The 72,089-nt window shown below is 38.5% G+C and overlaps 2 protein-coding genes across 2 annotated transcripts; both read left to right on the top strand.

The window, feature by feature from the left end:
* Positions 1-11,489: 11,489 nt before the first annotated feature.
* LOC307261992 (thyroid peroxidase-like) lies at positions 11,490-30,065 on the top strand (the record flags this gene model as incomplete). Its single annotated transcript, XM_080042723.1, has 11 exons — positions 11,490-11,614; positions 11,730-11,884; positions 12,561-12,663; positions 13,271-13,400; positions 14,150-14,323; positions 14,879-15,370; positions 18,063-18,276; positions 19,980-20,144; positions 20,940-21,177; positions 21,349-21,557; positions 29,821-30,065. 11 exons carry the CDS (start codon positions 11,490-11,492, stop codon positions 30,063-30,065), a joined length of 2,250 nt encoding a protein of 749 aa, XP_079898849.1.
* Positions 30,066-44,810: 14,745 nt separating this feature from the next.
* Positions 44,811-64,395, top strand: LOC307261991 (thyroid peroxidase-like; the record flags this gene model as incomplete). The annotated part of the gene is made up of 10 exons (XM_080042722.1): positions 44,811-44,935; positions 45,051-45,205; positions 45,893-46,001; positions 46,625-46,754; positions 47,502-47,675; positions 48,164-48,655; positions 57,691-57,949; positions 59,702-59,866; positions 63,746-63,983; positions 64,155-64,395. The coding sequence occupies 10 exons, from the start codon at positions 44,811-44,813 to the stop codon at positions 64,393-64,395; spliced, it is 2,088 nt and encodes a 695-aa protein (XP_079898848.1).
* Between the last annotated feature and the right edge of the window lie 7,694 nt (positions 64,396-72,089).

Here is a 72,089-nt window from a genome sequence, read left to right as displayed (position 1 = left end):
AACGTTAGACTGACTGTAGTACAGAGCCGGTGGGATGCACGGCGAGGATCATTCTGCACATGCGTTAATTGCGATAAAAAAATTAACGTGTTAATTCCAGAAATTAATCACCCTGCGTTAACGCGATAATTTTGACAGCCCCATAATGAACAAATCATTTTAAGGTAATACAGTATTTCCCACAGGAATTTGGGAGACTGTGGTGGGGATTCAGGACATTCTTGGGGGCTCCGGGGGCATGCCCCCATAATTTGAACCTTTTAAAGTAAAATGTATCAATCTGGTGCATTTTGAGAAGAAAACTAAGGCTAAATCAGCTGTGTCCTATGTGAGCTATTTAGTACTATTTTCTGGAATAATTTGGAGACACAGAATTACCAAAGATTAGGAGGATTATATTGAACAAATGTATTTAAAAAAAAAAAAATTATTGAAAGACTGCCATGCGATCTACCCACAATGCCTTCACGATCGACTGGTAGATCGCGATCGACGTAATGCTTAAAGCAATGGTTGAGCATTTTGGTTCAATGCACTTTCTCCCTTTATTGCTAAGAGTTAGATGGGAATCATGAATAAATGGTGCAATAATATAGTCAGTTACATAACCACTTGCAACACAGTGACTATATTGTTAATATTGCAATGTCTGTATAAATTTATCGGGATATTGTAATTAAACAGAATATATCGCTCTATATTGTAAATATACCAGTACCACAGAACCCTTATGAAATTAACTTTTTCAATGAGTATGCCAAGAAACAGTCTTTAGAGACAGAACACACCATTGTGTGGCTTTCTGTTTACACAGTTGGGTGATAACATTAGCCTTTCAGTCTTTGTATGTTACATGGCGTATACAAGCTGCAGAATGATTATACATGGTTTACTGCCAATATGTAAGTGACTTCAAAATAACCATGTTGTTCTTTTATAGGGAATCCTAGAAGAGGTTGAAAATGCAGCTGGACGAGAAATCATATACTAATGTAATAATGATGTATAATAATCATATCTTTTTAACCAAGCACAGAGAGATATTGCTATCTTTCTTTTCTTTTCTGTTTTGTACTTAAGTCTTTATTGATTTTTCAATACAAACAAATGTATTTATGTATAGAATATGCCATCTTTTTTGTTCCGTATTTTCCTTACCAATCATGTTGTAGCTTTGGGGCCTTCTTCATAAAGCGATTGTTTTATACATTTGTAATATTTGTCTAATTCTTCTTTATGAATGGCCAATATGTTGTTTTTAGTTTTTTAAATTTCAACCATTATTTGGGTATTGATTTGGGTCTTATTTTGGCTGTTTTGTGTTTTGAACATTAAATCAATACACTGGTAGGCTAGTCGTTTTCAGAGTTTTACATTTTTGGTTCAGCTTATTCTCTCTTGCTTTTTGATTGCTGTGCTAAATGATATCATTTTGCCCCTGATGACTGCCTTCTAAGGTTTCTCACAGGATATAATTTGGGTCCACCTTCCCATCATCATTCAGGTCAAGAAAGTATTCATTTCAGATTTCACCTTTACTGTTTTGTTGTTCAATAAACTTGTATTAAGTGTCCAAATTGGTTTCCTTGTTCTGCTATCCAAATGTAATGTCAGGAGATTTGGAGTGTGTTGGGACGCTGTGTGAAATGTATATAAAACAAAATGTGGTCATTTGTAAATCCTTTTTGAAATACATTCAAGTTTCAAAATTCAAGATGGTTTTATTGTCATAAGCACAACAATTACAGAGCAGTCGCTGGCAATGCAATTGGGCTCCTCCAACAGTGCAATAAAGAAAGTGTATAAGTATAAGAGAAACACAAGTGAAATACAAGTGGTAAGCTGATACTTAAATAATAATAATAAAATAATAATAATAATAATAACAATAATAATAATAATAATAATAATAAGTATATAAGAGTAACACAAGGAGAGCAGAGACCTAAATACAAAACTAAATAAATATAAAATGTAAACAGACGTGTTTATCCAGATGTCGACTGGTATAAAGTGGCAAGTTAAAAAGTGTCATTGGGGTGAGCTAAGTAGCTCAGGAGTTCAGCAGTCTTATTGCCTGTGGGATGAAACTGTCTCTGAGTCTGGTGGTGCGAGAACGGATGCTGCGGTAGCGTCTACCAGACGGGAGCAGCTGAAACAGTTTGTTGCTGGGGTGATGAGTGTCTTTGATAATCCAGTTAGTCTTCTTCCTGCAGCGCTGAGTGTAGAGGTCCTCCATCCGTCCTGGTAATGTGCTGGGCAGCTTTCACCACCCTCTGTAATGTCTTACGGTTGAGGGCGGAGCAACTGCCTTACCAGGCGGTGATGCAGCCGGTCAGGATATCTCTATGGTGCAGCTTTAGAAGTTGCAGAGTATCCTGGAAGTCCATGTTGATCCATCTCAGCCTGCGGAGGAAGAAGAGCCGCTGACTTGCCTTCTTTGTGATGGCGTTGGTGTGGTGAGTCCAGGTCAGGTCCTCGCAGATGTGGACCCCGAGGAACTTGAAGCTGCTGACTCTCTCTACTGTCGTCCCGTTGATGGTGATGGGGGCGTGCCCGGCTCCCTGTTGCTTCCTGTTGTCCACAATCAGCTTTCAAGCTGACGTCAATACAAAGGCAATATATTAAATGTTTAATGATATCTACAGTCATATGAAAAAGTTTGGGAACCCCTCTCAGCCGGCATTATAATTGACTCTGCTTTCACACAAAAAACATAAAAGTGGTATGTCTTTAATTTACCAGGAACAGCTAAGTACTGGGATGTTTTCCAAACAAAGATTTTTTGAAAAGCAGTATTTGGTTGTATGAAATAAAATAAAATGTGAAAAACTGGCTGTGCAAAAATATAGGAACCCTTGTGGTTTTGTTGATTTTAATGCCTGTAACAGCATGTAAAACTGATGACTTTAAACACAAAGTTGGTTGGATTATGTTGTTAAGCCTTGAACCTCATAGAAATGTCTGTTTAATCATGAGAAAATGTATTTTAGGTGCCTAAATGCAAGTTGCACTTCTCTTTGACTCTCTGCTGAAGTGAGACAGAATGGGATCATCAAAACAGGTCCCAAAAGATCTGAAAAACAAAGATTGTTCATTGTCATGGTTTAGGGGAAGGCTGCAAGAAGCTTTCCCAAAGGTTTCAATTGTCAATTTCGACTGTAGGGAACGTTGTCAGGAAATGGAAGGACACAGGCATAGTGGCAGTTAAAGGTCCCATATTATGCTAAATGCACTTTTTAAATGTGTTCCAACATATCCATGCGTCCACGGTGTGCCTAGAGACTGCCAAAATATCAAAACAAATAACAATCTCTCCTTTTCTCACTCTCCCCTTTTCTGAAACCCCCACCCCTCCCCCCAAAAACACTCCAGTCAGAATTATCCCCTTTTCTGACCTCACAAACCGTAAAGCCAGAAGCTTCCACTGTGCAGCCCACACCCCTATTTCTTATTGGTCCACGGCCCTGACAGACAGAGGGCGAGGCGTATCTGGCTTCGCTTCCGGACAGGGGGCGGGGGGAGCTCAAAGATTGTATATTTACGAGGGGACCTGCAACTCTTTTTTAAAAAATAGGCCATTGTGAGATTAGCTGAACATCAGCATAGTACAATAAATTATCTGAAAGTTTTTTTCAGCAAACAATTAAAGAAAAACGTATTAGGGACCACTAAGACCATATAATATGGTGTATAATAGAACCGAAAAGTGTATAATATGGGAGCTTTAAACCCAGGCATGGCAGACCAAGAAAAAAACAGGAGCGGCATAGGTGGAGGATTGTGAGAATGGTTGCACACAACCCACAGATCACCTCCAAAGACCTGCAAGAACATCTGGCTGCAGATTGTGTATCTGTACATGGTTCTACAATTCAGCGCAATTTGCAACAAAACATCTGCTTTTTATAAAGACCAAATAACTTAATTTTTGTCTCATCAGTCCAAAGCATTTTCTTCCAATATGAATCTGGCTTGTCTAAATGAGATTTTGCATACTCCATGCAACTGTATCTGTGGCGTGGGCGCAGAAAGGGCTTCCTTCTCATCACCCGGCCGTACAGATGTTTTGGTGCAAATTGCACTGAATTGTAGAACCATGTACAGATACACAATCTGCAGCCAGATGTTCTTGCAGGTCTTTGGAGGTGATCTTTGGGTTGTGTGCAACCATTCTCACAATCCGCCGCATATGCCGCTCTTGTACTTTTCTTGGTCTGCTAGACCTGGGTTTAACTGCAACTGTGCCTGTGTCCTTCCATTCCCTGACAACGTTCCTTACAGTAGAAATTGACAATTGAAACCTTTGGGAAAGCTTCTTGTAGCCTTCCCCTAAACCATGACAATGAATAATCTTTGTTTTTAAGATCTTTTGGGAGCTGTTTTGATGATCGCATTCTGCCTCACTTCTGCAGAGAGTCAAAGAGAAGTAGAACTTGCATTTAGGCACCTAAAATACCTTTTATCATGATTAAACAGACCTTTATATGAGGTTCAAGGCTTAACAACATAATCCAACCAATTTTGTGTTTAAAGTCCTCAGTTTTACATGCTGTTACAGGCATTACAATCAGCAAGACCACAAGGGTTCCCATATTTTTGCACAGCCAGTTTTTCACATTTTATTTAATTTCATAAAACTAAATACTGCTTTTCAAAAAATCTTTGTTTGGAAAACATCCCAGTACTTAGCTGTTCCTGGTAAATTAAAGACATACCACTTTTATCTTTTTTGTGTGAAAGCAGAGTCAATTATAATGCCGGCTGAGAGGGGTTCCCAAACTTTTTCATATGACTGTATTTAATTTTTTTTTCTGAATATATGTTCATTTTGAATTTGATGCCAGCAACACATCTAAATGAAGTTGGGACAGGGGCAACGATAGACTGAGAAAGCTGTGGAATGATAAAAAACTCCTTTTTGGAACATTACTCTCATGAACATGATAACTGGTAATTGTGAGCAGCAGCCTATCATTCACATGACAACAGCAACGCAGGGTTGAAAACGCAAACTTTTGAAACCACCTCCCAGGGTGGAATCTTTTGGAAATGCAACTGAACCTTGTAAACTAGCGAAACCAGTCTCTCTGGTAACGCTGACGTCACGGCTCCACTCCTCAGGCTGCGGCTTCACTTTAAAAGCATTTCACTGGACAAACATGAGTTGACTTTTATTTTGAAGTAGGCCTAACAGGAAGGTAGCTGCCGACAAAGCCCCTTCAGAGCTATCTACTATAGGCTATGTAGATCACCACCGATACTGGCTTGGCATACATACTACAGCGATTTCGGCCCGTATTCGGAAACCATGTGCACGAGTGAATTTTTAAAAACAATTGCGTCTGAACGTTGAAACTTTTGAAAATGTAATGGGGAAAATCGATGCGTTTTCACGGTGTAAACAGGGCCCAAGGCATTTCATTTTATACTCCAGTGGTGTACTGATGACAATGTGTGGCAACCAAGCAGTGATGCTATAAAATAGGTTGTTATTTTATATAGACAATAATGACAGGACAATGGTTGTCAGTTTTCACTTGAAGTACTTGAGGTACCTGCTATACCTGCTTGACCAGCCTTGGGAACCCTCTGCTTGGTTGTTTTTTTGCATTGTGGATGCAGAATATCTTATTTTAGAAACATACAAGCTCTGAATCTGTGGTCACCATACTGAACTTGACATAATTCTACATTTAATTTGGCTTAATTTAAGGAATAAACCTCAACTCCATGAACATCTGACTTTTACGATTATGTTTCTCATTTTAAAAGGTGGTATTTGAAGCAGGAAAAAACTGAACCAAATCCACCACCATATTTATAAACCTTACATTTGGTTTTATGGCCAAGAGTGGCTTGCTTTGCCAAGGTTTATCATGCGTACTCAAATTACTTTTTTTTCTCGTTTTTGGATGGTAAATCTGGCAACAAGGCCATATCCATGATTTTAGGAATATTGATGTCATGCAATGTAATTCCAGAGGCAAATTCCATCTAGTGATACCAAGTGAGATACTCTCAGAGAATCACGATACTGTGGAAATTGTGATGAATATTTTGGAAGCTGATATAATGTAATGATGAGCAATGACAATTCTGCTTTGAGCTCAACAGCAAGGTATTTAAATGTTGTAAATTGACCCAGGTCAATGTCAAAAAATGACTGCAATCCCTCCTCCTCTCCTGTTTAGACTAACTATACTATACTGATAAAAATTCTAGTTTGGAGGACAAGCCTCTCTCAACTAAGACTATTACAATCTTCATTTATTAGTTTTTTACAACATATTAAGTGTTCGAGGTTTCTACAGAACAGCTTTTGGATACAGCCTACTTTAATCTTTGAAATCTAAAAATAAAAAATGTACAGGTCTGTAAAGTGCATATTCTGGATGTTTTAAGAAGAATATGTATATCAGACAATTAAAAACATATGGACATATCCTTCTTTAATAACCTACCAAATAGTTCTAAGAATGATTATGGAAAGTTTAGTTGATGTGGGTGCTTTAGAAGTTGAGATTTGTGGATCTATTATTAGTAAAAAAAATGTAAATGTTTAGATAATAGATAATGGTAGTGATAGATGGTTGTTTGGGAGGAATACTGTATAAAGATGCAAACAGACAATATTTATCAAAATAAATGTACATTTTGGACCATTCTTTATGTATGAAAGAAGACATGTTATGGAAGAAAAATAAACTAGTGCTTGTTTTTGTCTGGGGGGATTTGGGGTGAGGGATGCCTGGTTGGGACAGAGACACCCTTCGAAAGCCGTGTGTGATAATGTGGAGTAGAAGGTCAGACGGAAGGCGAGAGATACCTGTCAGTGTGACCTGTCCTTAACACTTATCAACACATTGTTTGGGTTTGGCATCCCAAGGGCATGACGTAGGTTGGCACCAAGTAATCCGGATCCAGTGATGTTTGGCAAAACACCATCAAGCATAAAGCGGTCTTTATTGTTCCAAAATATATTGGAAGTTGTCAATGAACTTTATCCGACAGGGAAGGTGTGCCAATGTCAGCCATGAATTTAGGCCAAAGAAGTCTAAAAGAAGTGCTAAAAGATTCAATTCCATATCCCAAGGTTGGACTGAGACCAGTTTTCTTTCACATAATGTCGAATGATCCAGCATGGATAATAATCGTCATGTTGCTTGGATGTGTGGAGATGATAGCTGGCGAGACCCCATTCAAAGGAGTGTCTGTCTTATTAGGTGTGGTTTTACTGTAGCCATAGGCCTATGTGTTCTTCTTGCCCTCAGCCTGGGATTGCTTTTATGGGTATATTTAGTTTATTTTGTTAGCCCTTATGCTAGTGGTGTTATCCTTAATGCTAATGGTGTCTTCAACTTCCCTGGGTCAAAATAGTTAGTTTTGTCACATGTTTCATTCATAGTCCGTGGGTTGTACCTGTATAGCAGTCAGAGTCCAGGCGGTGGAACAAGCATTGGTGCTCTCTTATTAGAAACTCTGTTGGATTTTCTTCTGCTGCGAACAAAGTCAATCCTGGCCGGGGTTGATGCTTTTGTTTTGGCACCCGAGCTGTGCTAGTAGGAAGCGTCGTAAGGGAAGGCTGGTTTGGGAGCCTCCGCTGCTAATCCAGTGGTGTTAGGACATGTCCAAGGGAGAGTGTCAGCCAAGACAGTGACAGGATTATCTTTATTTAAAGTGGTCCGTGTATAAAAGTCTGTCTTTGGTAGCTTAGCATATTATGCAAAAGCTGCTACAGAGTCAATGAATTCTTACTCTCACATATTTGCTTCATCATTTCAATCTTATTTTTTAAACAATTTTATACGCTTAAACTCAAATTAAGGTTAATCTGATTGTTAAAATGTATTTTTCTCGCTATACATACTTTTTTATATTTCCAAAGCCCTTTTTTTCTTCTATCCCTCTTCCGTAAATGTTCTGCCTAAAAACATATATATTTATTGCTAAATTTAAGAATGTATTGCACACACACACACACACACACACACACACACACACACACACACACACACACACACACACACACACACACACACACACACACAGATGAAGTTGCATCCGCACTATCTGGAGCATGAATTTCAAGTACACTGCTCAACTATCAATGGGCCGTGACTCTCACAGTTGACTCCAGTGGCGCCGTTGGACCCTGAATGCTAACTAAAGTATTTGAAAATGAAAAGTCTTCGGGGCAATTTAAGAACCACTGTCAATGGCCTTTCTAACTCTAAGCAATCCCGACAATCCCGTCAATAACTTTAAAAACAGGCTTGGGAGGTTGTACAAGGGATCATTAACCAATTACACAGCTGCAATGACAGCTGCTGCTACTGCCTTCTGGTTTTGGAAAATACGTCCTATCCAATAAATGGATACACTAGTAGGCTAGTCGTTTACAGAGTTACACCCTGATATATATAAAAGGGGTTTAAAGGTGGAGTCAGCAATTCTGGAGAACATTTGAAAATCAGAGAATATTTCCTCAAGATCTGCTTCCTGCCGATACTGTGTGTGTGTGTGTGTGTGTGTGTGCCAAAAAAAATCTGGCTGTGAACAAGTATTAAAACAAAAGGGGCCCACTGTAATAAGCAACCTTCCCTTTTGCAAAGCCTAAGCTGTTTATCAAAACTGGATTTTTTTTGTCAGGACACGCACAGTACGGACAGGTAGCAGATCGACAAGCATTCTCCAGATCGTGAGGAGATATTCACTGATTTTGACAACACATTTTATCGATGTGGAAAACTTATATTTCTGTTCAATTTAAAGGTTGATGACTAAAATAATAACAGGATGAGGCTCATGTGTTCTTCCTCATTAAATACAATTATCTGATCAGAGAAATTCTAGGTAAAGCATTTATATTTGGAAACATCACCTCATAGCAATGATTGTCAGTTACTATGGGCCAACATTGTCAGTTCACAAACTGTGTATAAGCATTGGCCAGATCTGTAAATGTATGCAAGATACAAGATACAGATTCCTCGGATTGTAACATAAAGTTCCAGGACCTTTCAAAAAGCCAAGTGTGTGAAATAATGTCAGGGAGATAAAGTTATTTTTCAAACCAGTCAACCAAGGACAAGAGAAAAAAACGTGAGTTAATCTATTGGGGCCTGGTTCACTTAACCTTCGCTCTATCTGAATATAAGGACAGGTTCAGCGGTGAACTCAGCACTGTATTCTTCAATCTTTATAGTTGTCGTGGTTTTTATTTTACTTTGAGAACCACGACCACAAACAATGAAGTGTTATTCGGGTGAAGCTTTCCTTGTTATTTTGCTCTGCATTAATTTTCCAGGTTTTTCAACCGATGAAGCCAGTCATTTCAACTGTAAGTAAATATTTGTTTTTTTACTCAAAAGCTTTTGCTTAAATCTGTTTACATCTGCTTAATCATCTATGATAATAATTGAAATGTAAGGATTGGAAAGATTGATTGTGCCATCATGTCAAAACATTGCAAGAGAAATAATTTAGTTACACTAATCAGTCAACATTGTTGTCTCATTGAACTATTTTCTCTCCCGAAAACATTAGCTTTGAATATGTGTTATTTACAACTAATGCTATCCCTCTTTTGTATTTATATTTATGTTACTGTTAAAAGCAAGTCAGTAGATAAATGACCAAATCTGACACAGTGTCAACATGCTGCGTTTAAGGCTGGGGATATCCCGCTAGTGGTTTTGTGTATTAAAAGTAAATAATGTTGCATGAAATCCATTCAAATTCTAATTATTTACTCAAATTTGAAGTGCTTTATGTGCTGTAAATGCAGCTCTTGTAAGGTGACTGTCAATGTGGTCAAGTAAAGCCTCAACCTATTGGTGGAAGAATTATTCGGATTCTGTTCTTCAGTAAATGTAATGTTACATCATTGTAAAATAACTATTACAAGTGAAACAAATCAAATATATCCTACTAATTTAAAAGCAGAAAAGTATTTTTAGCTAAATGTACTTTTTCCAGAAAACAAATGTCACCTGTGATTCATGTATTAGAATCAGAATCCCTTCATTGTCATTGCACAAAACAAACAAAAACAAATTAAGAATAGGTTAAAAAATGTAAAAGGTGTAAAACTTATGACATGATTAGAGTATTATTTATTGTTCAAGTACTATTTTACTGTTCAAACTGGTGGAGATGGAGCTCGTTTGAAGTACTTAAATAATACCACACCTAACCCTTAAACAAGTAAAGTCCTGCATTCTAAGTTTTACTAACGAAAAAGTACATCAGCATAACAATCTACTCAAAGTACAAACAGAAAAATGACTCGTCATCATGCAGTAGGACCAACAGAACAATAAATTAAATTCTATTATCAGATTATGTTTGATGCAAATCACATCGGTAAGCTTGTGCATTTCAATATTCCTATCTAATCTTAATAAAATAAGTTGTCATTTATTTGTTGATTATATTTTCTCTTTTTATTCTAAATCTAATCTAAGTAAATAGCAAAATAAAGTATTTAATAAATGTATTGGAGCAAAAAGAATAATATTTCCCTCTGTAGGGATGATAACTGGTTCATTATATGACAATTAGCTTTATTTTAAAAAGATGTTTTATGTAAAGTCAAAATCTGAAAGGTAATTGTAGCTGTCACTGTCACTAGATATGGCATCATATATCAAGTACAAGCACCTCAAAATAGTACTAAGGCCCATATTTGTGTATGTACGAGGAACTTTTAAATATTTCTGAAACAGTCACATTTTTCCTCTGATGATCATAAATGACGTGTAACAGCAAACGAGACCATCAGTGCAAAGAATGCAATTTTTATATAGTTTGTCTCGCTGCCTTTGTCGTGGGTACGCTCATCTAGGAACTACAGCTTGCGTAGTAAAAACACTACCGCTTTTGTCCAAAGGGGGTGCAAGAACACAAACTGAAAGTTCCTCAGAGCACCTTTTAAAGGGATAGTTCAGTATTTTTGAAGTGGGGTTGTATGAGGTGCTTAGGCATAGTGAGTGTGTTACCTTATGGAGATAAGGAGTTTAGGGGAGACGTCGCAGAAGTCACCGTTGTACGGTTGCAGAGTGGGCCAGAAGAAAAAAAAAATTCTCCACATATATAAATGCTTACCTAAAACCTAATAATATGTCTGATTGTACGCCAAACTGAGATTTTATTCCACAGCTTTAGTTTGCTGCGAGACAGCCCTATATTTTTGTATAACCTTGCCATTCAGCTGCTTGACTTAGAACGGATATTTATGTTTTAGGTAAGCATTTATACAAACACTTTTTTTCCTCCACATATGGAGGATTAAAGGGCTGACTTCTGCTACAGCGACATCTCCCCTAAACTCCTTATTGAATTGACCACCATCTCCATAAGGTGACATATACTAATTATGCGTCGGTACCCCATACAACCCCACTTCAAACATACTGAACTATCCTTTTATTTACTTTTCACCACTGTCCACATATGATACATTAGTTACAGATGGAGAGTGGGCAATGTCAGCTGAACTGTTCTGTGATGAAACTGTATATCTTCCAGCAACATCTGTCAGAGAACTTCTAATCTCCTCCAATGAAGAAAGCCTTCAAGTTGTCCAGGAAGCCTTGCACTCTGGACAACGGTAATGAACTATCAAATTATCTTTCTCTGTTAGAACTGACACAGTACATGTTCATGAGGACAGGAGAAAACAATATTCTTTCCTTTTTCTTTCATCCGTCAATTTCTCTGCCCAGACGAAGCACACCCTCGTCTTCAACAAATGTGTTTACATTCGTCCGGGAAACCGAACCCGAGACCCAGGAGATTTCCAGAGCTGCAGAGGTCTTTCAAACATCTCTGCAAGTCCTAGGGGAACGAACAAGACATAAAAGGGATGTCCCGGCACCAGGTAGAATTGCTTTATTTCATTGAATCCAGAGGATCTCCCATTATTGGTGGAGTCAGCGATTGTCAAAATCACTTTTTGTCATAATCAGTGAATATCTCCTCACAATCCGATTTACCAACAAGCATTGTCCAGAATCGCTGACTCCACCTTTAAAAGAAAGACAACTTTAGAGGGATGTGGACACCATACAGTCACAACAAATTAATTGCTCGTCTGGCACCATTCTTATCATAGCAGTAGTTTCCCAAAACAATGGATAATTTAAAACATTGATACCATTTGAATAACAAATTCCGCATAAAGAAAATCTCAAAATATAAAAGAAAAATTACAAATGTTCTGCTTGTTCTAATATATTTGATATGCTCTTTAAAGCTGGTGTGGAGGATTTGGGGAGAAAGTGGCAGTTGGGCTAGAGATTCGAATTCAAATACCTCAACCGCTCCACTTGTTCTCTTTGGTCCCTCCCCTATGGTCCCTCCCTGACACACTCTACTCCAACAAAGTCATGCCAAAGTGAATTGACAGTCCCAACAGCCAATAAGAAGAGAAAATCTGAGCCTCCCTCTGATTGGTCAAAGTGTACAGCTTATGTTAACTTTGACCAATCAGAAATCATATACCCAGTGGTGGGAAGATTAAATTCCATAACATTTTTCTTGTTTCACTGTCCTAGGATCCCGGGAGCATCTGGATCCGTCTCAGTGTACACTTGTAACCATAAACACCTGTGAACCTCTCAACAAGTACCGCACCATAACTGGCCAATGCAACAACAGGTAGCTTTCTGGCTTCTTACTGTTTGACAAATCAAGAACCAGGTCCTTATTGTGACTTCTCTTAGTAACTAGATTCAAAGTAAATAATATTTTTGTTAAACTAACCATGTGATGTGAATAAACGAGCATTGAATCACTGTTTTTAAAGAAAGTTCTGTCAAGTGAGGGGAGGTAGCCTACGGTAAAATGCATTTGTGAACTTCAGTAATTATACTTTTTACTGATTTTACCCAAGCCTGTCCCAAAGGAATTGCCTTTATGTACAGCTAATCAACAACAAAAGCACATAATAACATAATAATGCACCATTGCTAATCTATTCAACTGGCAAGTCACAAAATGCTTAATTACCTAAGTAAGAAGTTCACTGCTAGTGTATCTCATTTGGCAGATTATTAGCTCATAACAGCCTAAAACACATGTGAATGAACTGTCCACACCCTGGATCATGATTGTATCAGTCACTAATAGTGTATCAGAATATTAAGCAGACCCGTCAATTTGCTAACATTGTGTTTTCGGAACTCTTCATGAACGTTTGGAGGAAAACAAATGATGTTGCATCCTTTGACGGCATTTAATGTTTTTGCATTGGATTTTTTGTCAGGCATAATCCTTTGTGGGGAGCAACCAACATTCCCTTGACCAGATGGCTTCCAGCTCAATACGAAGATGGACAGAGCGAACCCAAGGGTTGGAACCGAGGACGGCTCTATAACGGATTCCAACTTCCCCCGGTAATCTACAAAATGCTGGTCCGACAGACACAAAAGTCTTGGGGATACATTTTAAATGTGACCTCACCCTACAAACCCGAGTTCATGTAGCTCTAGGTTTATTTTTCTCGGTTTATTTTTTCTTGGCGTTTTACAACAGATCAAGTCCACAGCAATTTATGAACAGCAGAAGGGTGTGTATGAGGTGACAGATTACACAGGATTTGAATATTGCTGTCTGTGCTTTAACATACACAAGTTCCATAGCTTGAGAAGAGATGATGTCCCCAGCTACATGGATAAATACTATGTCTTTAAAACAACCGATGAAACTGCTGATATTTGCAAATAATATTTCTTAATTTATGAGCTGTACATTGTTTTGAAATATTAATAATCTTAAATCCTATCTTTTCCATTCCTTATAAATAAGAATTAAGAAATAACATTGTGGATACTTAATGTATTGCATAACTAATTTTCAATCGTTTGCCAAATATCTTTTGTGAGAGGAATGAGTATGCCTATAACGAACAGCTCACTTCCCGTTTGTTGAGATAAAGCTATTTATCTCTTTAATATCTAGATGTATGTACTTAATGAATACCAAAATTTACTTTTTCACTCAACACGAAAGCTATCATCCAATAAAACGTATGACATGATAGAACTTTCCCAGATGATCATTTGATTAAATTAAAATTCAATTCCACATTTTAAAAAGTAGGACTCAATGTCAACCAAAATGACATACCCTACTTTGTCAACAGGTACGGGAGGTGAGCCAGAAAATAATAAGGACCCGTTGTAAATGGACAGATCACGTCTATTCACAACTGCTGATGGAATGGGGCCTGTACATTAACCACGGCTTGCTATCCAGCCCTCGAAGCACCGGGGACTGTTCGACGTGTAAAAATAAGCATTCATGCTTTCCCATTGAGGTAAACTAAAAGCACAACAGTCTTTGTACAATGTGCTTACCAGTAGTCAGCCATGCTTGTTCTCTTATCCTGTGTCAAATGAGTTTCCAATTTTAGAAGTACACTTATCTGTTTTCAAAGTTTATATGAGAAGATCTAGAGATATACCACTCTATTATTTGTTTTATATGAAGATTGAGCCACAAGCTACTTTAGCTCAGGTTAGCATAACGGCTGTATTCCTCGGCTTCCTGATATCGAGCACAGACTCTAGGACTTCACTGCTCCTAAACAATAAGTAGTTAGGCAAACAACCCCATAAAAACAGAAATTGTTGATTATACACCTTGCTTTTAGAACAACATTTAACTAATGAGATAAAACATATTGATAATAATAGGTCTAATAATATTATTCCAGGATCACAAAAACAAATCAATTTTTTATTTAAAGTATGTCAAGTTGTTAGCAAAGCAGATTGTATTAATAGTTTTTTCTTATCTTATCTTTTTTTGTTTTTTTTTGTTTTAACCTTTATTTATACAGGTAAATCCTGCAAGGGAGACCTGTCTACAGACTGAGGATCCCGAAACTGTTGCAATCGGCTGCATGCCCTTTAGTCGCTCCAAACCGGCCTGCTTTGTGGCTGTCAAACCTGGGTTTGATGATATACAAGCCATGCAGCGACAACAGACGAACAGCATCTCATCATTCCTGGATGCTTCGCAGGTGTACGGCAACACTCTTGAGATGCAGTACTTCCTGCGTGACCTTTCTGGCCGTAACGGGAGACTTGCTGTCAACGACAAGTACATCGATTACAGAGGCAGGGCCTTCCTTCCATTTGTAGCCAATGTGCCCTCTCGCTGTCGCAGCGAGGAGTTCCCAGTGGATTGCTTCAGTGCTGGGGACAGCCGGTCCAACCTTATTCTGCCCCTGACCTCTTTGCATACACTGTGGGTTAGGGAACACAATCGGGTTGCGGAGGCACTGGCATACATTAACGGTCACTGGAGCCCGGAGACTGTTTACCAAGAAACCCGCAAGATTATTGGAGCACTGCACCAGGTATGTGACTAGCAACTCACCTCACATTAACACCTTTCAATCTTCCAAATGTCTCAAAAGAAAATCTAAAAGTTGTAGGTTTAAAAATACACATTTTAGAAGCTGGAACCAGTTAATTGATTAACAAGATTTTTGCTGATTATTCGTCAATTTCATCAGACAGTTGTCCCCAGTCGAACTGTTCAGTGAAGATTTCTGCCTCTGCTTTTCAACATACTGTTATATCATTAAAGCCATCCATCCTTTGCAGAATCCCACAGAGGTCTCACATAATAACAAAAGTTACTTTTAAAATGCGACTTTTTGTCAGACTTGTTTTTCTTTTCTAGCAAAACAGACTCTGTACTGTTATTCAGTTCTTCAGGTTTGAGGCGAGTGGTCTCATTACTTCTGAAATGTAAGCTTGCACACTTCAGGCTCACATTAATTTCAGAAAGGATCACCTCAGATTATTCCAGATTAAGCATTTTCTGTTCCTTTTTCAACCTGCTACCCATGTAGTCATATTCTTAGTGGCCGTAAACCAATAATGTGTAGTCCTCATTGAGCTGCAACCCACTGTTTGCAAGACAACAATGGATTCTTTCCACAAGACAGATTGTGCCTCATTGCAGTGTTCATATTGCAGGAATAATAATAATAATAATAATAATAATAATAATAATAATAATAATAATAATAATAATAATAATAATAATAATAATAATTAGGGCTGTTAAGCGATTAAAAAAATTAATCTAATTAATTACAGGCTCTGTGATTAATTAATCTAAATTAATCGCATACTTTTATGACACTTTTATACCTGTTTATAAACAGCTGTATAGCCTGCTACAGTTTGTTTCTCTCTCTCTCTCTCGCTCTCCGTCTCTCGTAACTTCTCAACAGACAGCGCTGCACTTCCTCAGATGCCTATGCCGATTCTTTCACCATCGTCGTACTCATAGGCAAAAATATTGACACACACACACACACACACACACACACACACACACACACACACACGGGGCGGGTGTCCGTTTACGCGGGAGACGAGACAGCTAGCAAACAAAATTAAGACACACGGAGGAAGATTGAGAGATAGCCTACTGTTTTGAACCTATATTGTTGTACCCACTAAATCAATAATGCACAGACACTGCAGAGAATAAAGTAAGATGTCTTCCTACCTTCATGCTTATTTGCCCGAAGCATCCCATAAACCGTCCATAGGGCCCTCGGCCCTGCCCTTTCCTCTGCTTCTCTCTTTACTTTTCTCCCTTTCACCCATGCGGGCTGTGTATGCAAGCTACAGGTGCAGCTCGGTGCAGCTCACAGAGCTGCGCACCACTTTTGCACCGGGTCAAAGGGCATTATAGAAGTGCGATTAATCTGCGTTAATTTTTTTAATCGCGTTAATTTTTCTGTGATTAATTAATCGAAATTAACGCGTTAATTTGACAGCCCTAATAATAATAACACAACAAGACTTACAAAAAAACAAATGAAAAGGTTACTTACTATTACTTATTTCATTATTAGATTCTCCTTGATGAAGCATTTAAGCTTTTGTAGCATGCGGAGGTGGAGATAGTTTCTACTTTTTTTAATACAGATTGGTAAAATTAAGTTATGCCTTTTTATTATTTTATTTCAGCCGCAATAGGTTTGAGACTATCATTCCAATACCCTACTATTCAACCATTTGGAAAAGATAACACTATTATTTAGTATTTTCTACATTTGAAATAGATTTGACCTCAAAAGTAGAAGAATTTAATGAGAAAATGTCCATTTAGTTTGAAAGTGGAGAATACTGTTGTAACCATTTTCTGTTTTTTTTTAAATCAATTAATTTAGATTTTTTATGTTTTGCGGACCAGGAAAGTGCATTCCTGCCTCAATGATTATTGGACCACAACGGTGCAATTGGTAATTTTCGAAGAACCTTTTCTTGTTAGATTGAACTGTGATTTATCAGTTCAGCTGCTATTTCCTGAGACTAGCCTTTTCTTTTTCTATTTTGAAGTTTCAACAACAATAATAAAGCATATGCCTTACTTGACACTAAACAAATTTGACTGGTTCTATATTAATAAAGTATTTTTGTAAAGATGAATTTCTTTGACCTAAAAGCATGAAAGAACATTAAAAAATGCAGTGAAGGCCTCTCAGACCCCCATGACTGTATTGAATCAAAAAATATATAAATATATAATTAATTATTATAATTAACCGTGTCTGGTTCCAATGCTCCATTTGGAAATTAAAAACCACATAACACAAATGTTTTACTCTTTTGTGTGATACTGTAACTGTGTTAAGATGCAGGTGGTCAACTGAGGCCTTTACGAATAGTGAGAAGGACAGATGGAATTCTCTGGGGTGAACTGTGAGGGGACAAATGTGCAATCATATGTCTGAGCTCGAATACAACACTTGAAACCATGTGGGACTCCCTTTCAGCTGCATGCATACACGTTCACAGGATCTTGTTAATGATCTTTCAAGCAGGATATGTTGTAGTAATTCATTAAGATATGCTCATATACAAAGTATTGTGGCTTCATAGCAAACGTGTGATGTCAGATTTCCTTTCTCGACTATCTAACAGACTCTTTTTTGCTTCTTTATGACTCCCTCCCCCCTTCTTTTTTTTAACTTTCAGATCATAACATTTAGAGATTATCTTCCAAAGATTCTTGGCCCGCAGGCTTTTGAACATTTTATTGGACCCTACAAGGGATATGATCCAACGACGGACCCCTCAATCAGCAACGTGTTTGCCACTGCTGCATTCCGGTTCGGCCACGCTTACGTCGGTCCTATCATCATGAGACTGAACAGGAAGTTTCAGGAAGATAAGCGCTTCCCAAACTTGAAACTGGGAGATGCTTTCTTCTCTCCAGGGAGAATAGTCTTTGAAGGTCAGTAAACTCTTATAAAGCTGCCTATCGGAACTAAGAATACACTGAGAAGAGTGGCCGGAATAAAAATAATAATAATTTTGCTTCTCTGGTGAATGTGTTTGTGTCTTAGTGCAATTCAAGTGACTTTTGCTGAATAGACAAGTATCTTATATGTCATATCTAGTACATGACTTACTGTACAGTGTGTCCTTGGTTTCCAGGAGACTAATTGCAGAAAGTTTAATGATCCATCCAACACACTGCAGGGACCTTTTTAATGGAATTATCAGGACATTACTGACTTATTTTATTACTGACATTGTTCTATTCAACAGATGAATTTGAATCTGTCATATACAGATGCAGTTTTATATTGGCTCGTGGATGTAGCCAACAAATTGAAGTTTTTATTTTTCAATCTTGGGTCTATTATTCCCATTATTATGACAATTGTAATTTATTAACAGAACTCGCACTCGCCACCATCGCTGTAGAGGCTCAGGAAAAAAACACGGCAGGAATACAACATACTGTATAATGGTGGCAAGCAGCACACACCTCAAAAGGTTCCACCAAATAAACTTCCACTCCAGTGTTTAGCTTATTGTTAATCAGCCTGGCTGTTTTGAGCTGCACTATGCAGAATGATGTATGGGCAGAGTTTGACAAAAGAAGTCAGTTTTTACATGAATCTACGGAATCTCAATCTGCAAGCAGTTGATAAAACCATTATAAAACTGTATACAACTGTTGTCTGTCCAAATCAGTTAACACATTAGAAAATCACATTCCCACCAATTCAGAGCTTACAGTGTGGAGAGAAACCTCTATCCAACCATGATGCATCAATGCAAGATCATCCAAAACACAAGTAGATTGCGACTGGTTGATTCACACAGCCATTTTCCAGTTTGACTTTCCTTAAGAAGGCCCTCGCGGATCACTTTGAAACTAGTACCCCTCCAAAGAAAAGTCAGGCTGGCTGATTTTCACCTTGATCCATTATTTCTCCTGACATAAGCTTCATAGCTCAGTTCATAGTCCTTCATCATTACCGCAATTCTTTAAAACAGTAAATCGCTCAAAGAAAATATGCCAAAAACCTTAACAATTAACATATTTTCTTTGACAGAACCATTGGTCTTAAGGCTATGTCTTCTGTCCGTTAGCTAATCACTTCAATCCACATTGTAGGTTGCAGTCGAATGAAGTTCATGAAAACTTTTTTTACACAAGCCTACAATATGGTTTCATTTCACAGTGCAAAGCTTCAGCCGCTTGGTGTATCTAATTAACTTTATTCTTAATTAATCAACAATCTTTATTTAATTCACAGCATTGCTGTCTTTGAGATAATTTTGCTGACCTCCAGTGGCAAGTGTGCATGTTGCTCCAGTGATACAGAACGTTGTGCTCTGTAATCCCACCACAGAGCACACCTTTCAGAACAACCCTGTACTCACAGACTATATACCTTATATTCAATTATTTCCTGTCCGTTTGCAATGAGTAATTACAGACTGCGAACAATTATCATGCTAATACTGATTTCTGACATCAAAACACACAAGCTATATACGTATAGCTTTCAAAACTCATCTAGTAACTGGGGGCGAATCATTTTGTCATGAGTGCTTAGAGTAGTTCTGCCTCCCACAGAGAGAACAATCTTAAAAGCTGTATCTTATACTGAAAATAAGCAATACTGTTTTTGTGTCTAGGTGGAATTGATCCAATCATGAGAGGCCTAATTGGAACTGAAGCATTAGCTAATACTGCAGACAAGCTTGTGACTGAAGAGTTAACTGAGAAACTTTTCAACCGGCAAAATACGATAGACTTGGCTTCAATAGATCTGCAGAGAGGAAGAGATCACGCTCTACCAGGTAAGTGCTGGGCCCAGAATCAGTGCCATTCAGTTAAAGTGGCGCTATGCAGTTTAAATTTGAATGTTTGAAAATTGCAGCATTGCAGTCAAATAATGTGGTAGCTTCAAGGCTTTACATATAAAAAATATGGCAATATGAGTCATGTCTTTATTTAAGAGAGGACCACCCAACCTTTTCATATAAAACAAATTGGTGGTGTAATAAGCACCTCCTGTGATGAACCTTAAAGCATAGTGAAAATCAGAGTCCATGAGTTTAAGACATGAATGTGATACCGTATCACTTTGTAAACATAGTTTCTGACATTCACTAATTCATTCATAACTTTCAAATGACAAACCACCTGTCTGTCAAATCATTAAAAAAACAGGGTGATGCCTATAGGTGCTAGTCACTTGATTAGACAACATCCTGCTGTATTTTCAGCTTTGAGCTATTGATTGCAATGGTGCTGAACAATGTTATACCAGCTCTGCACATAGTTTTATGGGACACCAAACTAAACTGGGGTAAAACCTACAGCTTGAGACCTTGATAAAAACACAAAACAAATACAGTTTGAATATTACCTCAATCATGAGACTGAATCACCAGGTTACTTAATCTGATAACATTATTAAGGAATTGGTGGCTTACCCAAGATTAACCCTCATCCTACCAACCCCAGTTGATGATGGTTAAGGGAAACTTACTACATTCGTCTTCTCTCCTGTCTTTCAACAAGAAAGCAAAGTGTGAAATTAATGTGCTGACTGGTATATTATAATGTACTGCTGAAATGATACTTTGCAGGATACAACGATTGGCGATCGTTCTGTAGGCTGAAGAGAATCCAGACACTGGACGATTTCAAACACGTTGTGAGTGACGCCAGGGTTGCAGAGAAGATATTGAACACATACAAAAGTCTGGACAATATTGATGTATGGCTTGGAGGGCTTGTTGAAGACCTTTTGCCGGGGGCAAGAAATGGCCCGCTCTTTGCCTGCCTGATTGGAAAGCAGATGAAGGCGCTCCGTGATGGCGATAGGTACATTGGTATTTGCTTCATTTAAAGAATGCTATGTTTCAGTGTTATGTACCTCACCTTTCACTGTATGACTTCAGAGATCAGGAGTACATAAGTTTTTTAGGATTTTATTTATGTAATGAGATGTTTAATTATAAATGGAGAAATCAAGCATTTCTTTTTTTGTTTCAGGTTTTGGTGGGAGGCTGAAGGTATATTCACTGAAATCCAGAAGGCTGAGCTTTCAAAAGTTTCACTGTCTCGGATCATCTGTGACAACACCAACATAGGAGCAGTCCTTCCTGATTCATTCATGTACAGGAAATACCCCTCTGGTTTCGTCTCTTGTGATCATATTCCATGGATCAATTTGGAAGCTTGGAGAGAGGCGAAGGGCCAAGGTGAGTTTAAGAAACTGTTGGGCTCAACATGACACAAAAGAAAAAATCATACATTCCTTTGATATGTTTTGTTCGACTAGGCATTAACCAGTGTTAATTTTGTTGACTAAGACTATGACGAAAAATATTAGTCAACAAACCTTTTTCACGGACGTAAACTAAATAAAAACTAAATAAAAAGGCAGATATGATGACGAAGACTGAGACGAATATAACTGACACTATAGTCAACGAATAGGAACGATACGGAAATGTTAGGGCGGGACGAATGGAGAAGAGATCCAATCAGAACTACTCTTTTTGTGGGACAAGTTGGGAAGAAATCCAATCAGGGCAAAGTAGTGAATGCAACCCTGTGTCGGTGAAAATCGACGAGAGACCTCGGCAGTGTGAGCGGGTGGAGTGAGCCGCTGTGCAGAAAAACTCTGCGGTTTGATGGACAAAATGATATTTAGGAATATCCTGCCCGTTAACGTTGTCTAGGGGAACGGCTAAGTTCCGCGATCTGTTTGTAGTAGGCTGTGTCTCGAGCTTGAATACGCAGAGCCATGTCCCCAAACTGACTGCGCAACTATATAGGAAATTAACTGTGAAACTGCCGGCTCCCTCCGTTAGTTTCTGTTTTCACCCGAGTAAGTTACAATCAACAGTCTCCGACGCATGGACAGCGTTCATTTAAAACCTCTCATTTTATTATCAAAAAGGCTTTGATGCAATAGAAGTCCGAACACACACAGCTGCAGCAGTGTTGCTTAAAGGAAAGCGCAGTTGCTCACTTTTGTCAGCGCCTTAACTGCGTACTGCTGCTGCTGCCCAGGGGCGGCCTTAACGATCTCGGGGCCCGTTTCAAGACCTAGTGTGGGGCCCCCCACTTATTTCTTTTATTTTCTTTATTTTTTATTTTTATAAATAATGCTTGTGCATGCTCCCCGCAAAAAGAAAAAAGATTGTGGAATCCAGTTGGTTCATAGACAGATCATGAGATAATGGGCCCCCGGGCACAGGCTCTTAACCCTTAGGAGTCTTCCGGCACGCCGGCGTGTCCAGATCACATGACTTGATCAAGCCGGCGCTGCCTAAAAACAACAGTCGGGCCAACTTCGGGACACTACTTCCAGCGAAAGTACTGACTTGAAGCTCTATGCCAGTCTTTGTTTCATGTAAATAGACCCAGTATAACCGGAGATATGATGGTTTAAAGTTGAAACAAAACTATTTCATTTTCGCGGGCTCAAAAGTATGAGAATTCGAGTGTGGCGGCCATTAAATATTTTAATATCTCCGCCGTATTTTTCCATTTTACGGAGCGGAAAAAAATCCTGGAAGGTGTCCTGCTCATCAGGCTGATTTAAACAGGGAGGGGAGGGGTGATGGCGGAGTGATACTAAGCTAAACTAAAATAGACGAAGAAGAGTCACAGGGGGCGGGAGTCCCTCTATGCGAGAGACAAGGCAGGCAGCTAGCGAACGAGTGAGTGAGTGACTGACAGAGGAAGATTGAGAGATACTGAGAGTTTTGAAGATAGACTACTGAGGATATTTGAGTAATATTGAAGCAAACTTTGAACGTGAGCCAAGCTATTAGCTTGTTTTTTTACATGGAGGAGAAGGATAGTTCATCCTCATAGTCAAAGAGTGACTATTTACATGAAGTGGCCATTGTTGTCTGACTGAAGCACTGACTGTCACACACACAGCAGCCAGCCTACATAACGTAGTAATAATGATGTGGCTTAGAGACACAGTAATAATCTTTACTTTAGGCTATATATATAAAAGTCATATATATTCTAATGTAGCCTATAGCCTATAACGTTATTTATCATATAGAGTAACTTTATACCCTATGTTTTGGCTAGGTAGGCCAATATGAAACAATATGATTTTGAATTTTTTTATAAAATCTTTTTAGGTCCATAATGTTCACAAAGTATGTCAAAATGAAAAAATAACAGCTAGGTAATGTAGTTGAAGTTGTACTGAATCAAAAAATAATAAACACAGCATGCTAACATTTTTGATGAGCCCTCTGTGTCATGTTTGACAGAACTTTGAGGAATTTGGGGAAAACGCCTATGTATTCACCTGCTATTTGTTCATAAAAATTGTATTTAGGTTGATGCCACCTCAATCAAACTTTTACATTATCATTATGACATCCCATATATTTATTTTCAGCTTTCAAAATATTTCGTTGGGAATGTTTGTGTAACCCATAGTAAAAATAATATAATTTTCAAAATAAGTTTTTCGTTTTGTTTGTGTTTTGGGTCCAATATGTTCATATAATATGTAAAAATTAAAAGGATATATATGAGGTCAAATAGGTGAGGTAGTGCTGATGAAAATGATACCAAACATTGGCATGTTAACTATTTCTGAATGTGGTTAAGCTAGTCATAATCAAAAGTATGCAACAACGGGAAAAATAGCCCGGGACTCCTAAGGGTTAAAGCCCTCCCTCCCCCCATCCAGTCAGGTACACTGATTTTATGTGAGATTATTAGGATAGAATAGAATACATGTTTTGTATTACAACCATTAAATCTGTGTCTGTATTGCATATTCAAAACTTAATACCGTTCAATGAAGAAAGAAACACTTAGTCGACTAAGTCTGCTGTAAATTCAACTAAATTCAGCTTATATTTAGTTGACTAAGACTAGACTAAGACTAAAATATTTTAGATGACTAGAATAGGACTAAATGGTGTGATATTCAAAAGACTAAGACTAAGTCTAAATCAGAATATGCTGCCAAAATTAACACTGGAATTAACATAAAAAAGCGTTTACCATTCAATTTCAGCCTTAGAAGAGTGTGACCCTCCAAGAAAGATAGAGAATGGAGATTTTATTTTGACTTCCGTAGATGGCCAACTGGTCGCAATCGTGGCAAAACGTCGAAGCGAAGACGTTTTCGTTAAGGGCGGCCATGTTTTTTCAGCTATCTCGCTAAAACGTTATACACACATGTACGTTGGTCCCCTGATGCTGTGTACACAATTTGGTGACGATAGGTTGGAAATCCACAAAGTAGATGTCACTTGACTGAATTTCAGGTCACGCAAATTTGGGATGAAAAAAATTATCCTGGCTGACCCCTATGGTCCAACAGGCTTTATCATAGAGCACCATGAGCTGTACATGTGTAAGAGATTTCAAGTCAATCAGAGTCAGGGGGCGAGGGGCGTGGCCTGTCAAACATTGCATTTTTGAATGATGGTTTTCGCATTTGTGGCGCCCCCTATGGGTTAACCTCGACAAGCTTAGAGGGCCATGCTACCACGTCTTCTGCACATATCCTGCAAGTATGGTGATGATAGGACCTATGGTCAAGGAGTTATGGCCAATTTGTTATTAAGCCCCGCCCCTGCGTAAACGTTTTGGTCAATGGCTGCCATATTTTTCTTACTAATCTTTTACGGGCATGTGTGTCATAGTCCCCCGAGGCTCCGTGAGAAATTTGGTGTTGATAAAGTAATATTTGAGAAAGTTGTGGTTCAAACCCTGTTTTTCAGTTTATGCTAATTAGCAAAAAATATTTCCAGGCGGACTTATATGGTCCCATAGGCTTTTTTGTAGATCACCCGAACATACACCTGTGTGAGAAATTTCAAGTCAATCGGACTTACGGTGTGAGGGGCGTGGCCTCTCAATGTTTCTTCAGTCGGGGCTTAATAACAGCGCCCCCTAGCGGAAATTCAAAAAACTGTAAAATAGCACACCATGCGGGGTAGGGACGGACGTTCTGTGAAATTTTTGCGTTTCTAAGTGAAACGGTGTGGGAGGAGTAGCAGCTCGAAAATGTGCGGAAGAATAAGAATAAGGATGGTGGAGAGTAATAAAATTACGGGCCCTCAGTAAACTGAGGGCCCGTACTTAATAATGGATAGGATTTATATAGCGCTTTATTCCCTAAGGACTCAAAGCGCTTACAGGGTTCCAGGTTCCATTCATTCACACACAGTCATACCGGTGGTGGTAAACTACGATAGTAGCCACAGCTGCCCTGGGGCAGACTGACGGAAGCGTGGCTGCCATTCCGCGCCAACGGCCCCTCTGACAACCACCTCAAACATACAGCAGTCATACACATTCACACCAGGCAAAGTGTCTTGCCCAAGGACACAACAACCATGACACAGTGGCCGGGCGGGGATCGAACCGCCAACCCGCTCTACCAACTGAGCCACGGTCGCCCCAACATGTATGAACAGCAACATATTGAATAGTATGCAGATCAGCAAAGGAAAGATTTGGTTTTGTACTACAGATTTGCCTCAGCACAAATCTATTGTTGGACATGCAGCACTGCAGTTCTCTTGTCTGACTGGAACTTTACTGCTATCTGCTGGTACTAATGGAGAAATGTTCCAAAATGAATATATTGGGAAGGGGCTGCTTTAGGAGTTTAGCCAGTGAGTCAAATTCTCAGTGCCATTATTGTATAGCATTTTTTAAATCCACGTTCAGCAAAATCCCAAAGTTGGATTAAATGCAATACATTATTTGGTAGTGTTGAATGTTTTAATGAGTTCATCAACTTCCAAGCAGTAATTTACATCAAAGTAGTGGGCCTCAGTGACCTGGATCTCGGTTTAGTCAGGTAATTTATCATAGTGAACAGAATATTTTCTCAAATTTAGATTTTAAAAATACCTCACTAACGAAATTTCAAGAAAATATTTACAAAATCAAAACTTTTTTTTACATTTTTACCATTTTCACCACCAATCAGCATATTGTATGTGCGACTCATTATTTTCAATTATGAAAAGAAAGTCATGAGAGTCACAATTATGAGAACAGCTAAACCTAATTTGAAAGTCAGAAACTCAAGCAGCTTTATGGCTTAACGCAGGGGTGCCCACACTTTTTCGGCTTGTGAGCTACTTTTAAAATGACCAAGTCAAGAAGATCTACCTACTATAAAAATGGAAAACCTATATTTATTTAAACATATATTGATCATTATTTATATGTACAATATAATTTGGTGTACCTTGCATAACTGCATGAACCCATATTGCCAGGCCCGCCTCAACCTGCCATTAGGCCCTGGGGGTGAGAGGTTTCATAGGCTTCCTGAGTGGCCGTCTTACAACCAAAAATGTGCAATATTTCTTTTGATTAATAAACTAGGGCTTTCAAACGATTACAATTTTTAATCAGATTAATCACAGGATTCTGTGGATTAATACCGATTAATCACGATTGATTTTACCATTCGAAAAATGCCTGAAAAATTCGAATTTTCTCTGTATATTGTTGTATGAACGGAAAGATACATTTAAAATGACTATTTCTATTAATTGAAAATTCAAATGATGGTTTTTATACTGAAAATAAATTTAAATCAAACTAAAATATATACCACACCATAATTCAATTGGTCTGTCTCTTTACTATGTCTTTGGGCAAATATAGGCTATATAATGGCATTTATTTTGTGAATCTATAGGTTGTGCATTCTTGAATACAACTTGAATACCATCCGCGGTGTGTGTGTGTGTGTGTGTGTGTGTGTGTGTGTGTGTGTGTGTGTGTGTGTGTGTGTGTTTGTGTGTGTGTGTGTGTGTGTGTGTGTGTGTACGCGCGAACACGTCCTAGGGGACTGTTCATGTGTGCCAGGAAGCCGACGTTATGTTGATGTCTACTCACACACACACCTCTGAAAACTGCAGACGTTTGTGTCCTCGCGGCCTCTGAACAGAGCGGACAATGTTTCTCCTCCTGTTGCTCCCGACATCAACTGTCACCCGCGGCAGTTGATTTTATACTATCTATGCCCCCGACACAGACGTGACCGTTAGCAGTTTAAAACACGGCATGGGCTAGCGTGCTGCTATGTTTGGCTGCGCGCAGCTACTGATCCTGGGTCAGTCACAACGTTAGACTGACTGTAGTACAGAGCCGGTGGGATGCACGGCGAGGATCATTCTGCACATGCGTTAATTGCGATAAAAAAATTAACGTGTTAATTCCAGAAATTAATCACCCTGCGTTAACGCGATAATTTTGACAGCCCCATAATGAACAAATCATTTTAAGGTAATACAGTATTTCCCACAGGAATTTGGGAGACTGTGGTGGGGATTCAGGACATTCTTGGGGGCTCCGGGGGCATGCCCCCATAATTTGAACCTTTTAAAGTAAAATGTATCAATCTGGTGCATTTTGAGAAGAAAACTAAGGCTAAATCAGCTGTGTCCTATGTGAGCTATTTAGTACTATTTTCTGGAATAATTTGGAGACACAGAATTACCAAAGATTAGGAGCCTATTGAACAAATGTATTTAAAAAAAAAAAATTATTGAAAGACTGCCATGCGATCTACCCACAATGCCTTCATGATCGACCGGTAGATCGCGATCGACATAATGCTTAAAGCAATGGTTGAGCATTTTGGTTCAATGCACTTTCTCCCTTTATTGCTAAGAGTTAGATGGGAATCATGAATAAATGGTGCAATAATATAGTCAGTTACATAACCACTTGCAACACAGTGACTATATTGTTAATATTGCAATGTCTGTATAAACCTAACGGGATATTGTAATTAAACAGAATATATCGCTCTATATTGTAAATATACTAGTACCACAGAACCCTTATGAAATTAACTTTTTCAATGAGTATGCCAAGAAACAGTCTTTAGAGACAGAACACACCATTGTGTGGCTTTCTGTTTACACAGTTCGGTGATAACATTAGCCTTTCAGTCTTTGTATGTTACATGGCGTGTACAAGCTGCAGAATGATTATACATGGTTTACTGCCAATATGTAAGTGACATCAAAATAACCATGTTGTTCTTTTATAGGGAATCCTAGAAGAGGTTGAAAATGCAGCTGGACGAGAAATCATATACTAATGTAATAATGATGTATAATAATCATATCTTTTTAACCAAGCACAGAGAGATATTGCTATCTTTCTTTTCTTTTCTGTTTTGTACTTAAGTCTTTATTGATTTTTCAATACAAACAAATGTATTTATGTATAGAATATGCCATCTTTTTTGTTCCGTATTTTCCTTACCAATCATGTTGTAGCTTTGGGGCCTTCTTCATAAAGCGATTGTTTTATACATTTGTAATATTTGTCTAATTCTTCTTTATGAATGGCCAATATGTTGTTTTTAGTTTTTTAAATTTCAACCATTATTTGGGTATTGATTTGGGTCTTATTTTGGCTGTTTTGTGTTTTGAACATTAAATCAATACACTGGTAGGCTAGTCGTTTTCAGAGTTTTACATTTTTGGTTCAGCTTATTCTCTCTTGCTTTTTGATTGCTGTGCTAATTGATATCATTTTGCCCCTGATGACTGCCTTCTAAGGTTTCTCACAGGATATAATTTGGGTCCACCTTCCCATCATCATTCAGGTCAAGAAAGTATTCATTTCAGATTTCACCTTTACTGTTTTGTTGTTCAATAAACTTGTATTAAGTGTCCAAATTGGTTTCCTTGTTCTGCTATCCAAATGTAATGTCAGGAGATTTGGAGTGTGTTGGGACGCTGTATGAAATGTATATAAAACAAAATGTGGTCATTTGTAAATCCTTTTTGAAATACATTCAAGTTTCAAGATTCAAGATGGTTTTATTGTCATAAGCACAACAATTACAGAGCAGTCGCTGGCAATGCAATTGGGCTCCTCCAACAGTGCAATAAAGAAAGTGTATAAGTATAAGAGAAACACAAGTGAAATACAAGTGGTAAGCTGATACTTAAATAATAATAATAAAATAATAATAATAATAATAATAATAATAATAATAACAATAATAATAATAATAATAATAATAATAATAAGTATATAAGAGTAACACAAGGAGAGCAGAGACCTAAATACAAAACTAAATAAATATAAAATGTAAACAGACGTGTTTATCCAGATGTCGACTGGTATAAAGTGGCAAGTTAAAAAGTGTCATTGGGGTGAGCTAAGTAGCTCAGGAGTTCAGCAGTCTTATTGCCTGTGGGATGAAACTGTCCCTGAGTCTGGTGGTGCGAGAACGGATGCTGTGGCAGCGTCTACCAGACGGGAGCAGCTGAAACAGTTTGTTGCTGGGGTGATGAGTGTCTTTGATAATCCAGTTAGTCTTCTTCCTGCAGCGCTGAGTGTAGAGGTCCTCCATCCGTCCTGGTAATGTGCTGGGCAGCTTTCACCACCCTCTGTAATGTCTTACGGTTGAGGGCGGAGCAACTGCCTTACCAGGCGGTGATGCAGCCGGTCAGGATACTCTCTGTGGTGCAGCTTTAGAAGTTGCAGAGTATCCTGGAATCCATGTTGATCCATTTCAGCCTGCGGAGGAAGAAGAGCCGCTGACTTGCCTTCTTTGTGATGGCGTTGGTGTGGTGAGTCCAGGTCAGGTCCTCGCAGATGTGGACCCCGAGGAACTTGAAGCTGCTGACTCTCTCCACTGTCGTCCCGTTGATGGTGATGGGGGCGTGCCCGGCTCCCTGTTACTTCCTGTTGTCCACAATCAGCTTTCAAGCTGACGTCAATACAAAGGCAATATATTAAATGTTTAATGATATCTATTTAATATTTTTTTTTCTGAATATATGTTCATTTTTAATTTGATGCCAGCAACACATCTAAATGAAGTTGGGACAGGGGCAGCAATAGACTGAGAAAGCTGTGGAATGATAAAAAACACCTTTTTGGAACATTACTCTCCTTAACATGATAACTGGTAATTGTGAGCAGCAGCCTATCATTCACATGACAACAGCAACGCAGGGTTGAAAACGCAAACTTTTGAAACCACCTCCCAGGGTGGAATCTTTTGGAAATGCAACTGAACCTTGTAAACTAGCGAAACCAGTCTCTCTGGTAACGCTGACGTCACGGCTCCACTCCTCAGGCTGCGGCTTCACTTTAAAAGCATTTCACTGGACAAACATGAGTTGACTTTTATTTTGAAGTAGGCCTAACAGGAAGGTAGCTGCCGACAAAGCCCCTTCAGAGCTATCTACTATAGGCTATGTAGATCACCACCGATACTGGCTTGGCATACATACTACAGCGATTTCGGCCCGTATTCGGAAACCATGTGCACGAGTGAATTTTTAAAAACAATTGCATCTGAACGTTGAAACTTTTGAAAATGTAATGGGGAAAATCGATGCGTTTTCACGGTGTAAACAGGGCCCAAGGCATTTCATTTTATACTCCAGTGGTGTACTGATGACAATGTGTGGCAACCACGCAGTGATGCTATAAAATAGGTTGTTATTTTATATAGACAATAATGACAGGACAATGGTTGTCAGTTTTCACTTGGTTTTCACTTGAAGTACTTGAGGTACCTGCTATACCTGCTTGACCAGCCTTGGGAACCCTCTGCTTGGTTGTTTTTTTGCATTGTGGATGCAGAATATCTTATTTTAGAAACATACAAGCTCTGAATCTGTGGTCACCATACTGAACTTGACATAATTCTACATTTAATTTGGCTTAATTTAAGGACTAAACCTCAACTCCATGAACATCTGACTTTTACGATTATGTTTCTCATTTTAAAAGGTGGTATTTGAAGCAGGAAAAAACTTAACCAAATCCACCACCATATTTATAAGCCTTACATTTGGTTTTATGGCCAAGAGTGGCTTGCTTTGCCAAGGTTTATCATGCATACTCAAATTTTTTCTCGTTTTTGGATGGTATCCATGATTTTAGGAATATTGATGTCATGCAATGTAATTCCAGAGGCAAATTCCATCTAGTGATACCAAGTGAGATACTCTCAGAGAATCACGATACTGTGGAAATTGTGATGAATATTTTGGAAGCTGATATAATGTAATGATGAGCAATGACAATTCTGCTTTGAGGCCAACAGCAAGGTATTTAAATGTTGTAAATTGACCCAGGTGGTCGATGTCAAAAATGACTGCAATCCCTCCTCCTCTCCTGTTTAGACTAACTATACTGCCGTGCAAAGGCAAAAGACCGTAACTTCATTTTTTTCAAAAATTAGTTTTTGTCATTTTTGGAACACTGGCCATCAGTTTTATCATGAGAACAAATATCTTGGGTCAATTATGTTGTTTTCATATCAAAATAAGATACTGTTTTTGCCGTAACTTCCAAAAGCAGAGGGAAAGCCAAGGCAGAAGACCGTAACATCAGTTACGGTCCTTTGGCTTTGTTTTTGCGTCGCTATGGAACGTTCGGATGAAGTTACGGCTGAGTTACGGCGCTCTGCCTTTGTTTTACTTCTTTATATGTCCATGGTTTTACAAAGCACCACAGTGGAGTTACTGTTTACAGCGCTGGAGTTACGGTGATTTGCCTGTGTATTGCATGTAATTGAAGTACTTCTGCGCTTCCACATTAAAAGCATTTCACTGCCATCACATTAGCATTTCACTGGACAAACGTGAGTTGGCTTTTATTTTGAAGTAACAGGAAGGTGGGCAGCACCTTCACAGAGCCCACCACTGAGCTCGGCAGCGCTCCAGTAGCAACTAGCAAGACTGCTGTCTCCACACAGCTATCGGATACATGCCAGATTATAAAACACACATTTAAAAATGCGGGCTCACTGTAATTAACAATGTGGGACAACGTCTCAAAAGTAATTGAAATGCGTGACTGCCCCGCACAAAGCGGGACATCTGGTCAACCTACTTCTGTCACACACACACATTAACTTCAATAAAGTAAGTAGCCTAATAAGCTGCCTGCCAATGACAGTCCAGTCCACTCACTGACTGAAAACAACGCGAGCGAGATGGCGATGCCTCAAGACACACCTCCCTGGCTCGGAGAAAACATAGCCTGAACGATAAACCAATCCAGATCCTAGATCGCAGTTTACCTTTTCTTGAAATCTGGTCAAAATCCATGGCAAAAAAATATCCACCGAGTAGAAAAATCCATTGTCTAAATCCATAAAGAGTTATCAGTATTATTAGTCCATTCGCTGGCTTGTAGGCCTATATTTTCCGGTGCGGTGCCATAAAGTGATCAGCTGTCATAAAGTGATTTTGGTCTCACGGCACTTGCTGAATACCACTTTTAAACATCTATGTAACCTAGTCTAAAAGTATGTCTTCATACAAGAACGCAAATTTGCTCGTGCTATCTCTGGATTTTCAGGGTATGAAGTGGGGCCTAACCAAACACCAATGTGTTTGTGAAAGTGTGTATTACAAAATGTTTTTTCATAATTATAAAGAGTAGCCTATTAGAATAGTTGTGGGAAGAATTAAGTCCCTGAAATCCGGACTCTCTCTCTCTCTCTCTCTCTCTCTCTCTCTCTCTCTCTCTCTCTCTCTCTCTCTCTCTCTCTCTCTCTCTCTCTTACAAATATACATTACATAAGAATGGTGATGAACATTCATTTACTAATTATAGACCAGTCTCACTTTTAACACAATTTTCTAAAATTCTGGAAAAGTTATTCAGCAATAGACTTGATGAATTCATTACTAAACATCAACTTCTGTATGACAGTCAATTCGGCTTTAGAAAGAATCATTCCACCGCACTGGCCTTGGCTGAATCGGTAGAAATTATTAGTAATGCTATTGATCACAAATTGTACTCTATAGGAATTTTCTTAGACCTCAAAAAAGCATTCGACACTATTAATCATGACATCCTTCTTAATAAACTGGAGAAATATGGCATTTGAGGTTTGGCACATGACTGGGTCAGAAGTTATTTACATGGCAGGAAACAATTTGTGAAATTAGGGGAGTTCACATCGACATGCTTAGATATTGTTTGTGGGGTCCCTCAGGGGTCAATCTTGGGGCCGAAATTATTCCTGCTTTATATAAATGACATATATAAAGTGTCGAAAGTCTTAAGGTTAATTTTATTTGCGGACGACACAAACATCTTCTATTCGGGGAAAGATCTGAATAATATGGTTGAGATCGTAAACAGTGAATTGACTAAGTTACATGGGTGGTTAAACCGAAATAAGTTATCACTAAATTTAGAAAAAACTAAATTCATGATGTTTGGCAGGAGAGCATCAGATGTCGCTGTAAAAATCAAGGTAAATGGGATTGAAATTCAAAGGGTCAAGCAACACAAAGTCCTAGGGGTAATAATTGACGATAAATTAAGCTGGAAACCACAAGTTAGCCATCTCAGGGGCAAAATAGCCAGGAGTATTTCTATACTTTGGAAAGCACAACATTGTTTCAATCAAAAGGCCTTGCTTGTATTATACTGGAGTTTAGTTTCCCCACATCTGCATTACTGTGCTGAAATATGGGGAAACACTTACAAAGGTACATTGCACCCGTTGGAGATTCTTCAAAAGAAAGCAATACGAATTATTTACCAAGCCAATTACAGGGCACACACTAATAACTTTTTTATTGAAGGCAGAATTCTCAAATTACGTGATGTGGTAAATTACCACACAGTACAAATTATTTACAAGGCTTCAAAGAAAAGCCTTCCTAACAGTTTACAAGCAATGTTTGAAGACAGAGAAGTTTCGCATGATTTAAGAAGAAAAGGTAAATTCACTGAGAAAAATATACGGACCACACTTAAATCCTTTTCGATATCTGTAAATGGTATTAAGCTGTGGAATGGACTTGATGAAGTTGTCACAGGGAGTTGCAGTTTGCACAATTTCAAAGCAAATTATGTTTCAAAAATTATTGAAAATTACAGACTAATAACCTGAGCACAATGTCAATGTCACTTTCATTACAATGTTGTAACAAATAATACAGGCCAGCAGACAGACTTGTTTTGGAATACTTTTGCAGAAGTGTTTAGACTACCAGTTTAGTAATGGAACAGGCCAAATACAAGGCCACTTGACACTTTATACACTTGGCATTGTCACAGAAAAACTGAACTGTGCTGAACTGATTTTAAAAGCTGAAGCAATTAGATTAAAATTGACTGTGTATTGGACTGCAGATTCTTAAAAAAAAAGATGTTTTTTGTTTGTTTTATTTTTATTTTGTAACAGTAATCTGTGTATCTGAATCCGAATTTGATGAAAATGGGGGCGGGACCTGATAAGCCTTTGGCTTCTTCCGTCTCCCTTCGGACAACACAAAGTATGATGTATGAATATTTGCAAGAGAAAATTGTGTATTGTGTGGAATTGTCCGAAAGAATAATAAATAAATAAATAAATAAATACATTTTCTATTCCATCAAAAACGCAGTGTTTTTTCACTGACTCTAGAAAACTTGCACATAATGGCATCAAACACATATTCCTATACGTTTAAATCAGAAAATTATAAATGGCATATAAGAGAATACATTTTACTGACATCCAACCTTTCAAATGTAAGAAATATAGGTGGATACTTTTAAGTGTTATTTTATCTCAAATAAGTACAACCATAATTTTTTTTAAATTTTCCAAAAATTAATCATTTTAGCCATAAAAGTATTATTATTATTATTTTTTATATATTCAATTTGTGTAGTATTATGCCTAACAAGACACCACTCACTTAATGCTATCATTGTTATAACAGGAAATGTTGATATAGAGTGATACAAATCCAAATTGTCAATAGAATAGAAGTTAAGGTATTTTGCCTTTGTATGACCCATTATTGTTTTGCAGATAATACAAAGGCAGAGTACAGTAACTTCCGAATAAGGGTCAAAGGTCAAGTTAAAATTTTAGATTTTTGGGGGATAAATAACTTCCTTTTCATACAATAACATGCCAAATTTTCAAGTATCTACCTACAACTGATTTGGCAGGACAACAAAATAACTTTGAACTCATTTTTCTCAGTTCTACACTCTGGTGAGTTAAGGTCTTTTGCCTTTGTAGGGCAGTATACTATACTGATCAAAATTATAGTTTGGAGGACAACCCTCTCTCAACTAAGACTATTACAATCTTCATTTATTAGTTTTTTACAACATATTAAGTGTTCAAGGTTTCTACAGAACAGCTTTTGGATACAGCCTACTTTAATCTTTGAAATCTAAAAATGAAAAATTTAAAGGTCTGTAAAGTGCATATTCTGGATGTTTTAAGAAGAATATGTATCATAGATCAGACAATTAAAAACATATGGACATATCCTTCTTTAACCTACCAAATAGTTCTAAGAATGATTATGGAAAGTTTAGTTGATGTGGGTGCTTTAGAAGTTGAGATGTGTGGAACTATTGTTAGTAAAAAAAAATAAAAAATGTAGATAATGGTAGTGATAGATGGTTGTATGGGAGGAATACTGTATAAAGATGCAAACAGACAATATTTATCAAAATAAATGTACATTTTGGACCATTCTTTATGTATGAAAGAAGACATGTTATAGAAGAAAAATAAACCAGTGCTTGTTTTTGTCTGGGGGGATTTGGGGTGAGGGATGCCTGGTTGGGGCAGAGACACCCTTCGAAACCGTGTGTGATAATGTGGAGTAGAAGGTCAGACGGAAGGCGAGAGATACCTGTCAGTGTGACCTGTCCTTAACACTTATCAACACATTGTTTGGGTTTGGCATCCCAAGGGCATGACGTAGGTTGGCACCAAGTAATCCGGATTCAGTGATGTTTGGCAAAACACCATCAAGCATAAAGCAGTCTTTATTGTTCCAAAATATATTGGAAGTTGTCAATGAACTTTATCCGACAGGGAAGGCGCGCCAATGTCAGCCATGAATTTAGGCCAAAGAATTCTGCTAAAAGATTCAATTCCATTTCCCAAGGTTGGACTGAGACCAGTTTTCTTTCACATAATGTCGAATGATCCAGCATGGATAATAATCGTCATGTTGCTTGGATGTGTGGAGATGATGGCTGGCGAGACCCCATTCAAAGGAGTGTCTGTGTTATTAGGTGTGGTTTTACTGTAGCCATATGTGACCTTCTTGCCCTCGGCCTGGGATTGCTTTTATGGGTATATTTTGTTTATTTTGTTAGCCCTTATGCTAGTGGTGTTATCCTTAATGCTAATGGTGTCTTCAATTTCCCTGGGTCAAAATAGTTAGTTTTGTCACATGTTTCATTCATAGTCCGTGGGTTGTACCTGTATAGCAGTCAGAGTCCAGGCGGTGGAACAAGCATTGGTGCTCTCTTATTAGAAACTCTGTTGGATTTGCTTCTGCTGCGAACAAAGTCAATCCTGGCCGGGGTTGATGCTTTTGTTTTGGCACCCGAGCTGTGCTAGTAGGAAGCGTCATAAGGGAAGGCTGGTTTGGGAGCCTCCGCTGCTAATCCAGTGGTGATAGGACATATCCCAGGGAGAGTGTCAGCCAAGACAGTGACAGAATTATCTTTATTTAAAGTGGTCCGTGTATAAAAGTCTGTCTTTGGTAGCTTAGCATATTATGCAAAAGCTGCTACAGAGTCAATGAATTCTTACTCTCACATATTTGCTTCATCATTTCAATCTTATTTTTTAAACAATTTTATACGCTTAAACTCAAATTAAGGTTAATCTGATTGTTAAAATGTATTTTTCTCGCTATACATACTTTTTTATATTTCCAAAGCCCTTTTTTTCTTTTATCCCTCTTCCGTAAATGTTCTGCCTAAAAACATATATATTTAACACTTTTAAATAAGTTTATACTTCTTCCTACTCCTTTTCAGGCATATCAATTCAATATGTTATTTGTTTATTTTTTGTTTATTTTTATTTGTGAAATCATTTGAACTTGTTTTTTAATTGTATTTTCATGCTTTTAATTTTTCTTTTTTTGATATGTCTGAAATAAAATGTAATCAATCAATCAATCAATCACATAATTATTATTAATAATTATCACATTTAATATGTGCATTTAAGAAATTGCAATTATTTGTGCATAAGGAATATGATGTGTGAAATATTGTATTTTCACTGACCATCTAGAACCTGTAGCCTTGATAAGCTGAATACTAGCGGTCACCACCGGCAGTGATTTTTCAAAGGCATCAGTAGGAAACTTAGAGGTAAAAAAAAAAGTTGGTTATTGCCAGTTCATTACTCTTAAAGACTGAAAAATGATGTTACTTATAAATTGGAAAATTCTTGGCAAAAAGCTGTAGAAGTCAGAGAGACCGTCACCAAAAATGACTCAAGGATATTTACTGGGGTATATGAATAACAATACAACAGTGTTATGTATATCACCTCCTGACACATTGAAAAAGTTCACATTGCTAAATTTAAGAATGTATTGCACACACACACACACACACACACACACACACACACACACACACACACACACACACACACACACACACACACACACAGATGAAGTTGCATCCGCACTATCTGGAGCATGAATTTCAAGTACACTGCTCAACTATCAATGGGCCGTGACTCTCACAGTTGACTCCAGTGGCGCCGTTGGACCCTGAATGCTAACTAAAGTATTTGAAAATGAAAAGTCTTCGGGGCAACTTAAGAACCACTGTCAATGGCCTTTCTAACTGCAATCCCTACAATCCCGTCAATAACTTTAAAAACAGGCTTGGGAGGTTGTACAAGGGATCATTAACCAATTAGACAGCTGCAATGACAGCTGCTGCAACTGCCTTCTGGTTTTGGAAAATACGTCCTATCAAATAAATGGATACACTAGTAGGCTATAGCCGTTTACAGAGTTACACCCTGATATATATAAAAGGGGTTTAAAGGTGGAGTCAGCAATTCTGGAGAACATTTGAAAATCAGAGAATATTTCCTCAAGATCTGCTTCCTGCCGATACTGTGTGTGTGTGTGTGTGTGTGTGTGTGTGTGTGTGTGTGCCAAAAAATCTGGTGTTAAAACAAAGCTGTGAACAAGTATTAAAACAAAAGGGGCCCACTGTAATAAGCAACCTTCCCTTTTGCAAAGCCTAAGCTGTTTATCAAGACTGGATTTTTTTTGTCAGGACACGCACAGTACGGACAGGTAGAAGATCGACAAGCATTCTCCAGATCGTGAGGAGATATTCACTGATTTTGACAACACATTTTATCGATGCGGAAAACTTATATTTCTGTTCAATTTAAAGGTTGATGACTAAAATAATAACAGGATGAGGCTCATGTGTTCTTCCTCATTAAATACAATTATCTGATCAGAGAAATTCTAGGTAAAGCATTTATATTTGGAAACATCACCTCATAGCACTGATTGTCAGTTACTATGGGCCAACATTGTCAGCTCACAAGCTGTGTATAAGCATTGGCCAGATCTGTAAATGTATGCAAGATACAAATTCCTCGGATTGTAACATAAAGTTCCAGGACCTTTCAAAAAGCCAAGTGTGTGAAATAATGTCAGGGAGATAAAGTTATTTTTCAAACCAGTCAACCAAGGACAAGAGAAAAAAACCTGAGTTAATCTATTGGGGCCTGGTTCACTTAACCTTCGCTCTATCTGAATATAAGGACAGGTTCAGCGGTGAACTCAGCACTGTATTCTTCAATCTTTATAGTTGTCGTGGTTTTTATTTTACTTTGAGAACCACGACCACAAACAATGAAGTGTTATTCGGGTGAAGCTTTCCTTGTTATTTTGCTCTGCATTAACTTTCCAGGTTTTTCAACCGATGAAGCCAGTCATTTCAACTGTAAGTAAATATTTGTTTTTTTACTCAAAAGCTTTTGCTTAAATCTGTTTACATCTGCTTAATCATCTATGATAATAATTGAAATGTAAGGATTGGAAAGATTGATTGTGCCATCATGTCAAAACATTGCAAGAGAAATAATTTAGTTACACTAATCAGTCAACATTGTTGTCTCATTGAACTATTTTCTCTCCCGAAAACATTAGCTTTGAATATGTGTTATTTACAACTAATGCTATCCCTCTTTTGTATTTATATTTATGTTACTGTTAAAAGCAAGTCAGTAGATAAATGACCAAATCTGACACAGTGTCAACATGCTGTGTTTAAGGCTGGGGATATCCCGCTAGTGGTTTTGTGTATTAAAAGTAAATAATGTTGCATGAAATCCATTCAAATTCTAATTATTTACTCAAATTTGAAGTGCTTTATGTGCTGTAAATGCAGCTCTTGTAAGGTGACTGTCAATGTGGTCAAGTAAAGCCTCAACCTATTGGTGGAAGAATTATTCGGATTCTGTTCTTCAGTAAATGAAATGTTACATCATTGTAAAATAACTATTACAAGTGAAACAAATCAAATATATCCTACTAATTTAAAAGCAGAAAAGTTTTTTTTTTTTTTTTTCACCAAAAAGGTTGAGAATATTAGCCATTTTGTACACAATGTTGTTGGATACTACAGCAAACAACAATTGTAAAATAGCCAAACAAATATTGCCAACAAGAAACACATGGACTATGGAAGCTGAATTTCAAAAAGAGAAGGTTTCTTCATTCATATCATTTCCTGCAACACTTTTTTTTTTTTTTCCCTTTCCCCTCCACCCCCCTCCCCTTCTCTCCTCTTTAAACAATGAACACAATTAGCAATATACAAAAAAAAATAAAAACAAATAAAAATAAAAACTCAAATAAAAAGAAAATAAGTAAAAGAAAAATTACGTAAGTAATGTAAGTAATGTACACTTAAGTTATGACTAGGTTTTATCCACTTGAATTTTTTTATCATTATTATTTTTTTTTAATTATTATAATCTATTTATTTACCCATTTTTATTCTATTCATTTATTTAATTATTTATTTATTTTCCCCTTCTCTTTGCTTTTCTGTGGAATATGCTAGGTCACTGTCTATTGTTAATGTAATCCAGGAATGGGGTCCATGTAGTTAGGAAGGAATTATGTTGTCCGGTGAGTCTGAATGTGATCCTTTCACAGTTTGCCATGTCTGTCATTAGTTAAATCCAGTCACCGAAGGATGAAGGGGTGACTGATTTCCAATTCCTCAGGATAATTCTACATCCTGTTAAAATGGCCAGTCGGCACCATGATTTTTTTTTGCCGTGCAACTGTTGATCACTTGGTATTATTCCCAGAAGACAGAGTGCTGGGTTTTTAGTTAGGGTGACATTAAACAAAACATTTAAAAGGTATACAATATTAGTCCACAGGTCCCTTACCATAACACACTCGTACAACATATGCACCATTGTTCCAGTCTCATTTTGGCAACGCCAACATTTATCATCATTTCTTAACTTGAGTCTGGCCATCTTGCTTGGGGTCCAGTAGCTCGATGGAGGATTTTATAATTTGTGTATTGTGTTTTGATTTCTCGAGCAGTTGTGTGCCAGCTAGATATGGCTTCCTTCCAATGTTGTTGTTCTATATTTTCTCTTATATCTTTCTCCCATACTAATTTGAGACTATTTAATTTTGGTGCATTGGAATCTCTAATGTAATTGTAAAATAGTGAGGCACCACCTTTTTTTTGGCTGGCATGATGAAGCATACGTTGTATTTCAGTGTTAGGGTCAGGTCCAGAGCTCATGGTTGACAGGAGACAGTGACGTAACTGGAGATATTTCCAGAAGTCAGTATTTGTCAGATTGTAATGTTGTTTCAAATGTTCAAATGTTACCATATGGCCCTTGTCGTATAAGTCCCCCAAATGTAAAATTCCCACTTTGGCCCACTGGTACCAGCAAAATGGCTTTTTGGCTATTCTAATCCTTGAATTGAAACATATTGATGCTTCAAGTGTCACTCAGTGCGTTTCCATGGCACAACTAGATTAGATTATCACATATATCGAACTAGACACTCGAACGGACCGTGTCACTTGTCTGAGTTTACATGGCCTTTCAGATATCGGATAAATGTCCAATGCATGGCTGTCTCCACTATGCTAGGTGGCGCTGTAGCCCTTTCAACCATGCTTTCAACAAGTGTTGAAAGAGCCACGTCCGGTTCTCTTCCGTCAATAACCCATGGTGTAGCCTATCACGCGCAGGCACACAAGCACAGAACGAGAAGTCCGATAAGCGATGTCCGATCCCTGTATACATGCAGAGAGAATGCCGACAACGAACGACTTATCTAGGTGTTCTTATCCGACATCTCTTGTCCGTTATTGTGCCGATTTGTGTGCGAAGTAGATCGGATAAAGGTGTTTACATGCAGTTTAAAAGTCCTGTTGAAGTCTTATTCGTTTAGTTACCCGATTATGAGTCTGCATGTAAACGCACTGAGTGATGGGTTATTTTTAACATGACAATGTACCATTTTCCAGCTTTCCCTTGTAAATTCGAGCACAGGATTAAGAACAACATTAAACGTGCTTTTCTGTGTCACAAATGTTTCTATATTAAAAGGATAAAGTAGCTCTTTCTCAATTTGTACCCAGGCAGGGACTCTGTGATGGGGCAGGTTAAATTTTGATGTTTGGGCAAGTGAGAATGAACATTGATACCAATCTAATCTAGAAAGGGATAGTCCCCCACTATTCTTAGCAGAGTATAACTTGGTACGATTAAATAGAGGCTTTTTACCTTGCCATATGAATGATTCAACACACTTATCGTATTCTTTTCGGAGATGAGCAGGAAAGGAAAGTGGCAACATATAGGTTATGTAGTTGACCTTTGGCATTATGATCATTTTTATTAAGTTAATCCTGCCTAAAAGTGATACATTTAGCTTGTTCCAATTAAGTAATAGGGACTCAATGCTTTGTATAACGGGCTGAAGGTTAACTTGCATCATTTTTTTAATGTTGGGCATAAGTTTAATACCAAGATAGGTCATACCTGAGGCTACCCATCTAAACGGCCATTTAGTGCCAAGTGATTGTGTGGCGATGTTTGATATGGGCATTACCTCTGATTTGGTCCAGTTAATTCTATAACCTGAGATCTTGGAGAACCTATCGATCAGGGAGCTAATTATGGGGACCGTTGTTTCTGGGTTGCTTGAGACCAATAAAATATCGTCCGCATATAAAAACAGTTTATGTTCCTGATGACCTGCTGTAACCCCTTTGATATTTACATTGTTCCGTATAGCAATGGCTAAAGGCTCAAGGGCAATGGCGAAGATGAGGGGGGAAAGAGGGCATCCCTGCTTGGTGCCTCTATATAGGTTAAAAGGGGAGGATGTGATGCCATTACACAATACTGACGCCATGGGGTCCATATATAATAATTGTATCCAAGCTAGGAATGTTGGTCCAAAACCAAATCTTTTTAGTGTATAGAAAAGCAGAAAAGTATTTTTAGCTAAATGTACTTTTTCCAGAAAACAAATGTCACCTGTGATTCATGTATTAGAATCAGAATCCCTTCATTGTCATTGCACAAAACAAACAAAAACAAATTAAGAATAGGTTAAAAAATGTAAAAGGTGTAAAACTTATGACATGATTAGAGTATTATTTATTGTTCAAGTACTATTTTACTGTTCAAACTGGTGGAGATGGAGCTCGTTTGAAGTACTTAAATAATACCACAGCGAAGGATCACTGAGCCTTACCCTAACCCTTAAACAAGTAAAGTCCTGCATTCTAAGTTTTACTAACGTAAAAGTACATCAGCATAACAATCTACTCAAAGTACAAACAGAAAAATGACTCGTCATCATGCAGTAGGACCAACAGAACAATAAATTAAATTCTATTATAAGATTATGTTTGATGCAAATCACATCGGTAAGCTTATGCATTTCAATATTCCTATCTAATCTTAATAAAATAAGTTGTCATTTATTTGTTGATTATATTTTCTCTTTTTATTCTAAATCTGCAAAGTAAATAGCAAAATAAAGTATTTAATAAATGTATTGGAGCAAAAAGAATAATATGTCCCTCTTTAGGGATGATAACTGGTTCATTATATGACAATTAGCTTTATTTTAAAAACATATTTTATGTAAAGTCAAAATCTGAAAGGTAATTGTAGCTGTCACTGTCACTAAATATGGCATCAAATATCAAGTACAAGCACCTCAAAATAGTACTAAGGCCCATATTTGTGTATGTACGAGGAACTTTTAAATATTTCTGAAACAGTCACATTTTTCCTCTGATGATCATAAATGACATGTAACAGCAAACGAGACCATCAGTGCAAAGAATGCAATTTTTATATAGTTTGTCTCGCTGCCTTTGTCGTGGGTACGCTCATCTAGGAACTACAGCTTGCGTAGTAAAAACACTACCGCTTTTGTCCAAAGGGGGTGCAAGAACACACACTGAAAGTTCCTCAGAGCACCTTTTAAGGCCAGGACACACCGGCCAGATAATCGCCGTCGTAGTGTCGGTAGGGGGTCGGGACACGAATCTGTTTGGTGTGCCGTGACGTCGGCCGACGTAGAGGTCGTCGGGCTTGTTTTTGAACATGTTCAATCGGCGGCCGACTGTCTTTCATTTGGAGCAATTTGATTGGTGGAGGGCTAGCGAATCAGTGAAGCCCGGAAGTGAGGCGGGTAGCACAAACAGCTAACAACAGCTAGCCATCGTTTTAATGTGTTTGTTCGTTTCCTTTTGAGAGTACTCACATGCATCAACCCTTGTTGACTGCTCGACACCATGCTCGACACTCTCTGCTAAAAATTGTGCTCTTATGGTCCATAAATATAAATACGTATTTCTATCTATGTTTATGCTCTAGAGAGCTGTCCCATTATTTCCGGCTTTCGTATTTTTTCGGGCCACAATACAGATTAGCGCCGCCTGCTGTTGTGGAGACATTACGTCCCGCGCAAGCGCAGAGCGTACGGAAAATAAGCAGTCGTCTCGGTGTGTTTTTTGGCCGCGACGGGAAGACTGGAGCTTCCAGAAACGGCGACTCCATTTTTTGGGTAGTCGGAACGAGTCGGACTGGTGTGTCCTGGCCTTTAAAGGGATAGTTCAGTATTTTTGAAGTGGGGTTGTATGAGGTGCTTAGGCATAGTGAGTGTGTTACCTTATGGAGATAAGGAGTTTAGGGGAGACGTCGCAGAAGTCACCGTTGTACGGTTGCAGAGTGGGCCAGAAGAAAAAAAAATGTTCTCCACATATATAAATGCTTACCTAAAACCTAATAATATGTCTGATTGTACGCCAAACTGAGATTTTATTCCACAGCTTTAGTTTGCTGCGAGACAGCCCTATATTTTTGTATAACCCCGCCATTCAGCTGCTTGACTCAGAACGGATATTTATGTTTTAGGTAAGCATTTATACAAACACTTTTTTTCCTCCACATATGGAGGATTAAAGGGCTGACTTCTGCTACAGCGACATCTCCCCTAAACTCCTTATTGAATTGACCACCATCTCCATAAGATAACATATACTAATTATGCGTCGGTACCCCATACAACCCCACTTCAAAAATACTGAACTATCCCTTTATTTACTTTTCACCACTGTCCACATATGATACATTAGTTACAGATGGAGAGTGGGCAATGTCAGCTGAACTGTTCTGTGATGATACTGTATATCTTCCAGCAACATCTGTCAGAGTTCTTCTAATCTCCTCCAATGAAGAAAGCCTTCAAGTTGTCCAGGAAGCCTTGCACTCTGGACAACGGTAATGAACTATCAAATTATCTTTCTCTGTTAGAACTGACACAGTACATGTTCATGAGGACAGGAGAAAACAATATTCTTTCCTTTTTCTTTCATCCGTCAATTTCTCTGCCCAGACGAAGCACACCCTCGTCTTCAACAAATGTGTTTACATTCGTCCGGGAAACCGAACCTGAGACCCAGGAGATTTCCAGAGCTGCAGAGGTCATTCAAACATCTCTGCAAGTCCTAGGGGAACGAACAAGACATAAAAGGGATGTCCCGGCACCAGGTAGAATTGCTTTATTTCATTGAATCCAGAGGATCTCCCATTATTGGTGGAGTCAGCGATTGTCAAAATAACTTTTTGTCATAATCAGTGAATATCTCCTCACAAACCGATTCACCAACAAGCATTGTCCAGAATCGCTGACTCCACCTTTAAAAGAAAGAAAACTTTAGAGGGATGTGGACACCATACAGTCACAACAAATTAAACACAAATTAATTGCTTGTCTGGCACCATTCTTATCATTGCAGTAGTTTCCCAAAACAATGGATAATTTAAAACATTGATACCATTTGAATAACAAATTCCTCATAAAGAAAATCTCAAAATATAAAAGAAAAATTATAAATGTTCTGCTTGTTCTAATATATTTGATATGCTCTTTAAAGCTGGTGTGGAGGATTTGGGGAGAAAGTGGCAGTTGGGATAGAGATTCGAATTCAAATACCTCAACCGCTCCACTTGTTCTCTTTGGTCCCTCCCCTATGGTCCCTCCCTGACACACTCTACACCAACAAAGTCATGCCAAAGTGAATGGACAATCCCAACAGCCAATAAGAAGAGAGAATCTGAGCCTCCCTCTGATTGGTCAAAGTGTACAGCTTATGTTAACTTTGACCAATCAGAAATCATATACCCAGTGGTGGGAAGATTAAATTCCATAACATTTTTCTTGTTTCACTGTCCTAGGATGGTATTCCCGGGAGCATCTGGATCCGTCTCAGTGTACGCTTGTAACCATAAACACCTGTGAACCTCTCAACAAGTACCGCACCATAACTGGCCAATGCAACAACAGGTAGCTTTCTGGCATCTTACTGTTTGACAAATCAAGAACCAGGTCCTTATTGTGACTTCTCTTAGTAACTAGATTCAAAGTAAATAATATTTGTGTTAAACCAACCATGTGATGTGAATAAACGAGCATTGAATCACTGTTTTTAAAGAAAGTTCTGTCAAGTGAGGGGAGGTAGCCTATGGTAAAATGCATTTGTGAACTTCAGTAATTATACTTTTTACTGATTTTACCCAAGCCTGTCCCAAAGGAATTGCCTTTATGTACAGCTAATCAACAACAAAAGCAAATATGTTTTAGAAGACATAATAACATAATAATGCACCATTGCTAATCTATTCAACTGGCAAGTCACAAAATGCTTAATTACCTGAGTAAGAAGTTCACTGCTAGTGTATCTCATTTGGCGGATTATTAGCTCATAACAGCCTAAAACACATGTGAATGAACTGTCCACGCCCTGGATCATGATTGTATCAGTCACTAATAGTGTATCAGAATATTAAGCAGACCCGTCAATTTGCTAACATTGTGTTTTCGGAACTCTTCATGAACGTTTGGAGGAAAACAAATGATGTTGCATCCTTTGACGGCATTTAATGTTTTTGCATTGGATTTTTTGTCAGGCATAATCCTTTGTGGGGAGCAACCAACATCCCCTTGACCAGATGGCTTCCAGCTGAATATGAAGACGGACAGAGCGAACCCAAGGGTTGGAACCGAGGACGGCTCTATAACGGATTCCAACTTCCCCCGGTAATCTACAAAATGCTGGTCCGACAGACACAAAAGTCTTGGGGATACATTTAAAATGTGACCTCACCCTACAAACCCGAGTTCATGTAGCTCTAGGTTTATTTTTCTCGGTTTATTTTTTCTTGGCGTTTTACAACAGATCAAGTCCACAGCAATTTATGAACAGCAGAAGGGTGTGTATGAGGTGACAGATTACACAGGATTTGAATATTGCTGTCTGTGCTTTAACATACACAAGTTCCATAGCTTGAGAAGAGATGATGTCCAGCTACATGGATAAATACTATGTCTTTAAAACAACCGATGAAACTGCTGATATTTGCAAATATTATGTCTTAATTTATGAGCTGTACATTGTTTTGGAATATTAATAATCTTAGATCCTATCTTTTCCATTCCTTATAAATAAGAATTAAGAAATAACATAGTGGATACTTAATGTATTGCATAACTAATTTCCAATCGCTTGCCAAATATCTTTTGTGAGAGGAATGAGTATGCCTATAACGAACAGCTCACTTCCCGTTCGTTGAGATAAAGCTATTTATCTCTTTAATATCTAGATGTATGTACTTAATGAATACCAAAATTAACTTGTTCACTCAACACGAAAGCTATCATCCAATAAAACGTATGACATGATAGGACTTTCCCAGATGATCATTTGATTAAATTAAAATTCAATTCCACATTTTAAAAGGTAGGACTCAATGTCAACCAAAATGACATACCCTACTTTGTCAACAGGTACGGGAGGTGAGCCAGAAAATAATAAGGACCCGTTGTAAATGGAAAGATCACGTCTATTCACAACTGCTGGTGGAATGGGGCGTGTACTTTAACCACGACTTGCAATCCACCACTCAAAGCACCGGGGACTGTTCGACGTGTAAAAATAAGCCTTCATGCTTTCCCATTGAGGTAAACTAAAAGCACAACAGTCTTTGTACAATGTGCTTACCAGTAGTCAGCCATGCTTGTTCTCTTATCCTGTGTCAAATGAGTTTCCAATTTTAGAAGTACACTTATCTGTTTTCAAAGTTTAGATGAGAAGATCTAGAGAGATACCACTCTATTATTTGTTTTATATGAAGATTGAGCCACAAGCTACTTTAGCTCAGGTTAGCATAAAGGCTGTATTCCTCGGCTTCCTGATATCGGGCACAGACTCTAGGACTTCACTGCTCCTAAACAATAAGTAGTCAGGCAAACAACCCCATAAAAACAGAAATTGTTGATTATACACCATGCTTTTAGAACCAACATTTAACTAATGAGATAAAACATATTGATAATAATAGGTCTAATAATATTATTCCAGGATCACAAAAACAAATCCATTCTTTATATAAAGTATGTCAAGTTGCCAGCAAAGCAGATTGTAATTAATAGTTTTTTCTTATCTACAGATAAAGGATCCCGAAACTGGTGCAATCGGCTGCATGCCCTTTAGTCGCTCCAAACCGGCCTGCTTTGTGGCTGTCAAACCTGGGTTTGATGATATACAAGCCATGCAGCGACAACAGACGAACAGCATCTCATCATTCCTGGATGCTTCGCAGGTGTACGGCAACACTCTTGAGAGACAGTTCTTCCTGCGTGACCTTTCTGGCCGTAACGGGAGACTTGCTGTCAACGACAAGTACAGCGATTACGGAGGCAGGGCCTACCTTCCATTTGTAGCCGATGTGCCCTCTCGCTGTCGCAGCGAGGAGTTCCCAGTGGATTGCTTCAGTGCTGGGGACAGCCGGCCCAACCTTAATCTGCCCCTGACCTCTTTGCATACACTGTGGGTTAGGGAACACAATCGGGTTGCGGAGGCACTGGCATACATTAACGGTCACTGGAGCCCGGAGACTGTTTACCAAGAAACCCGCAAGATTATTGGAGCACTGCACCAGGTATGTGACTAGCAACTCACCTCACATTAACACCTTTCAATCTTCCAAATGTCTCAAAAGAAAATCTAAAAGTTGTAGGTTTAAAAATACACATTTTAGAAGCTGGAACCAGTTAATTGATTAACAAGATTTTTGATGATTATTCGTCAATTTCATCAGACAGTTGTCCCCAGTCGAACTGTTCAGTGAAGATTTCTGCCTCTGCTTTTCAACATACTTTTATATCATTAAAGCCATCCATCCTTTGCAGAATCCCACAGAGGTCTCACATAATAACAAAAGTTACTTTTAAAATGGGACTTTTTGTCAGACTTGTTCTTCTTTTTTAGCAAAACAGACTCTGTACTGTTATTCAGTTCTTCAGGTTTGAGGCGAGTGGTCTCATTACTTTTGAACTGTAAGCTTGCACACTTCAGGCTCACATTAATTTCAGAAAGGATCACCCCAGATTATTCCAGATTAAGCATTTTCTGTTCCTTTTTCAACCTGCTTCCCATGTAGTCATATTCTTAGTGGCGGTAAACCAATAATGGCCGCGTTTCCCAGATTCGTTAAGAGCCTCTTTGGGCTAAGTACTTCTTTGGAGCGCTCTTAAGAACGCTGTGAAAGAAGAATGCGTTCCCCAGATTCGTTCTTAGCGAAAGTAGCTCTTTCACTAAAACGGAACTGTAAGACGGAGCTGACCCACTCTTACAACCTTCTTAGCGACCAAATCGTCAGTGATCATGCCGCGTCAGGGAAATTTATTTCCTCCACTTTTCGAAATAATAAAACAATGCTCAATGCGGACCACTGGCGCAAGAAACATAGACTAATAGTAGAGAAAAAAAATGTTTTAATGAATTAGACGTTTACGTTTTCCACACACATGTGAGTTTATAGTACTACTACACATACAAAAAAAAAACATCAACAACCCTGTGGCATTTCACAGATATCAAAGAAACAGATTTAATTGAACTCAGCTGAACCTCATCCAGAGCGGCTCCACCTGCTAAAAAGGCGTTGCCAAAGTCCGCGCGTGTGAGAAACCATGGCTGCAATACAACACCTTCTCGCTGCGAACCAACGGCCTCGCCGTGCGCGAAGCCAGACGGTTTACATAAATGCATACGCGTCGGCACTTCTCCCCACTGGACGTGCTATCAGACCGGGCCGTCCAGGCAAAGTACCGGCTGCCCCTTGCGGAGATCCAACGGCTGATCACTCTGGTGTCTCCACACATCCAGAGCAACCCGCTGCAATTTTGCCTTCAGCCCGGAGATGCAGTCCCTGGCTGCGCTGCGTTTTTAGTAACATATCAACCTTTTCTGTGGTCCACCAACCCCAGCCCCTACGTCTTCACCACCAGTCACCAAGCACTGAGCACTAAACCATAAACCCACAACCACCACATCAACTCTCAGGCCTGAAGGCTAAAATAAATAAACAGAACCAGCAGATGTAGGCTACGTAACGCTATGTAACGTCCTGGGCCCGGTTTCCCGATAACGTCCTCTCTTAGCAAGCTACGAAGACTCCTACGTTATGACTTACCAAAGTTGTTTACCTCTGTAGTCGTGGTTCCCGAACAGTGTCTTAGGAGAAACACTCCTTACGTTGTTCGTACACTGCTGAAATCGGTTGCTCCGAGTTCGATTATCCATTTCCTGCTCATTTCATGCGCAGCTGCATCTGTATGCTGTCTAATCAAATCTACCCGTGCATTTCTAGTGTAATATAAAGTCATAAATTAGTTTGTTGAATCATCATCTGTGTTTTGGAACTCTTGTTTTATAATCTAAGTATCTTTAAGAACACTAATCACGTTACTTGGTGGCAGGGCCGCTGCTAGGCTTTTGGGTGCCCCCCCCAAACACACACACACACAAAACCTTCAGAGTTTGCAATCAAACTGTTGCTATTTATTATAAGTTGACATTAAATATACATAAATATGAACATGTATAAGTAATATATAAAACAAAAAAACAGCAACAACAACAGGAGCACGATCAGTAATAAATAAGTTGTATATAAAAAGTTCTTAACAGCAGCACACACACAAAACCTTCAGAGTTTGAAATCAAACCGTTGCTATTTATTATAAGTTGACATTAAATATACATAAATATGAACATGTATAAGTAATATATAAAACAAAAAAACAGCAACAACAACAGGAGCACGATCAGTAATAAATAAGTTGTATATAAAAAGTTCTTAACAGCAGCACACACACAAAACCTTCAGAGTTTGAAATCAAACCGTTGCTATTTATTATAAGTTGACATTAAATATATTATGAACATGTATATATTAAGTCATATTTAAAACAAAAACAAAACAGCAACATCAGTAATAAATATGTTATATATAAAACGTTCTTAACAGCAGCATTACAATATAATAAAACAATAACAACTGCAGGCTCCAAAGATGAACGAAAATAATTATGAACTCAAATAAGGTTTAAGTCATCAAAACATCATCAAAACAAATGTTGGTTGGTGGCTTGTGGATGGTTGCTCATCATCTGAATCTTCCTCCTGGCTACGTGTGGCTCCTTGAACATATTTTAGCATTGACCCTGTGAATATTTTTGAAATACAAAAAAATTTGATTAGCAAAAGCTAAATAAAATAACCAAAACATTAGGATTTTCTAATGACAAAAATATCATGTCGAACTACTGTTTATAATAGGATAAAAAGTCACTAAAAAAACACCATATTATGCTTAATCTTAAATTGGCTGTTTATCTGTAAACACTTAATTATTCCTTTGCTATCTAGTCACTATGAAAGTATATTAAACTATTATGTTATATTAATTTAGTGGAACATAGACAAAACCTTAAATACCTATATAGCAGGGGTGTCAAACTCATTTTGGTTCGAGGGCCACATACAGCCTCTCTGATCTCAGGTGGGCCGGACTAGTAAAATAATGGCAAAATAACTCCAAATCCCTAACTTTGTTTTTCAGTAATATGCTTTATCACTCAGCCTACATTTGTAACCTACATTATCACGGATCACAAGGGATCTCTGTACCCCCCAGGAGATGTCTTAGTAAAGGTTGCTGCCGGCCATGGGAATAGGAGGTGCGGCACGCAGCGCCGCAGCAAAAATTTTGGGGGTAATTTGCTCAAAGATGCCAATGTGCACTAATGAAATAAACAACTGTTTATTTGAATACACAAATACAACAGGCACTGACCTTACAGTTGTCCAATTTTGTTTACTATATGTACAGAGACACATTTTGTGCAAACATGCAGACTGTACAAAATACAATTAAATAAAAGTGCAACTTCTACTGTTTTGATTTATTTTTAAATACAGAGGTTATTGGTTGTTTTGGAATTAGTTTTTCCCAATTTAAAACATAAAAATAAAGCAGCATTGAAAATTAGGAAATAAATCTTGTAGGCCTACACTAGCATGCTCCTGCTCGTTTTGCGCACACAGAGCCGCAGACACACCACGCTTGCTAGTACATTAATTGTTCAGCACTAAAAATAAAAATAGTTTTATTTTTATAAAAAAGTAATAAAATAAATGTACTAAAAATAAAAATGTTTTTTTTTTTTGGTTTTTACTTTGCCATAAAGCACTGTAGGAAACATTAATAGAGGTGAAGCAGGATTGCCAATTACCATTTCCCACGTTGCTAAAATGTGCTTTTTTTATTTAGGCTGCCCCCTAGCGGCAGGAGTGAGCATTTCGGTTATTTCTTTAAAAATTCATAACTCCTCACAGGAATGGGCTAGAGACTTACTTTTTTTTTTGACATACTCAGAAATTTATGCTCTACAGGTCGCGGGCCTGATCAAATCATCTCGCGGGCCGGATCCGGCCCGCGGGCCGTATGTTTGACACCCCTGGGCTAGAGACTTACTTTTTTTTTTGACATACTCAGAAATTTATGCTCTACAGGTCGCGGGCCTGATCAAATCATCTCGCGGGCCGGATCCGGCCCGCGGGCCGTATGTTTGACACCCCTGCTATATAGACTCCAATTATACACATTAAACAAAACAATGGTGGCATTTTGAAAATGACCAAAAGTGAAGATACCATATTTTAAATTGGCGAGCAGATGTCGCCCTTTCCATAGCCTCACTAGAATGTTGTTGACTTCATACGGCTTTATATAATGTCTACAGTGACAACCGTCAACTATTTGCAAACGTGTCACATGCATTGTGAAATGCTAGAATATGCTTCAGACTACACAGCTGATGAGTAGCGTTTGTGACAGAAAGTGATTTTTAAGATGACACGCCGTCACACAGTGTCTTAACTATTAGCTTCTGCTGCTGTGTAGTCTAACTGTCATATGCTAACATTACAATATCACTGAACGTTAGCAAAACAATTAGACCTATAATACTCACACACTTACCAACAAGGGATGCAAGGGTGTCATCTCTCAGCTTTTACTTCTTCCGCTTTTCTGCGCCAGATTCCTGTTGTCATTATGAATCGCCGCGGCTGCCATTCAAAAGCAGCTTGATATCACCGGCAAAAGCATGCTCTGTCTCCGATGCGAAAACACGAGAGCTTCGAAGGCTGTACCATTAGGGTCAGGGAAGGGGGGGGAGAGACTATTTTTATATATTAGGTAAAAACATGTAATTTTCCCAAATTAAGTGATACAATTATACAATTAAGAAAAAAAATACGCTGGGCCTCTTCATAGCTTATTTATATATTTTTGTAGTTCAATTATTTAATTATTATCATGATTTTTTTTTAGCAACCTTAATTTTGGTGCCCCCGCCAGGTACTTGGTGCTCTACGCAGTCTGCGTACTCTGCGTATAGGGAGCGGCGGGCCTGCTTGGTGGGTCAGTAATGAAACTGAAAGTAGATATAATATCGCCAATAGCCTATATAAATAAAAACAGACGGCCCAAACAGCGTCCAAATACAATAAACAAGTAACATGGCACACTTATTTTAAGGTAAGCTCTAATTGATTATTCATTAATTTTTTCGCACGTTTACATGTTTTGAGGTGGAGGATCCGACGCACTCTGCCCGGGCTCAGCTGACAGCTCTCAGCTGTCAGCTGAGCCGGTGTGGAACACAGTGCGGAGGTTCTAGGGAGGTCACATATTATGCTAAATGCACTGTTTAAATGTGTTCTAACATATCCATGGGGCCACGGTGTGCCTAGAGCAGTGGTGTCAAACATACGGCCCGCGGGCCAGATCCGGCCCGCGAGATGATTTAATCTGGCCCGCGACTTGTAGAGCACACATTCATGAGCATTTCAAAAAAAGTAAGTCTCTAGCCCATTCCTGTGAGGAGATATGAATTTTTAAAGAAATAACCAAAATGCTCACTCCAGCCGCTAGGGGGCAGCCAAAATTTAAAAAAGCACATTTTAGCAACGTGGGAAATGGTAAATGGCAATCTTGCTTCACCGCTATTAATGTTTCCTCCAGTGCTTTATGGCAAAGTAAAAACCAAAAAAAAAAAAAAAATTATCTTTAGTGCTGAACAATTAATGTACTAGCAAGCGCGATGTGTCCGCGGCTCTGCACGCGCGAAACGAGCAGGAGCATGCTAGTGTAGGCCTACAAGATTTATTTCCTAATTTTCCATGCTGCTTTATTTTTATGTTTTAAATTGGGAAAAACGAATTCCAAAACAACCAATAACCTCTGTATTTAAAAATAAATCAAAACAGTAGAAGTTGCACTTTTATTTAATTTAATTTTGTACTGTCTGCATGTTTGCACAAAATGTGTCGCTGTACATATAGTAAACAAAATTGGACAACTGTAACGTCAGTGCCTGTTGTATTCAAATAAACAGTTGTTTATTTCATTAGTGCGTATATTGGCATCTTTGAGCAAAATACCCCCAAAAATTTTGCTGCACCTCCTATTCCCTTGGCCAGCAGCAACCTTTACTAAGACATTTCCTGTGGGGTACAGAGATCCCTTGTGATCCATGATAATGTAGGTTACAAATGTAGGTTGAGTGATAAAGCATATTACTGAAAAACAAAGCTAGAGATTTGGAGTTGACATATGTACGTTATTTTGCCATTATTTTACTGGTCCGGCCCACTTGAGATCAGAGAGGCTGTATGTGGCCCTCGAACCAAAATGAGTTTGACACCCCTGGTATAGAGGCTTGCTTAATGATCTGAACGGGTTTTTCAGCAAACATCTAAAAAAATAAGAATTAGGGACTACTTAGACCATATAAAATTGACAGCAAAGTGCATAATATGTTACCTTACTTACCTTACCTTATACTAAAGATATAGAAAATATAGAAACAGCGGAGGAGATGAAGATTGTTTACAGCAATTATTTTCATCATGAATGTGTGGCAGTTCCATGCGCAACAGGGATGTCACTCGTGTCCGTTTTACGCATGGTGCTTTACGGAAGGAAATGTGGGGGTTTGTATCTCTGGCGATGCCACAGCGATCGCAGGGACTTTCACTTGTGTCATTAAACTTATAAATCTGTATTTCATATCACAGGGACACAGCGATGACTGTATTTAATAACAAACTGATAAAAACGATCCGACTGTAGGCTATAGTGTATCACGTATAAAGTATTTTCATATTGACATCGCATCCATTCAGTTAATGCTGATCGTCAAGTCAGTTAGATGACTAAAAAGTAGGCTACTTGTTCATATAGTTTGAACACTTTGTGAATCAGAGTTAATGGTATTCTGCTAAAATATATAATAGCCTAAGCCTACTTTAAATATACGTGATATACACTATACAGTTGGATCGTTTTGAACAGTTTGTTATTAAATACAGTCATCGCTGTGTCCGTTTGATATGAAATACAGTCAGATTTATTAGTTAAATGACACAAGTGAGAGCTGAAACATCCCTACGGTAGAGCTAAGAAGGCTCTGCGGGCGCTCCAGACCAACCTTACCAACGTATGACGTATGAAAGAGATTCGTAGTAAAGAACTATTCGGGAAACAGGCGAAACGTTAAGTAGGAACTCTACGTAGGGGTTACGAATGACGTAGCGTTAAGAAGGCTCTAAGAAGGCTTTGGGAAACCGGCCCCTGCACACTATGATTATTGCTGCAGTGTCCGGGTGCTTTACCTGAAAGTCTGGGACTGGAATACTGTTGAAAGGGTGCACAATAGGCACACGTCACGCTTAGATAAATTACAAATTGTTTATTGAAACCATATGGGGGAGGGGTTACTCCGCGCTGTCTTTACTGGGCGTCTGCATCACCTGCAACGAAGGGATATTGATTAGTGAAACCTTCTCACTCTTCCTTTTTGTTTGGTTCTGGAAATCCTGCCACTTCTTCCTCACAGCACGCCAGTCACGCAGGCCACATGGGCTGGAGCGGGACATGTTTTCGGCTATGGCCTGCCTGTTCTTTTTGCACCTTGTTTCCCCGAATAAAACTCCCCGGTGCTGCCAGACCTCGTCCACTAAGACGCCCATCTCCTCCGCGGTAAACGATGGTGCCCGCTTGTTTCTTTTGCTGCCGCTTTCTTCCATTCTCACATCACATGTGTGTGCCTATATCCACGGGGTATATATGCGCTAATGGGCTTGATTACTACTTTGATACACTTGTTGCCACACACACCCGCACCGACACACTCCCCCACACACACACGATACATGCGTAGCCTAATTCCACCTGTGTGGGGGAGACCACGGGGCACTGTGTGTGACTTATGCGCCGATAAAGAGGTGGGTGATCGATTCGCCTGGCATCGATTTATTCAGTTTGAGCACCACCGCTTCAACTTACGGCTTCTCCAAAGATGGCACTTAAGAAGCCATCTGGGAAACACCCGTATCTTAGCGCTCCGTCTTATGCGAACCCTTCTTTCGACCCTTCTTTGGTCCCAAAGAACAATCGAATCTGGGAAACGCGGCCAATAATAATAATAACACAACAAGACTTTCAAAAAAACAAATGAAAAGGTTACTTACTATTACTTATTTCATTATTAGATTCTCCTTGATGAAGCATTTAAGCTTTTGTAGCATGCGGAGGTGGAGATAGTTTCTACTTTTTTAAATACAGATTGGTAAAATTAAGTTATGCCTTTTTATTATTTTATTTCAGCCGCAATAGGTTTGAGACTATCATTCCAATACCCTACTATTCAACCATTTGGAAAAGATAACACCATTATTTTGTATTTTCTACATTTGAAATAGATTTGACCTCAAAAGTAGAAGAATTTAATGATAAATGTCCATTGAGTTTGAAAGTGGAGAATACTGCTGTAACCATTTTTTTTTAATCAATCAATTTAGACTTTTTATGTTTTGCCGACCAGGAAAGTGCATTCCTGCCTCAATGATTATTGAACCACAACGGTGCAATTGGTAATTTTCTAAGAACCTTTTCTTGTTAGATTGAACTGTGATTTATCAGTTCAGCTGCTATTTCCTGAGACTAGCCTTTTCTTTTTAAATTTTGAAGTTTCGACCACAATAATAAAGCATATGCCTCACTTGACACTAAACAAATTTGACTGGTTCTATATTAATAAAGTATTTTTGTAAAGATGAATTTCTTTGACCTAAAAGCATGAAAGAACATTCAAAAAAGTATTTTATAATTAATTATTATGATTAACCGTGTCTGCTTCCAATGCTCCATTTGGAAATTAAAAACCACATAACACAAATGTTTTACTCTTTTGTGTGATACTGTAACCGTGTTAAGATGCAGGTGGTCAACTGAGGCCTTTATGAATAGTGAGAAGGACAGATGAAATTCTCTGGGGTGAACTGTGAGGGGACAAATGTGCAATCATATGTCTGAGCTCGAATACAACACTTGAAACCATGTGGGACTCCCTTTCAGCTGCATGCATACACGTTCACAGGATCTTGTTAATGATCTTTCAAGCAGGATACGTTGTAGTAATTCATTAAGATATGCTCATATACAAAGTATTGTGGCTTCATAGCAAACGTGTGATGTCAGATTTCCTTTCTCGACTATCTAAGAGACTCTTTTTTGCTTCTTTATGACCCCCTCCCCCCTTAATTTTTTTTAACTTTCAGATCATAACATTTAGAGATTATCTTCCAAAGATTCTTGGCCCGCAGGCTTTTGAACATTTCATTGGACCCTACAAGGGATATGATCCAACGACGGACCCCTCAATCAGCAACGTGTTTGTCATTGCTGCATTCCGGTTCGGCCACGCTAACATCTCTCCTATCATCATGAGACTGAACAGGAAGTTTCAGGAAGATGAGCGCTTCCCAAACTTGAAACTGGGAGATGCTTTCCTCTCTCCAGGGAGAATAGTCTTTGAAGGTCAGTAAACTCTTATAAAGCTGCCTATCGGAACTAAGAATGCATCCTGCAAGCACGCTAAACACACTGAGAAGAGTGGCCGGAATAAAAATTATAATAATTTTGCTTCTCTGGTGAATGTGTTTGTGTCTTAGTGCAATTCAAGTGACTCTTGCTGAATAGACAAGTATCGTATATGTCATATCTAGTACATGACTTACTGTACAGTGTGTCCTTGGCTTCCGGGAGACTAATTGCAGAAAGTTTAATGATCCATCCAACACACTGCAGGGACCTTTTTAATGGAATTATCAGGACATTACTGACTTATTTTATTACTGACATTGTTCTATTCAACAGATGAAGTTGAATCTGACATATACAGATGCAGTTTTATATTGGCTCGTGGATGTAGCCAACAAATTGAAGTTTTTATTTTTCAATCTTGGGTCTATTATTCCCATTATTATGACAATTGTAATTTATTAACAAAACTCGCACTCGCCACCATCGTAGAGGCTCAGGAAAAAAACACTGCAGGAATACAACATACTGTATAATGGTGGCAAGCAGCACACACCTCAAAAGGTTCCACCAAATAAACTTCCACTCCAGTGTTTAGCTTATTGTTCCTCAGCCTGGCTGTTTTGAGCTGCACTATGCAGAATGATGTATGGGCAGAATTTGACACTATAAGTCAGTTTTTACATGAATCTACGGAATCTCAATCTGCAAGCAGTTGATAAAAATAAAATATATATATTTTTTTAATAAAACCATTATAAAACTGTATACAACTGTTGTCTGTCCAAATCAGTTAACACATTAGACAATCACATTCCCACCAATTCAGAGCTTACAGTGTGGAGAGAAACCTCTATCCAACCATGATGCATCAGTGCAAGATCATCCAAAACACAAGTAGATTGCGACTGGTTGATTCACACAGCCATTTTCCAGTTTGACTTTCCTTAAGAAGGCCCTCGCGGATCACTTTGAAACTAGTACCCCTCCAAAGAAAAGTCAGGCTGGCTGATTTTTACCTTGATCCATTATTTCTCCTGACATAAGCTTCATAGCTCAGTTCATAGTCCTTCATCATTACCGCAATTCTTTAAAACAGTCAATCACTCAAAGAAAAAATGCCAAAAACCTTAACACTTAACATATTTTCTTTGACAGAACCATTGGTCTTAAGGCTATGTCTTCTGTCCGTTAGCTAATCACTTCAATCCACATTGTAGGTTGCAGTCGAATGAAGTTCATGAAAACTTTTTTTACACAAGTCTACAATATGGTTTCATTTCACAGTGCAAAGCTTCAGCCGCTTGGTGTATCTAATTAACTTTATTCTTAATTAATCAACAATCTTTATTTAAATTCACAGCGTTGCTGTCTTTGAGATAATTTTGCTGACCTCCAGTGGCAAGTGTCTATGTTGCTCCAGTGATACAGAACGTTGTGCTCTGTAATCCCACCACAGAGCACACCTTTCAGAACAACCCTGTACTCGCAGACTATATACCTTATATTCAATTATTTCCTGTCTATTTGCAATGAGTAATTACAGACTGTGAACAATTATCATGCTAATTACTGATTTCTGACATCAAAACACACAAGCTATATACGTATAGCTTTCAAAACTCATCTAGTAACTGGGGGCGAATCATTTTGTCATGAGTGCTTAGAGTAGTTATGCCTCCCACAGAGAGAACAATCTTAAAAGCTGTATCTTATACTGAAAATAAGCAATACTGTTTTTGTGTCTAGGTGGAATTGATCCAATCATGAGAGGCATAATCGGAACTGAAGCATTAGCTAATACTGCAGACAAGCTTGTGACAGAAGAGGTAACTGAGAGACTTTTCAACCAGCAAAATACGATGGACTTGTCTTCAATAGATCTGCAGAGAGGAAGAGATCACGCTCTACCAGGTAAGTGCTGGGCCCAGAATCAGTGTGTTATTAGAATTATTAAAACCCCAAGTGTTTGTAATAATGAGAACTGAGTCAAGCTTCTTCAAAAGCAGAATGAATATTTACTTGTAACAGCATACAAGGGTCAAACAATCAATGCATCACAAGTCTTACATTGTTAAGCATACATGGATTGAGACAACGTTTGAACAGAAATAGCAGAGGTTATATGTCCAAAAAATAGGCGTATACACACTTGTTTGTGTGTCCAGGTCTTGCAAGGGAGATGATACAATTGCACTGATAGTGCAATAAGTCCTTGAACAGAATGTGCTGTGTGTTTCACATCTTGATGTGTGACGAGGCAATTTTACTTCTTAAGAAAAACATGTGTACCACAGTGTTTGTACAACAGAGTTCAATGTGAGGTCAATAGGTGAATAGAATGATAGCATTAATATGTTATACAATCATAGAGAAATAGATTTCGTTAACATATCGCCCCTTTTTATAATATTTAATGCTACATTCAGGTAACACTTCAAAGCAAAAAGGTAAAGCATATGAGTAAATATATTTCAGTCAAGCAGAATAATATCAAGTACATTTCAACATTACAGTTGTGAAATTGCAAGTGTATGTACTGGTGCAACATCTTCTATGTACAGTTTCAGAGAGGACAGTCTTTTGCAGAAGCCAGGGAACAGGAACCTAGGTCGTCTTGATGGTCAACAAGTCCTTTTGTGGCATTTTGACGCAAAGTGTCCTTCATATCACAGTCACTGGGGGAATGGTTAGGCATTACCATAACCTATTCAGATTGTTCCTCAGTGTCCAATTTGTCCTTATTAAAGCATGGTCAACTTCGTCTTCTTCTTGAATCTGAAAGCAGAATGAATATAGAGCAGTATCATGTTTTTCTTTTTCAAAACAAATGCTCATCATTCTGCCAGGGTGAACAGCTTTTAACATATCATCCCATCTGCATTGCTTGCTCCTAAGTCACAATGACGCATAACAACATAACGTTTTGGATAGGATTGATTTCATTCTTCAGTTCACATTTTTTGTCTGTGTCGGGTAGCTCAATTAAAAATGTTTTATCACTGAGGCATTTGCTCCTTCCCCTGTCTCCATGTACACAAGGCACACACAGGGCTTAAATCACACACACACATTTTTTTCACATGTGCTCACTCCTTCCTCCCTTTGCAGAGACTGCGTCTCACACACACAACATTCCTCAGACAGAGAAGCTCTCTCTCCCTCCAAACATGCATTTCATTCATCACATACAGTTTGTGGCAAATAGGTTGCTCTTTCTTTATAACATCCATCTATGAGCAAGATACTCACATCAATCTTTACAAAGTTAATGCAGTTTGAATCAATTTATATCAATAATACACATGATGATCAAATTTTAGCATAAAAATCCCCTTAACTGTTAATTCAAATCAAAACATTGAACAAGTCTTTTCAGTGAACATTTTCATATACAAAGAACACAAAAGGACGCTTGTTTTTAAGTTTATGCTGGGACTTCAAATTATTGACTGCACCTTTAATCTTTAAGGTTGACTATGGGGCCTTGGATTGGCGAGATATTCAGCTCTAAACTTTAAAGTGTTTAGCAATTTAGTCAGAACTCTGGTCATCTTTAGGAGACGAGCATTTTGTTTCTCCTTTGTCTTGATAAGACTTTGCAGTACATTCATTTTCTCTGATAGGCATTTTTCTACAGACTCCTGAATATACTTTTTAAGCTCTTTTTTTGTCATGACTTTAATTTTTAAAATGTAAAATCTAATATCAAATTACCCAGTAATCAATTTAACAGGGTGGAGACCCCTATTCCCTCCAATTGATTAACAAAATTCACCAATTTAAAACTAGAACACCCTATGTGATGTATTCTAAACAAAACAAATAAGTCTACTCTGCAGTTGTAGACTATTGACAAACATAACAAAACAAGACAAATAAACAACCTGTCAAAGACTAACTCCCGGGAGCAGTACCCGGCCGGAGTATATCCCCAGGCTAAATATAAACCTTTCAGAGCTGTTAATCAACTTGCTTTCATAAAAACCCTCTGGAATTGCGTCCAATTCACGGTTCTATTAAACAAATGATACCTGTCTGAAAAAACGGATTACTAAATGATCCGTTACTATGATCATCTTTAACGTGCACTTGTGAGACTTTTGTTTTTGACAGTGTAAATTCTCAAACACCAAAAGCAGTCAGTCTCCCACGGATGGACCCAACCAGTCAGAGACAAACCCCCGGGAGCAGAACCCGGCCAGAGTATATCCCCAAGTGTTCGAATAACCAAGATGGGAAACACTACTTCCAGGAATTCTCCCATAGATGGACAAAACCAAAATGGAAAACACCACCATCAATAAACTAGTTTATCTATCTAATACATAAAACAAAGGAATTCCTAAACAAAACAAAACAAAATCAGCTGTTTATATTCACCTGATTCGAAGAAAGCCCCGACTCGCTCAGTTTTGGCTCTGGATTCCGTCACCCCTCCTCCGTCCAAGTCGAGTCTGCAGACAGCCTCTTTTGTAGCTCTGTTTACTGGAGGTCTTTTGTCGAGAGATCTTGGACTCCCCCGTTCACGGTGCAGGCTCTTCTCGTTCAGAGGACTGGAGATGTTGGATCCGGCTCGAAGGACCATTTGTTACTAGAATTATTTCATCAAACTACCCAAGTGTTTGAATAATTGAAACTGAGTCAGGCCTTCTTGAAAGCAGGTGAAGTTTACTTGTTTCAGCATACAAGGGTCAAACAATCAATGCATCACAAGTCTTACATTGTTAAGCATACATGGATTGAGACAACGTTTGAACAGAAATAGCAGAGGTTATATGTCAAAAAAATAGGCGTATACACACTTGTTTGTGTGTCCAGGTCTTGCAAGGGAGATGATACAATTGCACTGATAGTGCAATAAGTCCTTGAACAGAATGTGCTGTGTGTTTCACATCTTGATGTGTGACGAGGCAATTTTACTTCTTAAGAAAAACATGTGTACCACAGTGTTTGTACAACAGAGTTCAATGTGAGGTGAATAGGTGAATAGAATGATAGCATTAATATGTTATACAATCATAGAGAAATAGATTTCGTTAACACAGTGTCATTCAGTTAAAGTGGCACTATGCAGTTTAAATTTGAATGTTTGAAATTTGCAGCATTGCAGTCAAATAATGTGGTAGCTTCAAGGCCTTACATATAAAAAAATATGGCAATATGAGTCATGTCTTTATTTAAGAGAGGACCACCCGACCTTTTCATATAAAACAAATTGGTGGTGTAATAAGCATCTCCTGTGGTGAACCTTAAAGTATAGTGAAAATCAGAGTCCATGAGTTTAAGACATGAATGTGATACCGTATCACTTTGTAAACATAGTTTCTGACATTCACTAATTCATTCATAACTTTCAAATGACAAACCACCTGTCTGTCAAATCATTAAAAAACAGGATGATGCCTATAGGTGTTAGTCACTTGATTAGACAACATCCTGCTCTATTTTCAGCTTTGAGCTATTGATTGCAATGGTGCTGAACAATGTTATACCAGCTCTGCACATAGTTCTATGGGACACCAAACTAAACTGGGGTAAAACCTACAGCTTGAGACCTTGATAAAAACACAAAACAAATACAGTTTGAATATTACCTCAATCATGAGACTGAATTGCCAGGTTACTTAATCTGATAACATTATTAAGGAATTGGTGGTTTACCCAGTTGATGATGGTTAAGGGAAACTTACTACATTTGTCTTCTCTCCTGTCTTTCAACAAGAAAGCAAAGTGTGAAATTAATGTGCTGACTGGTATATTATAATGTACTGCTGAAATGATACTTTGCAGGATACAACGATTGGCGATCGTTCTGTGGGCTGAAGAGAACCCAGACACTGGACGATTTCAAACACGTTGTGAGTGACGCCAGGGTTGCAGAGAAGATATTGAACACATACAAAAGTCTGGACAATATTGATGTATGGCTTGGAGGGCTTGTTGAAGACCTTTTGCCGGGGGCAAGAACTGGCCCGCTCTTTGCCTGCCTGATTGGAAAGCAGATGAAGGCGCTCCGTGATGGCGATAGGTACATTGGTATTTGCTTCATTTAAAGAATGCTATGTTTCAGTGTTCTGTACCTCACCTTTCACTGTATGACTTCAGAGATCAGGAGTACATTACTTTTTTAGGATTTTATTTATGTAATGAGATGTTTAATTATAAATGGAGAAATCAAGCATTTCTTTTTTTGTTTCAGGTTTTGGTGGGAGGCTGAAGGTATATTCACTGAAATACAGAAGGCTGAGCTTTCAAAAGGTTCACTGTCTCGGATCATCTGTGACAACACCGACATAGGAGAAGTCCTTCCTGATTCATTCAGGTTCAGGAAATACCCCTCTGGTTTCGTCTCTTGTGATGATATTCCATTGATCAATTTGGAAGCTTGGAGAGAGGGAAAGGGCCGAGGTGAGCTTAAGAAACTGTTGGGCTCGTCATGACATAAAAGAAAAAATCATACATTCCTTTGATATGTTTGTTCCACTAGGCATTAACAGAAAACAACTTTTACCATTCAATTTCAGCCTTAGAAGAGTGTGGCCCTCCAAGACAGATAGAGAATGGGGATTTTATTTTGACTTCCTCAGATGGCCGACTGATTGCTCTGTACTCGTGTTACGATGGATTCATGTTGACGGGTACTGCTTCAATAGTTTGTGAGGGACATCGATGGAATGATCACCCCCCACAATGCACAGGTACGAGAACTGTTTTTGAACCTTATGTTTGTTTCATAGCTGTTTGGAATGACTATTTCTATGTGGAGTAGTTTAACCCCAAAAAGTGATTCTGGTTAATAAGCTATCAGGTATATGACATTTTGTGTGTGTATGAACAGCAACATATTGAATAGTATGCAGATCAGCAAAGTAAAGATTTGGTTTTGTACTACAGATTTGCCTCAGCACATATCTAGTGTTGGACATGCAACACTCTAGTTCTCTTGTCTGACTGGAACTTTACTGCTATCTTCTGGTACTTATAGAGAAATGTTCCAATATGAATATATTGGGGGGCTGCTTTAGGAGGTTAGCTAGTGAGTCAAATTGTCAGTGCCATTATTATATAGCATTTTTTAAATCCCCCTTCAGCAAAATCCCAAAGTTGGATTAAATGAAATACATTATTTAGTAGTGTTGAATGTTTTAATGAGTTCATCAACTTCCAAGCAGCAATTTACATCATAGTAATGGGCCTCAGTGACTTCGATCTCGGTTGAGTCAGGTAATTTATCATAGTGAACAGAATATCTTCTCAAATTTAGATTTTAAAAATACCTCACTAACACAATTTCAAGAAAACATTTACATATATAGTCTTTGTATGTCACATTGAGTGTACAAGCAGCAGAATGATTTTACGTGGTTTACTGCCAATATGTAAGTGACATGAAAATAACCATGTTGTTCTTTTATAGAGACTCCAAGAAGAGGAAAAGAGAAAAATGCGGCGGGACGAGAAATCGTATACTAATGTAATAATAATGTATACTACTAATCATATATTTTTCAAGTACTGTTGACCATTTACTAAGATCCCCTTTAATTCCCTTATTTACAGGTTCATAATTTTCATTTATAGAAGTCATTAGGATTGTGTTAACCAAATATCTAAGTATTAAATAGCTTTCTATGGCCAGTCAATGGGGAGTCTTTGTTTAAGGCAACAATTGAATGCTAAACTTTGACTTTTGTTTATATTGAGCCTATTGCCTGTATATGATACAAATATGACAAGGAGATCCAGTAGGGCAGTAAAGCAATCATCTTGGTTGCTAATATATAGTATATAGCAAAACATCATTGGCATATAATGCAATTGTGTGCTCTTTGTTGTTAAACATAATTCCCTCTATATAACTACATTCTCTTATTGCCTGTGTGAGAATAAAGATTATTGTAATATGTTTGGAATGCAGTATTGATCTAGTGTAAGTTATTACATATTGTCCTGTTGAATTATTTTATAATTTATGTATAGAATGTGAGATTTTTTTTCCCGTATTTCCCTTACCAATCATTTTGTAGCTTTGGGGCCTTCTTCATGAAGCCATTGTTAAATTTGTAATCTTTGTCTAATTCTTCTTGAGAAATGGCCAACATATGTTTTTTTATTTTATTTTTATTCCAATCATTATTTGGGGATTCTGATTTTTGCTGTTTTGTGTTTCTAAATCTTTAAGATTATTTTCAAATTGGTTCAGCCTATTCTGTTTTTCTTTTTTGATTGCTGTACTAATCAATATAATGTTGCCCCTGACGACTGCCTTTAAGGTGTCCCACAGGATATAATTTGGGTCCAACTTCCCATCATCATTTAGGTCAAGAAAGTCTTAATTTCAGATTTCACCTGTTTAATTACTGTTTTGTTGTTCAATAAACTTGTATTGAGTCTCCAAATGTGTTTCTTTGGTCTTCTATCCAAATATAATGTGAGGTGAATTGGAGTGTGATGGGACGCTGTGTGAAATGTATATAAAACAGAATGTGATCGTTTGTTAATCCTTTTTGACATACATTCAAGTTGAAAACAATACAAAAGCAATGAATTAAATTTTTAAAGGACAAGAAAGATGAGAATTAACTGACATGCTGTGCTCTCTTGCTGGTTGCATCAAATTAAACTAAGGTAACACAGGAGGGTCAAAAAACACAAATCACACATGCAATGCCGTTTTTAACCACCAGGCGTTACAGCAAAAACTAATTTTGGTGCAGAACCGTAGTTCAAAATAATTTACTTGTGTTAAGAATCAAGGGAGCTGGTTCCTAATGTACCTATAATTCCTTAATTTGAATTTGACTGTATTGCTCACCTGCTTCACATGTTTGTTGAAGGAGAGCTGTGAGTCCACAGTTATTCCTAAATATTTAAAATGTGTAGCAGTCTGGATCTTTTCTCCATAAACAATAATATCAGGCTGATTTCCATTTGTTCTATTTTAAAAGTACATGCATGTTGTTTTACTGATGTTGAGTGTCAGGCAGGACTTTGAGAGCCAATCAGTTAATTGATTCATTGTTTTTCATAGGCATATACGAGATAACACAAATATGTAGACTGCATTTAATTTTCTATTCCAATGTACCTTTTGTCTCTTGGATGTTTATTAAAGACAAACTGTTCGATAAAGCTGCCAATATATATATATATTTTTTAAACACGGTTTATCACAATAAGGGGAGAATAGTTGGCACAGCCTGTACCCTGTATATGTACACACCCACACCCAATGGTCTGCATCCAATCAGCAGCCATTTGAGGACTGACATTTTTATTTTAACTGTTCTACTACACCAGATTGATGGATTTAACTAACTGACGTGCAACATTTTCCACGGGGGGGCAACCCCCCCGGACCCCTCTTAGTCAATGTTCGCCCCTGGGCTAAGCCCCCGATGTCTGATGATCCTAACAACGCCCCTGGTCAGCTCCATCTTACACTTCCGTCTTAGTGAAAGAACTTATTTTGCTAAAAACGAATCTGGGAAACGCATTCTTCTTTCACAGCGTTCTTAAGAGCGCTCCAAAGAAGTACTTAGCTCCAAAGAGGCTCTTAACGAATCTGGGAAACGCGGCCAATGACAATCAGCAAGGCAGGCCCGACCTCAAAAATTGCTGGGCCCCTGAAAATCTCAAGTCAATGCCCCCACCCCCTCTTACAACTGAGAAAAGCGGCTCTTCCGTGATTATTATATATATATTTTTAAATAGTAGCACATTTCTGTCTTACTTACCAATTTATTTTAATCCCCTAACACTCAGGCAATTGTTTAACACTCAAAAGATTTCTACAAAATGACAATCATCTTCTTGAGTATTCACTAGATTTATTACAGGAGCAGACAATGACAGAGAACACTGTCACATATATCACCTATGCTGTGGGCCTCCCCTGAGGTGCAGTGAAAAACTGGTCAGACCTCCTGATGGTGTAACACCTAGGTAAGATCCATACAGTCTGTTCGGCATGTGACATGCAACTCATGGAACAGTTTTCAAATTGTACCTGGCTGGTGATGTGAACCTGAAGACATTGGTGTCAAAGACGTTAGGGTGTATTCACACCTGCCGTGTTTAGTTCGGTTGAAACAAACTCAGGTGTGCCTTTGGTGCGCAGCTTTCAGGCAGGTGTGAATACAGCAATCGCACTCGAAGGCGGACCAAACAAGCGCTCCGAGACCCAGCCGAAGAGGTGGTCTCGGTGCGTTTCCAAGCGCACTCTGCTACAGTTTGTTTGTGGTGTGAATTTGTCCGGACTCGATCCGACCCAATTGCAGGAAGCACTGTGCCTTTTCTTTTTTAATAAATCGCCGTCAGCTTCACATTATGGGAAAGTGTTGTTGTCGCCATTGTTAGGAAGATTAGTTGTGGTTTGACCTGGAGTCCCGAGCGAATATATTACATTTGATAGACAGGACGCGTAAACATGCTGATGTGTTCAGTGATCAGATGAAGGAGAGGGGAGCGTCTCCCGCACAGTGATAACAGGTTCACACTGCGCTTTTTAGCCTATGGAGTGCGTGTTTTTATTTTGCTTCCTATGTTACGGGACCGTCAATACTATCCCCGTGTCAGTTTGGAGCTGAGCCGCGCCGAGCCTATTCCTCGCGAGCCGCGCGTCCAGCAGCAGAAATACAGTAAATATTATGTTTCACATCATAGGCTACAAGCCACACATTGAAACAGGCCTACATATTATAACCATATGAAACAACAATAATTTTATGTTTTTTTATTTTATTTCATCATCATCATCATCATCTTTATTGTCAGACTCAAGGTCCATAAAAAGAACACACAAAACATAAAAAACATAAAAAGATGTAGGCCTATTTATTTATTTATTATTTTTAACCCCATATCATATCAATTATATATTTCACTTTGTGATTCCTGCTTCTCTCCACCCCAGAATGTCTGTCCAATGAATGAATGACCTCAGATCACGTGTGGTTTTACTTCTTAATGCTGGGTCACTTGCAAAAGGGGCAATATGAAAGTGGACCACACCAAACAAAAAAAAATCTAAATTCTATTTGGTCTGGACCAAAGCAAGTGAACTAGCGGACTTTCCCAATGTGAATACACCCTTATGCTGGGCTTACACTTAAAAGACTTTGAAAAGACTGAAACCCTCTTATATCTAAAGACAATCAACTCACACCTGAAGACAACTAGTCATTAGTTTTCAGTCACAGAGTGAGATTTTGAAAAGACAGGGGGTCTCATATTGCAAGACTACAACTAGATTCCTTTTGAGATTAATATTATTTCTGCAAACGCGATAGTGATTATTTAATTAAAAAAAGGTTAATTCAATATTCCGAGCGGGGGACTTCCTTTAGTTATTTGACCATCTTTATTTGCTGATCTCGTCCCCCAATAACTTTAACTCCTAACCCTGTATTTGACGGTAAAGTGTTAAGGTTGCGCGGCTGTCAGCCTGGTTCTCCCGCCGAGGCTTCAAGGAAAAAGTGTCCGAAATAAATGCCTACACAGGCGGACACAGGTCGCGACTAATGCCGCTCCTCCTGCGTCGTGCTTGATGCATGCGAGAGTGTGACAGTGTTTACGTAATTTCGCTTGAGCCAACCCCTTAAGACTAACGATAATATCAAACATGTTTGATAATGTCGGAACGTCAAGACGAGAAGAAGACTGGCTGAAATCGGGTCGGAAGACCACCATACACCAAACGACTGAGATAACGTGCGCGCGCCACAACTCCAGCACGACTTCTGTGATTTCAGTCCGACATTGGAAGATTGTCTGCGACTGTCATATCGTGTGAAAAGTCGTGTAGTGTAAGACCAGCATTAGACGTTATTGTCATTGGCCGCGTTTCCCAGATTCGTCAAGAGCCTCTTTGGAGCTAAGTACTTCTTTGGAGCGCTCTTAAGAACGCTGTGAAAGAAGAATGCATTTCCCAGATTCGTTCTTAGCGAAATAAGTTCTTTCACTAAGACGGAAGTGTAAGATGGAGCTGACCCACTCATACAACCTTCTTAGCGACCAAATCGTCAGTGATCATGCCGCGTCAGGGAAATTTATTTTTTTATTTTGCTGCCGCTTTCTTCCACTCTCACATGTGTGTGCCTATATCCACGGGGTATATATGCGCTAATGGGCTTGATTACTACTTGGACACACCCGCACCCACACACCCCCCCACACACACGATACATGCGTAGCCTAATTGCACCTGTGTGGGGGAGACCACGGGGCGCTGTGTGTGACTTATGCGCTGATAAAGAGGTGGGTGATCGATTCGCCTGGCATCGATTTATTCAGTTTCAGCACCACAGCGGTGGACAGCTCCCACTAAAGAGCTTCTTTCGCTTCATCTTACGCGTTCTCCAAAGAAGGCACATAAGATGGCATCTGGGAAATACCGTATCTTAGCGCTCCTTCTTAGGCGAACCCTTCTTTCGACCCTTCTTTGGTCCCAAAGAACGATCGAATCTGGGAAACGCGGCCATTGTCTGTTACTTTTTCAATAATATAGACTTTTTAAAGTGTGCCATGTGCACTTACTGTAGCTGTCTCAAAATCAATACAGCACTCTTTAGCAATAAAAAAAATATAATGTTGAAAATATACATAAATGAGCAGAGATGGTAAATTGTTTAAATATTACACATATTTTCCTAAACCTCTGGGTGATGAGGCCTTTCAGAGGATGATCATGTCTTTGGAAGGCTTCCGTTACATGATCTGTAACAAATGTTGGCAATTCATAGCTAACTAAATTAGTTTGTGGGGTTACAGTTTTAAAATAAAAGGCCACTGTCATATTTAACTATTTGGACTGGATCTCTATCAGTGCTCTCACCATTACACCAGGGAGTAGTGGATAATCAACTGGAGAGGATGCCAACTTGAAGCCTAGTGCACATTGCATTGGCCTCAGATTTGAGCACAATATAATATATTTTATTTATCCTTTCTTTATATGGGTAGTCTCATTGAGCTACAGGGTCTCATTTTTAAGAGAGACCTGCTTCTATGCAGCCACCGTTGCATATTTAAGATCCCTTTTGCAGGGATTTTGTTTCGATAAGAGTCTGGAGAAACACATTAATTTGCTTTGTCTGTATTAAGAACAATCCTGAGGTCCACTAGATAGTCGTGCAGGGTGTCAAAAGAGCTCTGTAGGTGTTGTATAGCTTGGCTTAATGAGTCAGACATGCAATACAGTACTGTGTCGTCTGCATACAGATGGGCGTGACCGTTTGTAGCGATGAAACAATGTTATTGAAATAAATTATGACTAGAACTGGGCCCAAGATTGAACCCTGTGGGACAACACTTGTACCTATTAAAATCTCAGATTGTTAGCTTCCCAGTTTTACGGATTGCTGTGATAACCCCAGAACCAACTCCATGCAGAATGATCAGAACCAATGTCATGCAGCCTCTGTAAGAGTGAATGGTTGTCGACAGTGTCAAGGCTTTTCAATGCTTTTTCTGTTTAATTCTTTGACAGCAGAGACAATACTATGGCCTGCACTAAAGATAGATTAGAACGGGCTAAAAATGGAAGCACTGGCTTGAAATGTTTTTAACTGATTATGAATAAGTGATTCTAGGATTTCTGCCAGGCATTGGAGTTTGAATATTGGCCTGTAGTTATTAGGGCCCGAGCACCGACCGGTGCGAAGCCCTATTGAAACCGCCAGGATTCTTCTTCTTCTTTATTATTTGTAGTCATTTTTGGCACTTTTCACCCCCTTCCCGTCATGCATAACTTGAAGAACTTTGCGTACCCATCAGACCTGCAAAAAATTGCAATGTGTCAGTGGTTCAGGATTTGATCTCAAAAACGGCGCCCCCTATGGCCAAAAACAGTTTTTCAGGAAATGCATGCTCAAAAATTGGGCTAGAAGCCTAAAATTTTAGGACGACATGTAATGGCCCAACGCGCACATAAATGCAATTTTATGTCATTAGCCAAAATCAACAGGAAGTCGGCCATTTTGGATTTAGTGCCTAAAATCGCCATAATACAAATTTTCACATATCGACGAACTCGTCCCAGAGTTTTTACACCAGGAACGTCAAACCACTTCTCAAATACTCAAGACGCTTGCCCGATGGTAAATTGCGAAAAGATTTCAAAATCACAGTAGTA

This window comes from Ammodytes marinus (genome assembly GCF_949987685.1).
Source record: "Ammodytes marinus genome assembly, chromosome: 15".
NCBI lineage: Eukaryota > Metazoa > Chordata > Actinopteri > Uranoscopiformes > Ammodytidae > Ammodytes > Ammodytes marinus.
This window is presented reverse-complemented; position numbering and strand designations above follow the sequence as displayed.